Raw genomic sequence first — 72,089 nt, 5'->3', positions numbered from 1 at the left:
AGGATAAACAACCAAAGACTGCGAACGAGTCCACTCGAAGTGTAGATTAATTTTATTCTTTATAAAAGAAAGAAAGAAAAAAAAAAAAAAAAAAAAACGGAGAAAATAATTTTGCTGGAGGTTAACCCATTCGCAGGGAAAATACAACTGGGTGAAGATTGTTGATCACCTTTAATCATATAGGTCTTGCGGTAAGCTGTGCAGTCCTGTTGATAACGACTCCAGATGACCATAAGGCGGGTTTGACAGCATCCACAGTTCAACATTTTAAGATGATACTTAACAAAATAATTCTGAATTATCGGAGGGTTCTCGTTCTAGGTGAATTGAACCGAGCCAGTAAATATGCTAGCTACACAGAGAGGTTTCAATTGAGCGTCGTAAAACCAATCGTAAAATCAAAATCAAACCAATTACTTACTAATTAAACTTCTCAGACAATCTCAAGCCGCAATAAAACCAAAACCAGAACAAAAGTAACTGCCTGACTACTTTTGAAACTTAATCATAAGCCACTACATTTGATTAGCAGAAAAAACAACAGCAACAACAACAACAACAGCAACAGAAAAACAATATGGTATTTCTGTGTTATTCATAATTCAGGCCGGGTCAGCTGTCGCCACAATAAAAATAGTCATTAGGGAATAGATAGACGATTTAAATCCAGGGAAACGGATGTGTTTTTGTTTTTTGACTTCAAAGGTTTTTGGAGGGAAAATCATGGATTTATATAGTTTAGTCGGAAAGTGAAAATAACATTTTGCTGCTATTTTGGTGCCGTTGTTTTCCCCCCAAGAACCGTTAAAATAAAATAAAATAAAATAAAAAAACAAAACAAAAAACAGACACAAACAAAAAACAAAGAAAAAAAAAAAACATGCGTTTGTTTATCATGTTGCAAAGTTTGAGCTCTATTAGATTAAAAACCCAAAAGTAGTTCCCTAATGTTCATTTTTTGCAATCGCGACAGCTGACCCGGTATGATTGAATCTATTTATGAGTTATCCTATAATTAACCCTATCGTTTCTCCCAAACATCACACATCAGAACCAACTGAAGAACCAGAAGAAACAGAAGCCCCAGATGATATAGAAGCTCCAGAAGAGACAGAAGCCCCAGAAGCAACAGAAGCCCCAGATGATATAGAAGCTCCAGAGGAAACAGAAGCCCCAGAAGCAACAGAAGCCCCAGATGATATAGAAGCTCCAGAAGAGACAGAAGCCCCAGAAGCAACAGAAGCCCCAGATGATATAGAAGCTCCAGAGGAAACAGAAGCCCCAGAAGCAACAGAAGCCCCAGATGATATAGAAGCTCCAGAAGAGACAGAAGCCCCAGAAGCAACAGAACCGCCAGATGATATAGAAGCCCCAGAGGAAACAGAAGCCCCAGAAGCAACAGAAGCCCCAGATGATATAGAAGCTCCATAGGAAACAGAAGAACCAACTAAAGAACCCGAAGGAAAGTAGTACAGTAAGAAGAGGCGAAGACTGGCGGACGACTAAATGTCCTCAACACGATCAGCAACAATTTTACATTGAGTAAAAAAAGCTAACTTGTACAGTCATAACCTGCAAACATTTTTATATATATAAATACATAGCACAGCCACCACAATGAAAGCTTTATTTTTCGTTATTTCTTAGCCTTGTGTTCATTTGATTAAATAAACATGTAATAACTTTTTTTCCCTTCCCTTTCCAAGGCGATATTAAAGACTGCAGAGCTCCCAGCCTTTTGTAATGTCTTTTCTTCTAATTATCAACTGTTTGTTCCTCATTTCGCCGTGTCCGTATCCATGTGTATTTATTTACAATATAGTATACATAACCAGCGGAATTCTCCTCAATTCGCTTGACTGTTGATCATCTAAAACATTTAATCACGGCTTTAATCATTCGAAAAATTCATACAGCTCGTCAATTTTGTGACTCTCATTGTCTTTTTTTCGACAGTCGAGTATGGTTAAACCTGTATGAGAGGGACCCTCCGGAAATGAGCAATTTATATATTATAGAGGTAGCTTCTATTTATAAAAACGTACGGCGAAAACTTATTCAATATAGAGCACTTCTGGGGTAAGATATTTAGTACTTGCGTCAGAAATTCAAAGAATAACTAATTTGATACGGTACGACTATAAAACGGCCTTAAACGCCGGATGTTCGAAACCTTGGATGTGGAACTCCTATATAAAAAAAAGTCGGAGATGCTCGTTTTCTCGGGTACAAATCAAGGATTCTGGTCTAACTTAGAGTGTTGACGACCAAATAGGTCAAAAATTTTAGCTGTCAAAGTATCCTTTAGGGTTCACCTGAAGAAATAATAATTAAAAGAAACCCGATATAACGGGTAGAAAATCTTCTTTTAACCGCTGAAGGAACACATTGAATTATAATTGCAACATGGCTAAACAAACTGCTATAATATATCTATAGTTGAAAAAAAAGAATTGGGACTTTTGAGCGAATATTAATTTTTTTAGAGCGCCAGCAATGTGAGCTATTTTTCCAGTTCCGGCAGGCACGCAACTTGTGTCGAGTGGACCGAACTTCAATTAATCCCAGAAAAATTCAAATATAATTTTTCATCAAGTGAAAATCAATTTAGTGATTGATTAGGTAAGGGCTTCGAAATCCCAGCTTATGAGAAAAATCGAATTTTTGAAGTAAAATCACACTGCGAGAAAGCCAAAATATTCTAGAGTATTCAGTTCCAGACTCGAATATGTGATTGTGACGCAATAGAATCGTAGAGTATTCAAGCCGCAAACAACACGTGACGTACACCTGGAATATTCGTGGCGAATATGGTGGAATACGCTCCGTTTATAATCGTTCGAGGATTTTCGTTAAAGTATACCACACATCTGTCGTACTCCTAGAGTATGATGGCGAACCCTTTGTAGAAAGAACTTTACAAAAGAAGGTAACAGTTCGGGTGCATAGCATTCTCCTGGAAGCAAAATTTAGACTATGAATTCAAAGTATGTGCGATCTGCACGTGTATACGTTTATCCTCGAATACGTGATCTTGACGCCAAAGCTATAGAATTCTAGAGTATTCATGGCGTGTACAACCGTGACGTGGACCTGGAAAATTCTTATCGAATATGGGCATACGGCAGGAGCACGATCGTGTATTTGTTCGTTGACCAGAACAATTGTACTTTTTTGGTTCATGCTGTCGGCGCAGCGCATGTCTTTTGCTTGAGTCAAGAAATTTATACACTTTGTTGTAACGTCGAATTCCCCTCTTTCGGTTTTGACCGACGATTTCGGGATAATCACTACTAAGCGATTTCTCTTTGTGTGTACTTCACGTTGGCGTCAGTATTCGATCGCGAATACGTTTCATACTTTAAATGAGTCTCGTGTTCCAGTCGAACACGAGATATGAATTGAAGTGTGTCGTTTAGAATACCTTAAAACCTCACGTATGCCTCAGTATTCAAACATGAACACTTTCATACTTCGTATGAGTCTCGTGTTCCAGTCGCACGCTTCGGAACACTAGCGTGTTGTCTGACTGAACTACGCGGTAGCGTATATTACCTGCATAAAACCCGTTCTTGACGACGCAAGACATCTTTGGCTGTGAAAAATGTGACATAACTTTCGTACTCATAGCCTGCGATTCTCGAAAATTAGAGCATACTTGACGTATCCGTTAGTATTCGAAGACGTTCACGTCAGAAGTGGCGTCGTGCATCTCGTGTTCCAGTCGCAAACTCTCGAAAAACTGAGAGTATTCGAAAATGTTCGAGTCATAAATGAACGCTGTATCTTCGAAGAACATCTAATGCAACATTAATCTACCAAAACGCGGCCCGTACGATTTATTGAACACTTCGAGTCATTCAGGAGTATTAAATTTGAATACGGAAAAACAGGCCGGATTCCTATAGAATATTCCAGGTGTATTTCGAGTCAGCCGTAATCGAATACGTCAGAACATTACGGCATACGTGGCGTGCGCCGATCCGTATTCGAGCGAATTCGGGTCCAAATATTTCGTTTTTCGCGCAGTGTCAGTAGTCCCTTTCTACAGAGACAGCCTCTTAATAGCTATTGGGGGTTAACTCGAAAAACTTGCGGTTCCCTTCAGTTGGCCTCAAGGCTCCAATTGGCAATTACTTAGATTATTAACCTCATGATTAGTATGCTTATATCCGGATCGAGCGGTCCGGCGTTCGAGCCCTGCCCGGGGACATTGTGATGTGTACTTGGGCAAGACACTTTACTCTCACAGTGCCTCTCTCCACCCAGGTGTACAAATGAGTACCGCCGAACTCAAAACAGGGGGTAACCGCGATGGACTAGCACCCCATCCAGGGGGTAGTAGAAATATCTCGTAGTCGCTTCAATTAATTTACTACGGGAACCGAGTTAAGCTCCGGCATGATGGGCGACTTGGCTTGCATACAGACTTACCTACATTAATATTGTGTTTAATCAACTTGTAATGTGTATAATACTTCTCAAGTAATTTATGTTAGTGTGAGTCAATAAAGTACGTTTTAATTGTTAATATCGTAAACGCTTGTAAGTCCTAGATATCGTATGGGTTAGAGGCTCTTCATTAGCAATTGACTTCTTGCATCATAGTTTTTTCGCACTATTTCATTCGTTTCATATATTAAGCGGAATGCTGTATTCATTGACTGATAGTTTTGTTGGATAAGCAATTTAAAACACACGTGCAATGATATTTCTATATTCCTATATATGTAGGCGACTTCTATCCCAACAACGCTTGATTGTAATTTTTTTTACGTCATGACATGCACATGTTACGTGAAAATATACCGCAGAAACATTAGATATTATACTGGAACAGGCGGTTTCTATAGAAATGCCTCCGTCTCCAAAATAAGCTGAAGCTCTCACCCGTCAGGCACACGCACTTCTTTAAATGGTGGGAGTGAAATTATAGGCACATATTTTTCAATGTTTCTTGTTTAGTCGACGATCAATCTCCCCATCAAGAAGAATATTGTCTCTGCGAGCTGCTCACTACGTATTGACTTCAAAACATTATCTCCTTGCCTCGACAAGAAAGCAAAAGAGAGAATTTGATTTTTAAAAGTTTGATTCCCTCCAAATGTTTATATATTGCAAGCTGCTCTTATATATTTCATCGCGTGTTTCTATCAGTTATCTTAAAAGAGTAAACGTCTGGTACCATTTATATCAAAGGTCAAGTATACTCGATATACCACAGACAGTATTATATGAAATTAAATATTTGAGTTTTTTATTTGTCTTAGAACTCGTTTCACGACCAAAACTACTTAAATGGATGTCAAAAACCACACAGGGTTGGATGAATAGTTCAGAATGCCACAGAAGTCATTTTCGCTAACCTTGATAAATTAGCGGGATAGTCTATTTTTTATCTACTCAACGCTCGTGATCTTTCCTAACTCCGAGAGAATATAAATGATCTGTATCAGGTCATTTGTCCATTTTTAGGACATGGTAACTCCTTACACTTTTTTATTTTTTTCGTTTATTACGCTTCTGCACGTGGCAGCGCTGATAGTCTTTTGGCAATATCAACACTGAAAAAGTTTTGGCAGACAATATAAATTTTACTGCATTAGTTATTGGCACAGAAGTAATTTGTAAGACCATCAGAAAAGTGCAGGTACGATTTGATGAACATACTAACAGCCGTAGCGATTCTGACAGAGCCTACCCGCCATCTACTTACCCTGAAGATGACTTATTGTCGAAAACGTTCGGTGTATTAATTTTAACTTTTTGAGCCTTGTAAATAGAAATTGTTTTTTTAATTATTAATAATTACTTCCTTTTATTATTTTTGGATACCACTTTCTAGTATCCATCAGGAAATGTATTTACTCTTTACAATTGTTTAATTACAAAAGGTAAAGCCACAGATGAGACCATCCGTTTCCAGTTAATAGTACACAGTATTTCTTATTGCGTATGCATATCCATTGCTAATGGCCACTGACAAAATGGCAATTAGCTAGAGATACCTTGCATTTCCTTACGTCCTTAAGCAGTAGCAAGATAAACATCTATGAGCTTCGTGCTCGTAATAAAAGCGCGTCTAAAAATAGATAGACGTTCGACTAGTTACCAGCCAAATGGTGCTGACATATAGTTTCCCTTCAGTTACCAAGCGACAACATCATCAAAAACAATACATTTATATACAAATAAGGAAGTAATTGGTAGATCATAAAATACTGGGGAAAGGTATAACCGTTCAAATTCTTGCGTAAGCTCTGTTAAACAGCTAGTAGAATCAATATCTACGCATTTATTTCCAAATTCTCATGGAAACGACTTAAATGTTTCTATTATTATCTAAAGCACTTACAGTTATATTGCGATTAATTTCAAGTCCTCCACAAACAATATTGGCAGCCCAAAAAGGTTCTTATGTCGTCGTTTCTGATCTCAAATCATTTGCACGCTTAACTGAAACTGACTCACAAGAAGTGCCAGCGACATAGTAACAAGAAAGATCAAGAACGAGCAACGAAAATGAGACCTGTAATCAGTCTTCTTTGCCTTTGTGCAGTTCTTGTGGGGCAGCTCGTAGCTAGTCCCTTGCCTCAACAGGGTAAGTTGTAATATAACAAAGACATATTTTATGTTCACTGTTTAATGCATCCTCCAAAACCATCATGCTCGGTTATTTTCAACTTCCCATTCTTGCATTACATACAACCTTTCAATGATTAACAATTGTTTTGTTCTGTATCTCGAAGCTATTTCGTGCTAGTAAAAAATCAGTGAGATTTTGTCTCTATCGGATATCGTCTCTTCATCCGATGTATGTTTGAAAAGTAAGAACCTTAAATTGAAATTTGCAACAAGTTACATTTGTACGAACGAAGTGCAATTCGTATCAGTCAGGGATAAACAACTAAAGACAGCAAAATAAGGGCTCCCGAAGGGATCTACTCAAAGTGAAGATTAATTTTGTTATTTATAAGAGAAAGAAAAAAAAAAGAAAAACAACAGAGAAAATAATTTTGCTGGGTGTTAACCCATTCGCAGGAAAAATACCACTGGGTGAAGATTGTAGATCACATTTAATAGTATAGGTCTTGCGATAAGCTGTGCAGTCCTGTTGATAACGCCTCTAGATGATCATAAGGCGGGTTTGAGCGCATCTAGAGTTCAACATTTTAAGATAATACTTTACAAAATAATTTTGAATTATCGGAGGGTTCTTGTTCAAGATGAATGAAAACCGAGCCAGCATTCAACTGAACGTGATTTTGTTGATTTACTGTGACTTTATGGTTGTATGATATCCAATGCTTCCCGAGTTTTCTCCTGAAACTCCCGTAAAACCGTTTCATTTACAAGTTTTCACTTTCTATTCTGTTAAAAATAGAACACCGAAGGTCGCCGTATCACATTCCATTTTGCTGTTTAGCCAGAACAGATACCTGTTCCGCTCTTTCTAAGCTTTGATATCACCTATATGCAATAAATAAGACACCCCATGTTAAACAGAATAGTTCAATGACTGCATACAGCTCTGTGATTAATTTGTACTTTTAGTTCAATACAACAGTTTTAATGATCGGGGCGCTCCCTTTTCTGATAAAAATATCCTAAAGCTAGGCAACAATGTGTTGTAAATATGCTAGCTACTGAGAGAGGTTTTCAATTGAGCGTCGTAAAGCCAATCGTAAAACCAAAATCAAACCAATTACTTACTAATTAAACTACTCAGACAATCTCAAACCGTAGTAAAACCAAAACCAGAACAAAAGTAATTGCCTGGCTACATTCGACACTCAATCGAAAGCCACTGTTAGTGATATGTATTTGATTTACAGAAAGCAACAACAACAACAACAACAACAACAAAACAAAAAACAACAAACAAAAAACAATAAGACATTTCTGTGTTATTCATGATTCACGCCGGGTCAGTTCTCACTGCCAAAAAATAGTCATTAGGGAATAGAGAGACAATTCAAATCCAGGGAAATGGATGTGTTTTTGTTTTGTTTTTTTTAGTTTAAAGGTTTTTGGAGGGAATTCATGAATTTATATAGTTTAGTCGGAAAGAGAAAATAGCATTTTGCTGCCATTTTGGTGCCGTTGTTTTCCCGCCAAGAACGTTAAAATAAAAAACAAAACAAAACAAAAAACATGGGTTTGTCTATCATGTTGCGAAGTTTGAGCTCCATTAGATTAAAAAACACAAAAGTAGTTCCCTAAAGTTTACTTTTTGCAATGGCGACAGCTGACCCGGTATTATTTTATCTATTTATGAGTTATCCTATAATTTACTCTATCGTCTCTCCCAAACATCACACATCAGAACCAACTGAAGAACCAGAAGGAACAGAACCCCCAGATGATATAGAAGCTCCAGAGGAAACAGAAGCCCCAGAAGCAACAGAAGCCCCAGATGATATAGAAGCCCCAGAGGAAACAGAAGCCCCAGAAGCAACAGAACCCCCAGATGATATAGAAGCCCCAGAGGAAACAGAAGCCCCAGAAGCAACAGAAGCCCCAGATGATATAGAAGCTCCAGAGGAAACAGAAGCCCCAGAAGAAACAGAACCCCCAGATGATATAGAAGCTCCATAGGAAACAGAAGAACCAACTGAAGAACCTGAAGGAAAGTAGTACAGTAAGAAGAGGCGAAGACTGGCGGACGACTAAATGTCCTCAACACGATCAGCAACAATTTTACATTGAGTAAAAAAAGCTAACTTGTACAGTCATAACCTGCAAACATTTTTATATATATAAATACATAGCACAGCCACCACAATGAAAGCTTTATTTTTCGTTATTTCTTAGCCTTGTGTTCATTTGATTAAATAAACATGTAATAACTTTTTTTCCCTTCCCTTTCCAAGGCGATATTAAAGACTGCAGAGCTCCCAGCCTTTTGTAATGTCTTTTCTTCTAATTATCAACTGTTTGTTCCTCATTTCGCCGTGTCCGTATCCATGTGTATTTATTTACAATATAGTATACATAACCAGCGGAATTCTCCTCAATTCGCTTGACTGTTGATCGTCTAAAACATTTAATCACGGCTTTAATCATTCGAAAAATTCATACAGCTCGTCAATTTTGTGACTCTCATTGTCTTTTTTTTTCGACAGTCGAGTATGGTTAAACCTGTATGAGAGGAACCCTCCGGAAATGAGCAATTTATATATTATAGAGGTAGCTTCTATTTATAAAAACGTACGGCGAAAACTTATTCAATATAGAGCACTTCTGGGGTAAGATATTTAGTACTTGCGTCAGAAATTCAAAGAATAACTAATTTGACACGGTACGACTATAAAACGGCCTTAAACGCCGGATGTTCGAAACCTTGGATGTGGAACTCCTATATAAAAAAAAAGTCGGAGATGCTCGTTTTCTCGGGTACAAATCAAGGATTCTGGTCTAACTTAGAGTGTTGACGACCAAATAGGTCAAAAATTTTAGCTGTCAAAGTATCCTTTAGGGTTCACCTGAAGAAATAATAATTAAAAGAAACCCGATATAACGGGTAGAAAATCTTCTTTTAACCGCTGAAGGAACACATTGAATTATAATTGCAACATGGCTAAACAAACTGCTATAATATATCTATAGTTGAAAAAAAGAATTGGGACTTTTGAGCGAATATTATTTTTTATAGAGGGCCAGCAATGTGAGCTATTTTTCCAGTTTCGGCAGGCACGCAACTTGTGTCGAGTGGACCGAACTTCAATCAATCCCAGAAAAATTCAAATATAATTTTTCATCAAGTAAAACTCAATTTAGTGATTGATTAGGTAAGGGCTTCGAAATCCCAGCTTATGAGAAAAATCGAATTTTTGAAGTAAAATCACACTGCGAGAAAGCCAAAATATTCTAGAGTATTCAGTTCCAGACTCGAATATGTGATTGTGACGCAATAGAATCGTAGAGTATTCAAGCCGCAAACAACACGTGACGTACACCTGGAATATTCGTGGCGAATATGGTGGAATACGCTCCGTTTATAATCGTTCGAGGATTTTCGTTAAAGTATACCACACATCTGTCGTACTCCTAGAGTATGATGGCGAACCCTTTGTAGAAAGAACTTTACAAAAGAAGGTAACAGTTCGGGTGCATAGCATTCTCCTGGAAGCAAAATTTGGACTATGAATTCAAAGTATGTGCGATCTGCACGTGTATACGTTTATCCTCGAATACGTGATCTTGACGCCAAAGCTATAGAATTCTAGAGTATTCATGGCGTGTACAACCGTGACGTGGACCTGGAAAATTCTTATCGAATATGGGCATACGGCAGGAGCACGATCGTGTATTTGTTCGTTGACCAGAACAATTGTACTTTTTTGGTTCATGCTGTCGGCGCAGCGCATGTCTTTTGCTTGAGTCAAGAAATTTACACACTTTGTTGTAACGTCGAATTCCCCTCTTTCGGTTTTGACCGACGATTTCGGGACAATCACTACAAAGCGATTTCTCTTTGTGTGTACTTCACGTTGGCGTCAGTATTCGATCGCGAATACGTTTCATACTTTAAATGAGTCTCGTGTTGCAGACGAACACGAGATATGAATTGAAGTGTGTCGTTTAGAATACCTTAAAACCTCACGTATGCCTCAGTATTCAAACATGAACACTTTCATACTTCGCATGAGTCTCGTGTTCCAGTCGCACGCTTCGGAACACTAGCGTGTTGTCTGACTGAACTACGCGGTAGAGTATATTACCTGCATAAAACCCGTTCTTGACGACGCAAGACATCTTTGGTTGTGAAAAATGTGACATAACTTTCGTACTCATAGCCTGCGATTCTCGAAAATTAGAGCATACTTGACGTATTCGTTAGTATTCGAAGACGTTCACGTCAGAAGTGGCGTCGTGCATCTCGTGTTCCAGTCGCAAACTCTCGAACAACTGAGAGTATTCGAAAATGTTCGAGTCATAAATGAACGCTGTATCTTCGAAGAACATCTAATGCAACATTAATCTACCAAAACGCGGCCCGTACGATTTATTGAACACTTCGAGTCATTCAGGAGTATTAAATTTGAATACGGAAAAACAGGCCGGATTCCTATAGAATATTCCAGGTGTATTTCGAGTCAGCCGTAATCGAATACGTCAGAACATTACGGCATACGCGGCGTGCGCCGATCCGTATTCGAGCGAATTCGGGACCAAATATTTGGCTTTTCGCGTAGTGTCAGTAGTCGGTTTTTACAGAGACAGCCTCTTAATAGCTATTGGGGGTTAACTCGAAAAACTTGCGGTTCCCTTCAGTTGGCCTCAAGGCTCCAATTGGCAATTACTTAGATTATTAACCTCATGATTAGTATGCTTATATCCGGATCGAGCGGTCCGGCGTTCGAGCCCTGCCCGGGGACATTGTGATGTGTACTTGGGCAAGACACTTTACTCTCACAGTGCCTCTCTCCACCCAGGTGTACAAATGAGTACCGCCGAACTCAAAACAGGGGGTAACCGCGATGGACTAGCACCCCATCCAGGGGGTAGTAGAAATATCTCGTAGTCGCTTCAATTAATTTACTACGGGAACCGAGTTAAGCTCCGGCATGATGGGCGACTTGGCTTGCATACAGACTTACCTACATTAATATTGTGTTTAATCAACTTGTAATGTGTATAATACTTCTCAAGTAATTTATGTTAGTGTGAGTCAATAAAGTACGTTTTAATTGTTAATATCGTAAACGCTTGTAAGTCCTAGATATCGTATGGGTTAGAGGCTCTTCATTAGCAATTGACTTCTTGCATCATAGTTTTTTCGCACTATTTCATTCGTTTCATATATTAAGCGGAATGCTGTATTCATTGACTGATAGTTTTGTTGGATAAGCAATTTAAAACACACGTGCAATGATATTTCAATATTCCTATATATGTAGGCGACTCCTATCCCAACAACGCTTGATTGTAATTTTTTTTACGTCATGACATGCACATGTTACGTGAAAATATACCGCAGAAACATTAGATATTATATTGGAACAGGCGGTTTCTATAGAAATGGCTTCGTCTCCAAAATAAGCTGAAGCTCCCACCCGTCAGGCACACGCACTTCTTTAAATGGTGGGAGTGAAATTATACGCACATATTTTTCAATGTTTCTTGTTTAGTCGACGATCAATCTCCCCATCAAGAAGAATATTGTCTCTGCGAGCTGCTCACTACGTATTGACTTCAAAACATTATCTCCTTGCCTCGACAAGAAAGCAAAAGAGAGAATTTGATTTTTTAAAAGTTTGATTGCCTCCAAATGTTTATATATTGCAAGCTGCTCTTATATATTTCATCGCGTGTTTCTATCAGTTATCTTAAAAGAGTAAACGTCTGGTACCATTTATATCAAAGGTCAAGTATACTCGATATACCACAGACAGTATTATATGAAATTAAATATTTGAGTTTTTTATTTGTCTTAGAACTCGTTTCACGACCAAAACTACTTAAATGGATGTCAAAAACCACACAGGGTTGGATGAATAGTTCAGAATGCCACAGAAGTCATTTTCGCTAACCTTGATAAATTAGCGGGATAGTCTATTTTTTATCTACTCAACGCTCGTGATCTTTCCTAACTCCGAGAGAATATAAATGATCTGTATCAGGTCATTTGTCCATTTTTAGGACATGGTAACTCCTTACACTTTTTTATTTTTTTCGTTTATTACGCTTCTGCACGTGGCAGCGCTGATAGTCTTTTGGCAATATCAACACTGAAAAAGTTTTGGCAGACAATATAAATTTTACTGCATTAGTTATTGGCACAGAAGTAATTTGTGAGACCATCAGAAAAGTGCAGGTACGATTTGATGAACATACTAACAGCCGTAGCGACTCTGACAGAGCCTACCCGCCATCTACTTACCCTGAAGATGACTTATTGTCGAAAACGTTCGGTGTATTAATTTTAACTTTTTGAGCCTTGTAAATAGAAATTGTTTTTTTAATTATTAATAATTACTTCCTTTTATTATTTTTGGATACCACTTTCTAGTATCCATCAGGAAATGTATTTACTCTTTACAATTGTTTAATTACAAAAGGTAAAGCCACAGATGAGACCATCCGTTTCCAGTTAATAGTACACAGTATTTCTTATTGCGTATGCATATCCATTGCTAATGGCCACTGACAAAATGGCAATTAGCTAGAGATACCTTGCATTTCCTTACGTCCTTAAGCAGTAGCAAGATAAACATCTATGAGCTTCGTGCTCGTAATAAAAGCGCGTCTAAAAATAGATAGACGTTCGACTAGTTACCAGCCAAATGGTGCTGACATATAGTTTCCCTTCAGTTACCAAGCGACAACATCATCAAAAACAATACATTTATATACAAATAAGGAAGTAATTGGTAGATCATAAAATACTGGGGAAAGGTATAACCGTTCAAATTCTTGCGTAAGCTCTGTTAAACAGCTAGTAGAATCAATATCTACGCATTTATTTCCAAATTCTCATGGAAACGACTTAAATGTTTCTATTATTATCTAAAGCACTTACAGTTATATTGCGATTAATTTCAAGTCCTCCACAAACAATATTGGCAGCCCAAAAAGGTTCTTATGTCGTCGTTTCTGATCTCAAATCATTTGCACGCTTAACTGAAACTGACTCACAAGAAGTGCCAGCGACATAGTAACAAGAAAGATCAAGAACGAGCAACGAAAATGAGACCTGTAATCAGTCTTCTTTGCCTTTGTGCAGTTCTTGTGGGGCAGCTCGTAGCTAGTCCCTTGCCTCAACAGGGTAAGTTGTAATATAACAAAGACATATTTTATGTTCACTGTTTAATGCATCCTCCAAAACCATCATGCTCGGTTATTTTCAACTTCCCATTCTTGCATTACATACAACCTTTCAATGATTAACAATTGTTTTGTTCTGTATCTCGAAGCTATTTCGTGCTAGTAAAAAATCAGTGAGATTTTGTCTCTATCGGATATCGTCTCTTCATCCGATGTATGTTTGAAAAGTAAGAACCTTAAATTGAAATTTGCAACAAGTTACATTTGTACGAACGAAGTGCAATTCGTATCAGTCAGGGATAAACAACTAAAGACAGCAAAATAAGGGCTCCCGAAGGGATCTACTCAAAGTGAAGATTAATTTTGTTATTTATAAGAGAAAGAAAAAAAAAAGAAAAACAACAGAGAAAATAATTTTGCTGGGTGTTAACCCATTCGCAGGAAAAATACCACTGGGTGAAGATTGTAGATCACATTTAATAGTATAGGTCTTGCGATAAGCTGTGCAGTCCTGTTGATAACGCCTCTAGATGATCATAAGGCGGGTTTGAGCGCATCTAGAGTTCAACATTTTAAGATAATACTTTACAAAATAATTTTGAATTATCGGAGGGTTCTTGTTCAAGATGAATGAAAACCGAGCCAGCATTCAACTGAACGTGATTTTGTTGATTTACTGTGACTTTATGGTTGTATGATATCCAATGCTTCCCGAGTTTTCTCCTGAAACTCCCGTAAAACCGTTTCATTTACAAGTTTTCACTTTCTATTCTGTTAAAAATAGAACACCGAAGGTCGCCGTATCACATTCCATTTTGCTGTTTAGCCAGAACAGATACCTGTTCCGCTCTTTCTAAGCTTTGATATCACCTATATGCAATAAATAAGACACCCCATGTTAAACAGAATAGTTCAATGACTGCATACAGCTCTGTGATTAATTTGTACTTTTAGTTCAATACAACAGTTTTAATGATCGGGGCGCTCCCTTTTCTGATAAAAATATCCTAAAGCTAGGCAACAATGTGTTGTAAATATGCTAGCTACTGAGAGAGGTTTTCAATTGAGCGTCGTAAAGCCAATCGTAAAACCAAAATCAAACCAATTACTTACTAATTAAACTACTCAGACAATCTCAAACCGTAGTAAAACCAAAACCAGAACAAAAGTAATTGCCTGGCTACATTCGACACTCAATCGAAAGCCACTGTTAGTGATATGTATTTGATTTACAGAAAGCAACAACAACAACAACAACAACAACAAAACAAAAAACAACAAACAAAAAACAATAAGACATTTCTGTGTTATTCATGATTCACGCCGGGTCAGTTCTCACTGCCAAAAAATAGTCATTAGGGAATAGAGAGACAATTCAAATCCAGGGAAATGGATGTGTTTTTGTTTTTTGTTTTTTTAGTTTAAAGGTTTTTGGAGGGAATTCATGAATTTATATAGTTTAGTCGGAAAGAGAAAATAGCATTTTGTTGCCATATTGGTGCCGTTGTTTTCCCGCCAAGAACGTTAAAATAAAAAACAAAACAAAACAAAAAACATGCGTTTGTCTATCATGTTTTGTCTGTCTATCAACAGAAGAACCAAGGGAAGAACCTGAGGCAAAGTAGTACAGTAAGAAGAGGCGAAGACTGGCGGACGACTAAATGAAGATTAAGAACTATAAACATGTCCTCAACACGATCAGCAACAATCTTACATTAAGTAAAAGAAGCTAAGTTGTGCAGTCAGTCATTACCTGCAAACATAGCACAGCCACCACAATGAAAGCTTTATTTTCGTTATTTCTTGGCCTTGTGTTCATTTGATAAGATAAACATGTAATAACTTTTTTTTTTCTTTTTTTTTTTCTTTTTCCTTCCCTTTCCACGGGGATATTAAAGACTGCAGAGCTCCCAGCTTGGTGTAATGTCGTTTCTTCTATTTATTAACTATTTGTTCCTCATTTCGCCGTGTCCGTACCCATGTGTATTTATTTACAATATCGTATAAATAAACAGCGGAATTCTCCTCAATTCGCTTGACTGTTGATCTTCTAAAACAATTAATCACGGCTTTAATCATTTGAAAATTTCATATAGCTCGTCAATTTTGTGACTTTCAGTGTTTTCATTTTCGACAGTCGAGTATGTTTAAACTTGTATGAGAGGCATCCTCGGGAAATGAGCTATTTAGATAATTACTGGTAGCTTCTATTTATAAAAAAAACCTACGTCGAAAATTTATTCAACGTAGAGCATTTCTGAGGTAAGATATTGATCACTTGCGTCAGAAATTCAAAGAATATAACTAACTTGACACGATGCGACTATAAAACGGCCTTAAATGGTGAATGTTCGAAACCGGGGGCGTGGAACTCCTATATAAAAATATTCTTGGAGTTAAGTCTCCTGGAGTTAAGATTGACAAAAATTTAAAATGGGACCAACACATTGACTATCTAATCAGTTAACTAAATTCTAGAATTTGTCTTTTAAAGCGAGCAAGAGGTTATTTAACACTTCACTGTAGGAAGATGTTATATAATGCAATTTTCAAGCCTATCCTAGAGTACTGTTGTACTGTCTGGGGTAATCGCTCCAAAGAGAATTTAATAAGAATACTAAGAATCCAAAAACGGTGTGCGCGATTAATACTTGATGCTAAGTTTTCTGATAACTCTGTGAAGCTATTTACTAAATTAGGATGGCTCCCCATAGACGATATCATACGTAGCAGAAAGCTTGATCTATTACATAAGATCAGTTTGGACATTGTCCAGATTACTTTATTCCATATATACATTATCTAAAGGACACTCATAGCTACAACACTAAAGCTACAACCAAGTATAACCTATTTATTCCTAGGTGCAAGAGAGTTTCAGGTTGCAGGACCTTCCGTACAAGCGCAACTCGCCTTTGGAATAATGTTGATGTTTCCATTCGTGATACTACATTGCACAAACAATTCACAGGAAAAGTACGCCTGAAGCTACTGAAACAAAATGCTACACTAGAACACTTTGTAATTAGTAGCACTTTCTAGATCTTATTTGTATTAAGTTAATTTAAATTTTAATCACTATTCATAAGTATATAACATGTTAATGATTTTATGTAAAATTAGGGAGGGCCATATTGTAAACTACTGGGCAACCAGTAAATTATGTCACCCTCGTTAAATTTAGTCTTTTATTTTTTTTTTTATTATTACTTAAAAAGAAACAAAAAAAGAAAAAGAAAGTCGGAGATGCTCGTTGTGTTAGGTACAAATCAAGGATTCTGGTCTCACTTAGGGTGTTGACGACGAAAGGTCAACATTTTTAGCTGTCAAAGTATCCTTTAGGGTGCACTCGAAGAAATAATAATTAAAAGAAACGCTATCATTTAATTTTTGTTTTTTAGGTTTGATTCCCGCTGATCTCTAGAGTACGCGAGTCGGGTCTATAAGTGTGCGTGGGATCCTTTCTTGAACAGTGGCTAGTAATGGAACCTATTCCGTTTTAAGTGGTATCTTTTAGGGGTCTAATGAGGCTCGAGCAACTCCCATATTAGTCTCCTTTAAGAGTTAAATTCAAATATTGCGACGACCATCCCAGTTCCCCCATCCCCCGGGTATCAAATGTCTAACAGGAAGCGATGGAGTGAAGGAGTGAAGGAGTGAAGGAGTGAAGGAGTGAAGGAGTGAAGGAGTGAAGGAGTGAAGGAGTGAAGGAGTGAAGGAGTGAAGGAGTGAAGGAGTGAAGGAGTGAAGGAGTGAAGGAGTGAAGGAGTGAAGGAGTGAAGGAGTGAAGGAGTGAAGGAGTGAAGGAGTGAAGGAGTGAAGGAGTGAAGGAGTGAAGGAGTGAAGGAGTGAAGGAGTGAAGGAGTGAAGGAGTGAAGGAGTGAAGGAGTGAAGGAGTGAAGGAGTGAAGGAGTGAAGGAGTGAAGGAGTGAAGGAGTGAAGGAGTGAAGGAGTGAAGGAGTGAAGGAGTGAAGGAGTGAAGGAGTGAAGGAGTGAAGGAGTGAAGGAGTGAAGGAGTGAAGGAGTGAAGGAGTGAAGGAGTGAAGGAGTGAAGGAGTGAAGGAGTGAAGGAGTGAAGGAGTGAAGGAGTGAAGGAGTGAAGGAGTGAAGGAGTGAAGGAGTGAAGGAGTGAAGGAGTGAAGGAGTGAAGGAGTGAAGGAGTGAAGGAGTGAAGGAGTGAAGGAGTGAAGGAGTGAAGGAGTGAAGGAGTGAAGGAGTGAAGGAGTGAAGGAGTGAAGGAGTGAAGGAGTGAAGGAGTGAAGGAGTGAAGGAGTGAAGGAGTGAAGGAGTGAAGGAGTGAAGGAGTGAAGGAGTGAAGGAGTGAAGGAGTGAAGGAGTGAAGGAGTGAAGGAGTGAAGGAGTGAAGGAGTGAAGGAGTGAAGGAGTGAAGGAGTGAAGGAGTGAAGGAGTGAAGGAGTGAAGGAGTGAAGGAGTGAAGGAGTGAAGGAGTGAAGGAGTGAAGGAGTGAAGGAGTGAAGGAGTGAAGGAGTGAAGGAGTGAAGGAGTGAAGGAGTGAAGGAGTGAAGGAGTGAAGGAGTGAGGGAGTGAGGGAGTGAAGGAGTGAAGGAGTGAAGGAGTGAAGGAGTGAAGGAGTGAAGGAATGAAGGAGTGAAGGAGTGAAGGAGTGAAGGAGTGAAGGAGTGAAGGAGTGAAGGAGTGAAGGAGTGAAGGAGTGAAGGAGTGAAGGAGTGAAGGAGTGAAGGAGTGAAGGAGTGAAGGAGTGAAGGAGTGAAGGAGTGAAGGAGTGAAGGAGTGAAGGAGTGAAGGAGTGAAGGAGTGAAGGAGTGAAGGAGTGAAGGAGTGAAGGAGTGAAGGAGTGAAGGAGTGAAGGAGTGAAGGAGTGAAGGAGTGAAGGAGTGAAGGAGTGAAGGAGTGAAGGAGTGAAGGAGTGAAGGAGTGAAGGAGTGAAGGAGTGAAGGAGTGAAGGAGTGAAGGAGTGAAGGAGTGAAGGAGTGAAGGAGTGAAGGAGTGAAGGAGTGAAGGAGTGAAGGAGTGAAGGAGTGAAGGAGTGAAGGAGTGAAGGAGTGAAGGAGTGAGGGAGTGAAGGAGTGAAGGAGTGAAGGAGTGAAGGAGTGAAGGAGTGAAGGAATGAAGGAGTGAAGGAGTGAAGGAGTGAAGGAGTGAAGGAGTGAAGGAGTGAAGGAGTGAAGGAGTGAAGGAGTGAAGGAGTGAAGGAATGAAGGAGTGAAGGAGTGAAGGAGTGAAGGAGTGAAGGAGTGAAGGAGTGAAGGAGTGAAGGAGTGAAGGAGTGAAGGAGTGAAGGAGTGAAGGAGTGAAGGAGTGAAGGAGTGAAGGAGTGAAGGAGTGAAGGAGTGAAGGAGTGAAGGAGTGAAGGAGTGAAGGAGTGAAGGAGTGAAGGAGTGAGGGAGTGAGGGAGTGAAGGAGTGAAGGAGTGAAGGAGTGAAGGAGTGAAGGAGTGAAGGAATGAAGGAGTGAAGGAGTGAAGGAGTGAAGGAGTGAAGGAGTGAAGGAGTGAAGGAGTGAAGGAGTGAAGGAGTGAAGGAGTGAAGGAGTGAAGGAGTGAAGGAGTGAAGGAATGAAGGAGTGAAGGAGTGAAGGAGTGAAGGAGTGAAGGAGTGAAGGAGTGAAGGAGTGAAGGAGTGAAGGAGTGAAGGAGTGAAGGAGTGAAGGAGTGAAGGAGTGAAGGAGTGAAGGAGTGAAGGACTGAAGGAGTGAAGGACTGAAGGACTGAAGGACTGAAGGACTGAAGGACTGAAGGAGTGAAAGAGTGAAGGAATGAAGGAGTGAAGGAGTAGTAGTAATAGTAATAGTAATAGTATTCTTTATTGCGCCTTACTCTCCAAAGAGAGGTATTGGTCTACATACAACAAAGGTTTAACATTAATTAGCAAAAATACAAAATAACACTTACCATATCCGTTTTCAGTTAATTAGAAAAAATTCATAGTACTTGTTACATTTGTGAACCAAGAATCTATTTCCGTTTTTGAAACACCGAATAGATATATTTTCCTATAATTTTAGACGTAACCGTGTTTCTGCTCTAAGTAAATGCTTCGTCTTGTCGTGGTCACTTTAACTAGGGTAATGGGTGTCAGCGTTTAAAATATTTGAGTGCAGTTCATGTCTTAATGTGGTATACCCCCGACAATACACAAAGAAATGTTGTTCATGCCCTATGCAATTTTCTTTGCAAACTAAACATGTTCGCTCTTCTACTGGGATTCGTGCTCCTCTATTTTCATATTTGCCAGTTTGTATTCGTAATGCATGACATCCTAATCTAAGCCTTGTCAGGCTAATTCTGCGTACTGGCCTTTTAATTAATGTCAGGTAGTTTTCTAATTGATAATTATTTTTAACTTCCTTTTGTGTAAATTTCTCTCTTGAACTTGTTGAAGACCTATTCTAGGTTTCAAGCCAGCTCTGTAAATATTGATCCCTGAGGGTTTTCTTTGTAACTAATCGTGCCTTCTTGTTGTGTCGCTGGGTTGCTGGTTCTTTTACTTTACACTTTTTATTGATTTCTTCATTCTGTTGAATGTCAAAGAAAGGTGCATGTTCTGTTGCATACTGAAATGCTTCTTGTAACAAAACGTTGGTGGAATGCTTCAATCTTTGCCAGTAGCTGAAGATTGATACTTTTATGTCGATGCCCAAGCTCTGCCTTGCAAGCAATATTTTTGGTATACCATGGAACGTTTAATGACTGTTTACAAAAGCTTATATGAACCACTTGTTCAATTTTACTTTCATTAAAAGGTGTTTTGTATGATAATAGTTCCGGTCCCCCAAATTTCGCATGCGTAAAGTAACACGGGTTCAACTAGGGCATTAAAGAGTTTGTTCTTAATCGTAATTAATGCTGTATCATCCGTGTTAGAGAAAGATCGATTTATTATCTAGAGAGAACTTTGATGGGTTTTTTGCTAAGAACTTCTCTTGCATAGGTGTAACGACCAAATGACGTACTTTCTATTCCTAAATATGTTTGTTTCTAAACAATTTGTAAAGTTTCATTGTCATATTTAAAATCTACACAGTTCAAAATGTGCCTGGGATCTTTGTTTGGCGTCACGTATACTTTCTTGAGTTTCCCTTTCAGGATCCAAAGAACAAGGGTTTTACTTAAAGTGCCTATGAAGTGAATTCTTTTTTTTTTTTTTTTTCGCGTTTACCTGTCGCTTGTTATGTCTACTTTTCGAAACTGCGTAAAGCGAATAACGTTACAAAGAGAAAAATCCGACTTTTTGCCGCCCAAAGTGAGCTCAGTATAGCAAAACTGTGGTTCCGGAGACTGGCAACGAGTTTAGACGGGATGACGTAGGAAATTGTTTCAGCGATTTGTTTACCCTACTTCACCTCTGTAGCTACGTGAATTGCCAAAGGAGATTTCTTAAAAGTTCGCCATTTTTTTGTAAGTAAAATGTCAGATAGTGATGGATATGTCGTCTAGTGAAAGTTCCAACGTACAAGAGTCGGGAAAGTAGAGATGAAGTCGTCTAAACGATTTCCTACGTCACGACCTTGTAATACATTCGTTTTGGCCGCGCGCAAAATGGACCCACTATCGGTTGTCAAATTCGAACTTTGGGCAGCAAAAAGTCAAATTTTTCTCTCTTTAAAATTATTCGCTTTTGGTAATTTCGAAAAGTAGTCATAACAAGCGATAGAGCAACACCAAAACACTTTTCACTTCATAGGCAATTTAATAATCAATCCCACCATGATTTTCAGGCAATTTTCCATGTTACTATCAAGAATCAAGAGCCGTGATAATGGCTAAATATACATGTATATTTTTTTTGGCACTTTCACCACAAATGCTTGATAACCCTCAAACGCACAAACAAATTTATACCGTCCCGCTGGTACAAGCGCGATGATGGTTCAAAAAAATCAACCCGAATTAACATTCACAAACATTTATAGAAAACGCCAAAACTTTTAACGACATGTTTCGACAGAACCCACTGTCATCTACAGCTGATTGATGTAGAAAGCGTTGGAAGTTGAACTTATAATAAGTGGAAAAATGAAAGTGTAAGAATTATAAAAAAAAGATACCCTTTTCTTCTGTTCAAGAAAACCGACACTGCATGATACATTATTAAAAAATAACACTAAATTTGTCTTCAACAGCACATCAAAAATGCTGTTGCTATGTTAACGGTTGCTGCTGACATGGGCAAACAGTTAAGACAATAAAATTCCCTTACAAATAATGAATAAGCAGATTTTAATAAAATTTTATGATATTATTTGAACTCGAATTTTACAGACATATTATTTTATGAGATTTTATGTTTTCGATTTTACAGAGATTTTTTTCTCCTACCCTTTTCACAGAGAAAATGTGGAGATTTTACAGAGATTTATTTAAATGCTACATGTCTGTAAATTTTACAAAACATTTACAACAAAAATAACAACATTACATGGACATTTTATGCGATATCAAAGTGAAACATGTACTAAAATTTACAGACTATTTATAGAAATAACAAAATCTCTGGAAGTGTGCAAATTTACAGAGATTGTAATTTACAAAGGAAATGTGGACATTTTACAGAGATTTAACCAACTTTCTTGAAGTCTGTAAATGGTTCAACTTTTCCAGCGAATAAAGCTGTTCAATGCATCATTTATCATTTCTTCATTGTTTCGGTTAAGAATGAAGGGCTCATTTTGTTTGAAATATTGCTCCATGCATTTCCACTTAGTTACTTTGCGCCTTTATCCTCCATTGAATTCCTTGCATGCATTTTATACATAATTATTTAAGTAGCTCCTAAGAGTGTGTGTACTTATTGATGGATTTCTTGTTACTGGTAAAAACCGGACACCAGGAGCCTTTGGTCACGGGCTCCTGCGAATACAAAAGTCGCCGCGCCCATTTCTCCTTTGTTGGCCTTACGTTTTGTGGTATTTTTTGCTATTCATTAAGTGTATGTATTATAACTAACTTTTGCACTCAAAACTCCGAGAAGGGAATTATTCAAATTTAGCTATGAACCTCACGAGGTTCCCTATTTTCCACATATGCTCCATTCGCCACTGGACGTTTCTGGAAATTCGAACGGGAATTTCTGGTCGAATTGAAAGAGCTTATCCCGGACTGCAACACAGCCCGTATTTTCGTGAGAGTCAATTTGTCTGGAGAACGACCCTGTTCGAACTCAGAAGCGATTGTACTCCCTTCTAGCAATTTTCAGTTCTATTATGTCCTACGTTTTTGGTAACAAGATTGCTTTGGTGTATCTCGACATAACTAATTAGCTATGTCGAGAATCACCAAAGAGATCTTGTTTTGGGGGTAACGTAACCGCGATGGTCCACAAGCATCCCATCCAGAGGAGAGTAGAAATACTCCTAGTCGCTTCAATTTACTACGGGAACCGAGTTAAGCTCGGCCTGATGGACGACTTGGCTTGCATACAGACATACCTAAATTAATATTTTGGTTAATCAAATTGTAATGTGTGAGTCAATAAAGTACATTTTAATTGTTAATATCATAAACGCTTGTCAGTCCTAAATATCGTATGGGTTAGAGCTTCTCAATTAACAATTGGCTCCTGGCATCATAATTTTTTTCGCCCTATTTCCTTTCATGAATTAAGCTCCGTGCTGTACTCATTGCCAATGACTAATAGTCTTGTTCGATAAGCAAATTCAAAACACACGTGCAATGACATTTCAATATTCTTATACATATAGGTGGTTTCTATCCCAGCATTGCTTGATTGTAATTTTCTCTACGTCATAACATGTACATGTTACGTGAAAATAAACCGCAGAAATATTATATATCATTGAAGCACGAAGTTTCTATAGAAATGGCTCCGTCTCCAAAATAAGCTGAAGCCCTTCGTCAGGCACACGCGCTTCTTTAAATTGCGAGAGTGAAATTATACGCACATATTTTTCAATGCCTCTTGTTTATTCGACGATCAATCTCCTTTTGAAGAAGAATATTGTCTCTGCGATCTGCTCTCTACGTATTGACTTCAAAACATTATCTCCTTGCCTCGACAAGAAAAAACACGAGACAATTTGACTTCTTGAAAGTCTGATTGCCTACAAATGTTATGTTATCGATTGCGAGTTGCTTTTATATATTTCATCACGTGTTTCTGTCAATTAGCTTAAAAAAGTAAACTTCTGCTACCATTTATATCAAAGGTCAATTATACCAATATACCACAAACAGTATTACATGAAATGAAATGTTTGAGTTTTTTATTTGTCTTAGAACTCGTTTCCCGACCAACAATACTTAATTGGATGTCAAAAAGCACACAGGGCTGGGTAGGATGAACAACTCAGAATGCCACAGAGGTAATTTTCACTCAACTTGATAAATTGGCGGGATAGTTTATTTCTTTATCTAATCAACACTCGTGATCTTTCCTATCTCCGAAGGAATATAAATGATCTGTATCAGGTCACTTGCCCATTTTTAGGACGTGATCACTGCTCACACTTTTTTTTTTTTTTTTTTTTCGTTGATGACGCTTCTGCCCGTGATAGCGCTGATTGTCTTTTGGCAATATCAACACTGAAAAAGTGTCGATTGGCAATGTTTCAAAACCCCTTGGCAGACAATATAAATTTTACTACATTAGTTGTTGGCAAAGAAGTAATTTGTGAGACCATTGGAAATGTGCAGGTGCGATTTCATGAACATGCTAACAGCTGTAGCGACCCTGAGCCTGCCCGCCATCTACTTACCCTGAAGATGACTTATTGTCGAAAACGTTCAGTGTATCAATTTTAACTTTTTGAGCCATGCAATTAATTAATAATAATTAATTAATTATTAATAATTACTTTCTTTTATCATTCTTGGATACCACTTTCTAGTATCCATCAGTAAATGTATTTACCTCTTTACAATTGTTTACAAAAGGTAAAGCCACAGATGAGACCATCCGTTTTCAGTTAATAGTACACAATATTCCACATTGCGTATGCATATCCATTGCTAATGGCCATTGACGAAATGGCAATTAGCTAGAGATACCTTGTATGTCCTTATGTCCTTTAGCATTAGTAAGATAAACATCTGTGAGCTTCGTGCTGCTAATAAAAGCGCATCTAAAAATAAATAATCGTCCGACTAGTTAGCAGCCAGTAAGGGGCTGACGTAGAGTTTCCCTTCAGTTACCTAGCAACAAGATCAAAAAAAACAATACATTTATGTACAAATAAGGAAATAATTGGTAAATTATAAAATACTGGGGAAAGGCATTACTCCATACTCTTGCGTAAGCTCTCTTAAACAGCCAGCAGAATTAAAATCTACGCATTTACTTCCAAATTCTCATGGAAACGGCTTAAATGTTTCTATTATTTTTGAAAGCACTTATAATTATATTCCGATTAATTTCAATTTTTTTAACAAACTATATTGGCATCCCAAAAAGGTTCTTATATCGTGGGTTCCGATCTCAAATCATTTGCACGCGGCTTAACTAAAACTGACTCACAAGAAGTGCCACCAACATAGTAACAAGAAAGATCAAGAACAAGCAACAGAAAATGAGACCTTTAATCAGTCTTCTTTGCCTTTGTGCAGTTCTTGTGGGACAGCTCGTAGCTAGTCCCTTGCCTCAACAGGGTAAGTTGTAATATAACAAGGACATATTTTATTTTCACTGTTTAGTACATCCTCTAAAAGCATCAGCTTATTTTCAACTATCCATACTTGCATTACTTACAACCTTTTAATGACTAAGAATTGTTTTGCTCTGTATCATGAAACTATTTCGTGCTAGTAAAACAAAAGCCCTCTGAGAGGAAATGTGGTTACTGGATAGTCAATAACCACAATGGTACAAAAAAAAAAAAGTGGAGTTTTTGTTTTATTGCAAAATATTTGCTCTGAAATTTAAGTGCTTGACACATATGTTTGATGCGAGGATGGGAAGCCAGGACGGGAACGGCCAAAGACAAAATGCTTTTTCGTTTAGGACGGCGACGTCAATTACTCGAGCTACCTAAAAGCTTTTCACAAAACCAATGGTATCCTTTAGAGATGGTAGAAATATTATCCTATTAAGCTTAAACGATGGTGAACAAACGACGTTGAAATTATCTTTATATAAGCTTATATGAATTAAGCAAACATTCCTGATCTGTCAGTATTTCAATAATAAAGAATCCAGAATTTGCGTATGAAGAGATCTTATCGACTTGGTTCAGATGGCTTTTTGTCAGCAGAGCGTTTCATAATCCTGTCGAGGAATCCTACCTTAGGTAAATAGTTCAATTTCCATTTGTAATTGAAACAACTATTTATAATGAAACAAACATTACATCTAATTCCGGGTATTATGAAATAAACTGTATCAATTTGGGAATGTACATTTATTTGTTCGATGGATGCTTTCAAGGCACGTAATAATCGTATTTCCAATCAAAACCTTTCGTAAACCGCTAAAAATCCTGCGAGATTCTTCGAGAAAAATACTTTGGCACATTCGGTGAAAGCTATGTATGCCTGGTTTTATGAGATAGAAAGATGGAAAACTGAGAATACATTGCGGCTGCTCACCAACATTTGTAATTATCCAAACGATGTCACGTCATGTCGAAGGGAGTAGGAAAACGAGTCTGCAATGTCCTTCGTGCGGTCAGCGGTTAGAGATCGCAGTCATTCGTAATGCTTCGTAACGCTGTATGTCTGCTAATAAATTCGCAATTTTTTCACTCCAATAGAAATAACAAATTAAACGGAACAAATTTTAAACAGTGAAAGTAGTTATTTTCTCTAAAACTCCGTTTCAAACGTGAAAATCGATCAAAAGAACTTGAGAAAATCTCGAGGTATTTTCGGCCTCGCTTCGTGAGATCCGAAGAGTTACGGACTATCTAACTTACTTACTTACAAACAGGCTCGATGACATTACGGTCACTTCCAGTAACCACGAAAATTAGTAAGATTTTATCTATATCGGATATCTTCTCTTCATCCGTTGTATGTTTAAAACGTAAGAACCTTGAAAATTAATTAAAATTAATGCAACCAGTTACATCTGTACGAACGAAGTGCAATTCGTATCGGTCAGGGATAAACAACCAAAGACAGTATAATAAGGACTCCCGAACGCGTCTACGCGAAGTGTTGATTAATTTTCTTCTTTATAAGAGAAAGAAAAAAAAAAAAAGAAAAAAACAACAGAGAAAATGATTTTGCTGGGGCTTAAGGTTACGGTATATCTTCAGGGGTGTCTCGCGTGCAAGCGATGTAGCGCGTACAGTTTAAGCGGTAGATACCTAAAGCACACATCAAATTACAGCTTATAGAGCTGGCTATCAAACTATACCAAGAATTTTGAAATAAAATGAATCGTCGAATTTTTCACAACCACTAAATGCGAGCGCCCGAATCACCTTTCGAAAGCTACAAGTCAAAGCGATTTTTGTTTTTCGCCAATTTCATTTTTTCCTCGGTTTCAGGGCCCAAAGCGCTTAAAAAACGTGTCTGCGTTTTGCCATATTCAATTGCAGTAAAAAGTTACAGAACATTTTTGAAATAGGATTAAAAGAATGTAGAGTGATCGTACAAAAATCGCTCTCGAAGAAAAAATATTTCGAAATTAACAATTCGCAGACACAATTTTGTAGTTTATATATTAAACTAGCTACTGTCCAAATTTGAGGGCAATTCCCAAATTCCCTTTGAGTTATAACTCTTTAAAGTGTGTGCTTCAAGCAAAAATAATTATTCGAGAAAACAGCGCTAAGAAAAATCTTCTCGTTTGCAAACAAACTCCGCCCACAAACGCCTTCAACTGCGTTCTCAGATAACTGAGCCAATCAGTGCAGGGAAAGTTTACTATCGTTGACGTCCTGGTGAATAGAATGTCCAAGAAACACTTGTGTTTCTCAATGCGCTCAAGGCGCCGAAGGGGGAGAGATAATTTTTCTGTAGCTCGGTTCTTCTTGAAGCTGGTCACTCTGGGAAAATGGGGAAGACGAAAAAGGATACGAACGCTAGAGTGGCTAGGCGAAGAAAACTGATAAAAAAAAAAGTGCGGCGGAGCAACTGTGCGTGGTCAACTGTGCATGGATAATATTTCAATGGGTCTCAATGAGTCCAACGATTTGTCGATACCGGATTCATCGGAATCTCTGTCAACATCCCTGTTATTGCTGTCAAGTTCCCAAATTTTTACATAATCTTTCTTTTCTCTTACCTCGATTTTTTCCCCCGCCTTATACGATAGCTATAGCCTCATCCGCGTGGCGAACGTTCGCATCTTCACTCATTGATGCATTTTCACTCGTTGTTCGCTGTTTTCGCTTTTTCGAACTGGTCCATGTTTTTAAAGTGGTCTACCTTCACTTATTACTTAATAAAATTACACCTAATACCAAAAATGCTTGGTAGTCAGAACAACAAAGCTGATCAACTGAGTAGTCAGTTCGTGACATCCGTACAGGTAATTCCCGCGAAAATCGTCTCGGTTGATTGCATACGCGCCATAGGGCTGTCAATCAAGATGTAAACCTTTACTTCCGGCGAAAACGTAAAACCGCCATTTCTCCGCCAATATTTAGTCTTTTCAAAAATTTTTTTCCAGGAATTAGAGATTATTCTTCGACCACTACTTTGACCCAAAAATCCAAATTTGAAGAAATTGCCGACCTGAAGGTATACTGCAACCTTAACACGTTGGCAAGGAAATACCACTGGTTGCAGATTGTCGATCACCTTTAATCATATAGGTCTTGCGATAAGCTGTGCAGTCCTGTTGATAACGCCTCTAGGTGATTTATAAGGCGGGTTTGGCAGCATAAAGAGGTCAGCATTGATTTTAACGGTTTTTGAAGGGAAAAAATCATGAATTAGTTTATTCGGAAAGTGAAAATAACATTGTGCTGCTTTTTTGGTAGCGTCGTTTACCCGCCAAGAGCCGTTAAAATCACACACACAAAAAAACCAAATCAAAAGACACGCGTTGGTCTATCATGTTGCAAATTTTGAGCTCCATTAGATTAAAAACACAAAAGTAGTTCCCAAATGTTTATTTTTTGCAATGGCGACAGCTGACCCGGTGTGATTTTGTCTATTTATGATTTATCCACTCGTTTCTCCCAAACATCACACAACAGAACCAACTGAAGCACCAGAGGAAACAGATGCTCCAGAAGCAACTGAGGAACCAGAGGCTACAGAAGCTCCAGAACCTCCAGAAGGAACAGAAGCTCCAGAAACAACAGAAGCCCCAGAACTAACGGAAGCTCCAGAAGGAACAGAAGCCCCAGACGGTATAGAAGCTCCATAGGAAACATAAGAACCGAGTGAAGAACCCGTAGTCAGAGGAGGCGAAGACTGTCGGACGACTAAATGAAGATTAAGATCTATATGCATGTCCTCAAGACGATCACCAACAATTCTACATTGAGTAAAAAAAAGCTATCTTGTGCAGTGAGTCACAACCTGTAAACATTACCCTTTTTTTTAGCGGTATAACGTAGTTTAATGTAGTCTATTTGAAATGTAGTGTAAGTTGTGTAAAGTAGTGTAATTTGGTTAAGTAAATTATATTGTAATATATAAAAAAAAATCTTTTTTTTCTTTTTTATAGCACAGCCACCACAATGAAGGCTTTTTTTTTCTTATTTCTTCGCCTTGTGTTAATTTGATAAGATAAACATGGTGGTTAATAAAGCTTACTTTGATAAATCCTTCTTTTCTGAAATTCAATCCCTGTGACTCCATTTTTGGTGGCAAAAAGAAAAAGACTCGGCGGAGTTTTTTATTTGATTAACAGATGGTGTACAAGTAAACACACAGAGAAACTCATAGACAGCGCACTGCAGTTTGCATACATAAAGTTTCCAAGTCAAATCACTATAGTTGGAACCTCCTGTAAGCGACCACCTCTTGTAAGCAACCGCGACCACTTTTAGAGCTAACAGTTTGAAATTTTCTTTTGTTTTTAACCTCCCGTAAACGACCGCTTGACAGATAGTAGAGCGAAATTTCCATAATAAGATGTTTTAACATTATCGCATTTCTGGGTATTACAAGAGACGGAGATTTCTCAATGGAAAGTACCGGATTTTTTTTCTCGAAATTGACTTTTCAAATGAATATTACATTTAAAACACGGGATAATATAAGTTCCTGCAGTTACCATATGCAATGAGGCTTCTTTTTTTTACCTATTATGGTGTAAGCTCTCGTAAGCGACCACCTCCCGTAAGCGACCACCTAGGCTTGACGTTTTGGGTGGTCGCTTACGGGAGGTTTGACTGTATATATTTCATGATGAGCCTTACGTGCTTTCTTATTGCTGGTTTTCTTATGCAAGATATGCGGAGGAATTTTTTACCCAAATTTATAGAGATTTGTATGGAGAAGCCACGCTGGTGCCCATCCGTATGGGCACCAACATGGCGGCCGGAAACCAACAGAAACATCTGTCACTGAGTTTTGCTACAAAAACGTGAATTTATCCCTCGAGGAACTCTAAAACATTGAAATAATACTTTTTTCTAAGACATTAACCGTTCAGATAGCCAAATTCCCCGAAATAAGTCAGTTTTTTAACCATCATGACAGCTTTCTAGGCCGTCGCGTAAATGCCGAGTCACGCAAAAGCTTAGAAATTCAAGCGTAGTATATCACAAAACCAAGAACCCATTCGAAACGAAAATTTGTATGAAAATTAGTCTTCAGCTGCTCTTATACATCATTAAAGTAAAATCTCAGGAAGATCAACAGTTTTGTAGTTTAAATTTTACAACAATCACGAGCCAGAGCTAACCGGAAGCTCAAAAATTCGCCAGGTCCGGTTGCTATGGGGTGACGTCATTTATCTGTTAGGTTGCTGTCATCGCAAGACATTTGCGGCTCTATTGTGGTTAGCGATAATTGCTTTCAGTGAGAGTAATTGTGTACAAAAGTACCCTGGTTATTTTCAGATATGATCTGGCCACATAACTGATATTTTATAATGAATTTTCATAACGCGGGAATATTGCGCGGTCATATATAAAAGAAGACTTCGACTTCGAATGAACCCGTCATCGGTCGTTGAAAACGGACACAAAACGAGATTTGCCTCTGAGTTAGAAGATATGGTGTCTCTCTGACGCATTTGTGCGAAATTGAGCCAGTTTCCAATCGAATTTGCCTCGAGGAGTTAAAGAAGGCGCGTATACATTTGGATTGGTTTTCGCTTATACCATAAAACAGTTGTTGAAAACCAAACGAAACCGCCAGCCGCGACTGCTTTATACATGAATTCATTCACCCAAGAACGACGGAGACAACCAGAAAGTGTCTTCAGCTTGCGCTGCCCCTGACCAACCTCCTAGAGCATCGAATCCAGACAACAGCTTCAAAACTCAACAAGCCAAACGCACCAAGTTAAGTCTTCCGATTAATATTTTATTTATATCATAATTTACACCCATTCTCATGCTTTTAGATTGCATGGGGACTAGATAGCTATTTTCATTCGTGGGTTAGACCCTAGACTGAAGTCCACGGTACACCAGTTTTCTGAAAGACGAATTCAGATATATAGTAAAATCACCATATAGCCACATATTATAAATCCGCCATGGTTTGCCCACGGAAACGTCCTCGCAGTATTTCTACGTTACCGAGTGCTACAGGATATTTTACAAAAACCACATAATTTTTCAGTAATGCGTGACACTATAGGAAACAAAAACAACAACAAAATCGTCATTTTTCCGTCGTGCGTGACATTATAGGAACATGTTACATACCCTTTTCTGGTTCATCCAGGCTGAAGTCCATGCAATACAGTTGCTGAGTGCTTCGGGATATGTAGCAAAATCGCCATAGTTATTTATCCGTCGTGCGTGACATTATAGGAACATGTTACCTATCCTTTCTGGTTCATCCAGGCTGAAGTCCATGCAATTCAGTTGCTGAGTGCTTCTGGATATGTAACAAAATCGTCATAGTTATTTTTCCGTCGTGCGTGACATTATAGCTAAGAACATGTTACATATCCTTCTCTGGTTCATCCAGGCTGAAGTCCATGCAATACAGTTGCTGAGTGCTTCTGGATATGTAACAAAATCGTCATAGTTATTTTTCCCTCGTGCGTGACATGATAGGAAAATGTCACATATCCTTTCTGGTTCATCCAGGCTGAAGTCCATGCAATACAGTTGCTGAGTGCTTCTGGATATGTAACAAAATCGTCATAGTTATTTATCCGTCGTGCGTGACATTATAGCTAAGAACATGTTACATACCCTTTTCTGGTTCATCCAGGCTGAAGTCCATGCAATACAGTTGCTGAGTGCTTCTGGATATGTAACAAAATCGTCATAGTTATTTTTCCGTCGTGCGTGACATTATAGCTAAGAACATGTTACATATCCTTCTCTGGTTCATCCAGGCTGAAGTCCATGCAATACAGTTGCTGAGTGTTTCGGGATATGTAACAAAATCGTCATAGTTATTTTTCCGTCGTGCGTGACATGATAGGAAAATGTCACATATCCTTTCTGGTTCATCCAGGCTGAAGTCCATGCAATACAGTTGCTGAGTGCTTCTGGATATGTAACAAAATCGTCATAGTTATTTTTCCGTCGTGCGTGACATGATAGGAAAATGTTACATATCCTTTCTGGTTCATCTAGGCTGAAGTCCATGCAATACAGTTGCTGAGTGCTTCGGGACATGTAACAAAATCGTGATAGTGATTTTTCCGTCGCGCTGTTTCCAGAATCGCTTGGCATTTCTCGTAAACAATTAGATTATGTACTCGAGATTTCTATCGCTCTTGAGAGCTTTGCCATAATTTTTGAGATAATTTCCTGACTGCCCATAACATTAACTGATTTTCAAAGTGCCGGTGCACAGGATCTTCGAATTCGACTACTAGAGGAAATTCAGATTATTTTTGGAATCGCTAAGCAACAAACATGTATACAGAGAATACCGTAAACAGGTTTGAATCAGGCTTTCCGTGGAAAATCTGAGAACAGTTCTGACTCTCGGGCATTTCTGGGCTGCTGGGCATAGTCACTTCGCTTACTGGATAACAATGATAACTGAGATTAGCGAAAACGTTTCATCTATACGTGCTCCGTAGCTTTACAAGAGTAAGAAATGTATCAAAGCGTCTTAGTTTTCAACTGGCGGTTGCGCCCCAACCTAGAAAACACATTGTTTCAACGTTATTTTTTCTTCTTAATCTAAATTCTTCACGTCAGTCGCGCGATTTCCCGAATCGCCGTCTATTAAAATGTTTTGTATCTTTCTGCCACGATGGAATTGTGTTACAGTATCTATAATTTCACACTTTAGGATTATGACACATTCGTGCAAAACTTCACGCGTTTTGTGGAACATAAACGATCACCGACAGGGATATGATTACACTGGAATGTTGTAAGCCACTGGATATCCCGTGGAGATGTAGGACTAAAAGTTTTACATCTCCACGGGATCCCAGGTCTGTTTTTTGGTTGCTAAGAACGTCTGGCTCGTGAAAACCAGCTATTGGCTACTCCGAGTCCACAGGAAATTTATCAATGAAACTGTTTACCCCCAAAAGTTGCTATATGCAGGTAAAGTCTAATTCAAAGTAGCTATGAGCCACTCAACTTGGAAAATGGATCGCCTGTAAACAGTAGCAATTTTGGTGCCACTGACTTGAAGTTTTAATCCGTAGGTTAAGTTAAAGTTTAAGCTCAATGGCATTGTTAAGAAATAGTGCAAAACGCAACGGTAAGAGAAAGAGAGGAGGAGGAGGAGATGTAACACTGTTGAAAACATTCATGAAGTTATCGGTCCGAGAGACCGAGTTATCCTCGTCCGAGAGACCGAGACAATTATAAAGAAAGTACCGCTTCTTGTCCGATCACCAAAGCAAGTAATAATTATTATTTTCATTCCTCTCGTTTTTGTCGTTAATGATTTTCCCAGCCAGTATCAGTGATTTTTCTTTCTCTCTTTGTCACCTTTCCTCACCTTAGAAATTTAAAAAAAGAAGCGATCAGCGTAGAGTCACTATACCACGAGGACAGCAATATGTCTCGTCCGCTACTTCCCTTTCCAAGGCGGTATGAAAGACTGCAGAACTCCCAGCCTTGTGTAATGTCGTTTCTTCTATTTATCAGCTATCTGTTCCTCATTTCGCCATGTCCGTATCTATGTGTATATTTACAATATCGTATAAATAAACAGTGCAATTCTCCTCAATTCTCAGTCATAACAGTTGATCGTCTAAAACATTTAATCACGGCTTGAATCATTAAAAAATTCATACAGCTCGTCAATTTTGTGACTTTCAATGTCTTCTTTTTAGGCAATCGAGTATGGTTAAACTAGTATGAGGGGCACCCGGGGGAAATGAGCTATTTATATAATTAGATGTAGCTTCTATTTATAAAAACGTACGTGTGAAAATTTATTAAATGTAGAGCATTTCGATATATTAAAATTCATCCTAAAACAATAGAACTCAGTACGAGGCTCTGGGGAACAACTACAGAGTTTGTGGGGTTTATTCCCCAGAGCATCGTGCTGAGGTCTATTGTTTTAAGCTGAATTTTAATATATCAAAATTGGTCTATTCAAAGAATAACTAACTTGGTACAGTGCGACTATGAAACGGCCTTAAACGACATAGTCTTTAATTCGTAATAAGTTGTAGCTTTTATATAAAATTGTTAATGCTTGATGTATTTACCGTGTTCTTAAATAGAGACGATAATGATGATTCGAAACCGGTATTTACCGTGTTTTTAAGTAGAGACGATAACGATGATTCGAAACCGGGGGGGGGGGGGAAATCCTATATGAAAAGGTCGGAGATGTTCGTGGTCTCGGATACAAATCAAAGATTCTAGTCTCACTTAGGGTGTTGACGACGAAACGTCAATATTTTTAGCTGTCAACGTATCCTTTAGGGTGCACTCGAAGAAATAATAATTAAAAGTAGCGCTCTCATTTAACTACTGTTTTTTTTTTTTTTTATGTTTGACTTCCGCTGATCTCTAGAGTACGCCAGTTGGGTCTACAAGTGCGCGCCAGATCCTTTATTAAACAGTGGCTAGTAATCGCACCTATTCTATTTTAAGTGGTATCTTTAAGGGATCTAATGAGGCTCGAGCAACTCCCATATTAGTCTCCTTTAGAAGTTAAATTCAAATTTTCCAACGAGCATCCCTGACCTTTTCATATGGGAGTTCCCACCATCACCCGGGGTTTCAAATGTCTAACAGGAAGTGAAGGAGTGAAGGAGTGAAGGAGTGAAGGAGTGAAGGAGTGAAGGAGTGAAGGAGTGAAGGAGTGAAGGAGTGAAGGAGTGAAGGAGTGAAGGAGTGAAGGAGTGAAGGAGTGAAGGAGTGAAGGAGTGAAGGAGTGAAGGAGTGAAGGAGTACGTAGTCGGGAAATGTTTCATTTTGTGATGCCTTACATAAAACAAAACAAAAAACTTAAACAAACTATTGAGAGTGCGCAGTACGGACTGGAAATTATCTTTAACACTACTTTCATGGATTGCTCAGCATTATCAAAATGTGCATGAAACCTTTGTTTGGCGTCATGTATCTTTTCTGGAGTTTCCCTTTCAGGATCCAAAGAACAAGAGTTTTACTTGATAATCAATCCCACCATGATTTTCAGGCAATTTTTAATATTACTAATACTATTATTCAAGAACCGTGATAATGGCTGAATATGGATGTATATAGCCATAAATGCTTAATAACTCTCGAACGCGCAAACAAATGTATACCATCACGCTGGTACAAGCGCGATGATGGTTGAAAAAAATCAACCCGAATTAACATTGACAAAAATTTAAAGAAAATTAAACGCCAAAACTTTAAGTCGTTTGTAAGGCGCCGACAAACGACTTATCCACGACGGAAACGAAAACGAAACCAGCAAACAGACTTCTAACAGACCGACTTAACAACACATGGACCAAAAAATCGACCAATTTGACTCACAATAGACGGATCGAAACTCATCAATGACTGATGACAAACTTAACGCGAGTCCTTCAGCCAATACCATCATGGCTAACCTGGCCAATAACGTTCAACGGACCAGACTTAAGCAAACACTATTCACTTGACTCTGAAGATGACTTCCGCTCAGGTTGTCGACACGTCAGTCACCAACAACAGTTCTTTTCAGAACTACCCTCACCCGGACGATCACACTATATGAAGTGCTGATACTCCTGAGTTCGAACCATTTACTATGGACAAACTAGTTAAGGCAACAAAATTCTCTTACAAATAATGAATAAACATTTAATGAAAATTTGTGCATCACAGATTTTATTAACATTTTATGGTATTATTTTAACTCAAATTGTATAGACATAAAAGATTTTATGTTCTCGATCTTACAGAGATTAAATATTTTTTCTCTTGTCCTTTTCACAGAGAAAATGTGGAGATTTTACAGAAATTTATTCAATTGCTATAAAATTTCCGTAAATTTTACAAAAAACTTACAAGAAAAATAGCAACAATGCGTGCACATTTTGTGCGATCTCAAAGTGAAAATTTAGGCTTTTTATAGACATTGCAAAATCTCTGTAAGTGTGCAAATTTACAGAGATTGTACTTTACAAAGGAAATGTGGACATTTTACAGAGATTTAACGAACTCTCTTGAAGTCTGTAAATGGCTCAACTTTTGCAGTGAATAAAGCTGTTCAATGCATTTCTTTTACAATAATTGTATATTTTCTTGCGCGCTGATTGGCTCATTTTTGTCATCAATAAGAGTACAGACGGATAAAGTTTTAATTTAGGCAAGTTTTCAAGTTCAACTTTCAGCTGTCAAACTGTCAACTTTTTATCCAATGAGATTTATGGACTTTTTTAAGTAGCCAATCAAAAAGCAAGAAGAGCTATTGACAATGTTCGCGTCATTTTGAATAAAATTCACTCATCTTTGTTTACGGCAAGTTTAAGGCGTCTTTTCCCTCATTTATTCCCGGCATTTAACCATTTTGGGGTCTTGTTATTGTAAGAAAAAATGGACGTCGGTCTTTTATGCGTCTGTCCCCTTATCGATGATAAATTTCGCCATAACAGTTGCAAAGTTTACTGCGGAACCACTCGCCTAGGGCTCTTGGCTCCACAGCTACTTTGACAATGTTGTGGCGCAATTAATCATCAATAAGAGGACAGACGCGTAAAAACTGACGTCAATTTGTTAAATTTATCATTTCTTCATTGTTTGTTAAGAATGAAGGGCTTATTTTGTTTGAAATATTGCTCCGTGCGTTGTGTTTCATTGTTTCTGACGATTAACAACTTAACAAGTAACCCAAATTGTGTTTTAATTCTCGTCAAGCCAGCAATTTCATTTTCAATCAAATTAGTAAATTTTGTTTTTTTTTTTGTTTTGTTTTGTTTTGTTGTTTTTGTTTTTGTTTTGTTTTGTAACCATCTGGAACAGACATATTCTACACAAGAAGTATTTCTCTTTTGCAACCCTTGCAGGTTCGATAGGTGTCTTTTGTTCTTTGTTTTCTTCTTCCAAAAATTGATCAATAAAAGAATTCCGGCACGCCAGATGAAAACTTTGGACAACCATTTTGCAAGTGTTACGTGATCGTCCAATAGAAAATAATAATGTGACAAATTTGACACGAAACCACCTAAAGAGCCTTATTTTCTAAAAAAAAAATAATAAAACTACAAGGTTTCCCATCGAGTTTCTCACCAGTGGGTTTTTTATTTAGTTTTTAAAAAACAATTACACGACGGGATAGATTTAAAAAAATAAAGGAAGGAGGTTTCACTAAATGAAGCCGTTACAATTTCATGCTCAGAAAATTCGTTGACGTCGTTGCACGAACTGAGACTTCCACAGCTGCACAACTTTTTTTTTCATTGGCTCTATTCCCAAAAACTTGAGTTGAATCTAAAGGTAATTATTGAAGCCTTTAGGGTTTTCTGAACTTTTTTCACCACAAGTCGCTTAAATTTGGTCTAGTCAATAAAAGTAGAACTTTTTGACTTTTTTCAGGATAAAAATCGGGTCTGACGTTGGACTAAAAATACCTCAGTCATTTCATTTCTATTTCTTCACTCTGTCCCTACCCAGGCCTCACCGAGTAAACGTATGTCATTCTTTGAAGATCGAGGATGGAACAAAACAAGAACAGAGGGCATGTTCACCAGCTCCTTGAGAGTCTTGCCTCTGGGACGAGCGTATCCATCACAAGCTCGCGTTAGGCTGGCGAGTAAACTCTATGACCACTCAAAACGTGTCAAGCAGAAAAAAGAAGTTCGTCAAAGACTGAGGCAGTGGACCAAGTCTCTTTCCGCCTTTATGTTTCAATAAACATTAAAAATAATCTTAATGCTTTGCGGTTTGTTTAAAAAGCGTAGCCACGCGAAACACTCCTTGTCTCGATTTATGACAAAAATGTTGCGCATTCGCGCAAGGCTAAACAACTTTTGCATATTCACGCTCCTGCTGTTAACAGCACTTCTAATTAGATCTCCTTTTGAGAAGAATATTTGCAAACTGCTGTGGACTCACCTGTTTCATGAAATCAACAACATCAGGTTAGCTCAGAACCACCTTGAGAGCCTTATTTTGTAAAAAAAAAAACAAAACAGCGGGGTCTCCCATCGAGTTCGCCATTACGACCACAAATGAGTCACCCCTTAGGGGCCTTATTTTGTTAAGTTAAAATTGGTTACAGAAGCCTCATACATGTTTGTGTCAATTATCTTCACAAAGGAAAGATAGAGTCCCACAAAACAAAATGACTGCGAAAACTTTGCTCGGCCTACTTTGCCTTTGGGTGATGGTGGCTCAAATTTCGGCTGCTCCTATTTTTAACAACTTCCCAAATGGTAAGTTGAGCAACAATGGACATAAGTTTTTGGTCGCGCGTTTGATGTGTTTAAAAAGCAGCATGCACATTACCATCTCATTGCTACCAAGACTATAACTTCAGCTTCCAATTCTTACCAGAGAAAGGTCTTTGAGCTAGTCCGTTATCTACTAGGAGGGAAAATTAATAAGTTGTGCGTATTCAATCTTTTCATTCTTGGCCATTCGATTACAGAATCAACCAAGTAATAGATAAATGATTTCACTTTAGAAACAATGTAACAATCATTTCATCGAGAGATTGTGTTTACAGTTGTTGAACTTTCCCTTGTAAGAAAAGTCAAACTCGAATGAAAATAATAAGAAGACAATGACTACGATCGGGATTTGGGGATAATATAATCATGATGATGTAATCTAGTAATGTTTATTCATGTGCCAACCACAAGTACAGGTATGTAGTTTAGAAAATGTCACTTAAATGCTAAATAAGTGGATATTTTCACTTACCGTACTGCAGAGTTGGATGATCATCTGAGCAATAAAAGGGGTAAAAAGAGGTATATTTACCTTCTTTTGCCTTTCGAAGTATACGCAGCTGCTGTGGCATTGAGAGTCATAATCTATAAGGTTCGAACTTCGGCCGGCCACCGTACCTCGCCGAGTTGGCTGAAATTTGGCATGCAGTCTTCAAACATAAATGAAGAACCGTCTTACCGACCATCTTTATGTGCGGCATTTTTGTGTGCGTAGGCTGGTTTCTCTAATGGTGAGGGGATAACAAATCGATTCCAAAAACTCTGCCAGAAAGGACAGGGTATAGGTTTGTGTTTCAAAAACAAAGGTGGCAGTTTTCTTGTTGAGCAAGCGAGTCCCTAAAAGAGGGACGTTGGTGAGCAAAATGTGATGGATTTATCTTAAACCTAATGATAGCACGTCGAATGTTTTTAGTGACTTTGAAAGGGATACTGTAGAGAGTTTATATTGCTTCCGAAAAGTTTGCTTGTTTCATTCTCCTCCCAGCTGTAGGTGTTTCAAATTTTAGTTCAACGAACACCTGGCTAGCAGACTTGCAAGACAGTTTATTCAGTGGTAATTTGTTGCCATTGTTAGTTTTAGAGGATTCATTATTATTGCATATGCACCTTTGTCTTTCAATTAATTAATCCATTCTTGAGGATTAGCGTGGCAAAGGCTATAATATTTTAGGACATTTACCTTAAATGTAGATAAAAATTAATCGAGGGTCAAAAAGGAGTCGCCAGGAAAAATGTCGCTGATTTTGCTGACTCCAGCTTCGTATCATTGTTTATAAGAGACTGGAACATCATCAATCCTTATGAACCTATTATTCCAAATGGTTTCGTCTAGTATCAGTTCTTTAGTTTCAGGAGTGAAGAAAATTATTTTTTTCTAAGCTTCCAGGGCTTCATTATGAAGGTGATCGGAATGTTAACTCTAAGTAACCTTAAATCAATTACATTGAAAAAGAAATCGACCAACGAAATTAAGTAAGAAAGCTAAAGAGATGACGTTCCAGCTAGCACCAGCACTGTCGTTTAGCCGCCTTACCCTTAACTATTTCAAAATCGCGCATATTGAGACCTTCTTTCTCCTTTGGCCCAATCATATTACTGCGTGATTAATCTTTGCTGTTTTCACCCGGATGAAAAGTTTCATGGCTCGATTCACAGTTTTGACAAAGGACAAGGAAAACGATAACGTAGAGGTGTTTTAAATATGTTTTGAAAGAGTAAGCGCTTTTAGAATTGTAATGCGACCATATAACTTGACGGTTTCCTAGGGCACCTAATGTATAGTAGGGTTTTCATGACAGAAAGCTTTCGCTCAAAATTTTTCTTGTTCGAAACTTCATTACAGTATTATGTGAGAAGTAGATTCCAATAGCGCAGACTTGTTCATAGAGCCATACAATGTCAAAGTGCTTAGTCTTTTTATAACGGTTGGGACCTAACCAAGTACCTTCAGTTTCGCTTTTGCTAATTTTAAGACCAGAGCACTTTTGGAATGGGTATAGTTATTTAAACAGGTTTTCAGCAGATCTGAGGTCAGAATCAAAGACGGTTGTATCTTAAACAAGGACCCGCGCTATAAAAGGCATAGCTCCTCCCCCTCTTTGTCACGCAATCTTTGTTCGTAGTCCTAATCAAAGATGGCGGACTCAGTGAGGAAGATGCGGTAAACCCACTCTGCAATGGAACAAATAAAAACCTACACATTAAGAACTTAATGCGAGTGTAGAACCACCCAAATTGTGAATTTAAGTCAGAAATGTACTAAAATCCTGATCCTTCTAACGCTAATTGAAGAATTTAGCGAAGGAAATTTGAATTTCCCGCCTGTAACCGTCCCTGTCAATTCCTGAACATACGCACCCGCTCACAGACTCCTCGCAGACGATTCGTTGCTTTGTTGAGCCTTCAATATGCCTATGTCATCTTCTATGCAATATTTGGCATGCTCAAAAAAAGGGCATGATGTAATATATGCGTTTTTGGGAATGACGGTTCGGTTCATGGCGGAAGCTGTCGTGCTGTGGTGACACAACTTCCACTTTGAATCGAGCTAGTTTGCACGCATTGTCTTTGCTTCTTAGGCGCTATTTTATCTTATCAACTATTTTTCGGTGCTTTTGATTTTTCATGGCGGAATCTTTCTCCAAGAAGCCCAAACTAATGCCTCCTCGTACACAACGGATTAGGTACAGCATACAGCTTGAGGTTGAAGCGGGTATGGAGGAGCGTTTGGAGGGATTGAAAGCTAAAATTCAACGTGTTAAAAGTGCCTTACGTATAACCAGTCGTACACCAATGGGTAACCTTTTGATGATGGAACGATTGCTGAGCTCATTCGAAGAGTTCGAACGAAGTCAGATGGTAATCACAGCCAGTCAATCTTTGTTTTTGTCTACGATACAACAGCCTTCGGCACAACCTTCGCCACAACCTTCGCCACAACCTTTTCCTTCGTGTTCGAAAAAAATGGATGCACAAACGCAAACGGATATCTCTGATCCGTATATTTTGGGTTACGGTGAAAATACAACCGGAAAGTTCGATATCCACACCCAAAGTACGGAGAACGAAGACTATTTTCTTTCATCCAACGATGCGGTGCGAAACCTCATATCTACAATGGCACAATATGGCGGAAGGTGTCCCTTATGTGGCTATCCTCTAGAGTTGCCATCGTTCGATGCGATAAAGCATGGACATGTGGCGCTCGTCAGCGTGGGCTGCGTGGCCGGTCATTCCCTTCGATGGAATTCCAGCAGTATCATCGGCGGAAAGTACACAGCCAATTTGAGGTAAAAGTATAAGTAATTTTTTATATTTGAATTTCCGAAAATTTTGAACTTGACATTTGTGTAAGCTAACACTGCTGTCATTTTTGTTTAGGGTTTTACATGGATTTATCAGTTCTGGCCTTACCGAGACCCAGTATGTCAGTGCTTGTAAGGCAGCTCACATCGGAAATGTGGACGAGAGATACATTACTACCGGTATTACAATTTCTCTGAAATACAATAATCCTCTCTGACAATAGCAGTATTGTTATACTTTAGTTGGTGTACTACACAAAAATTCCCTATACTCATCAGTGATCATGCAATTTCTAGAAAAAGTGTCATAGAGTTTATTTCTTTTCATTGCCTTCTTCCTTGCCATGAGGGAACCAGTTATGCAGCTTATTTTTCTCTTGTGAACATACTTCAGTTGTTCTTTTTCCCTCTTTCCAGTATACACTTCTTTAGGATACAAGAATGCTGTGAAAGCCTGGTATGAGATAAAATTACAGGAAGCTAGGTCGGAAGCACAGCAGGATGCTCAATATCTTCTCCAAGGAGATGTATGTTTCCAAGGCATGATGCAGCCTTTCCGGGAATTTCTGCACTTTTTTTGTTTTGTTTGTGAACTATTGATTCAATTAAATTTCATGGAATTTTGTTTCCTTCTTCATAAATTTAGATCATCATAACAGATGCTAGACATGATTCCAGCCGAGCTGCGCAGCACACCACAGTTTCTGCTTTATCTTATCGGTGGGGACTTTGAACTATAACCATCTCTGCTTGAATACAGCCTAACATGTGGCATTGTTGATAATTCTCTTAATTTTTTTTTTCAGAAACAAGAAAGTTATTTGTTGCCTAAATTGGGATAAAGAAGATATGCTGTCTGCAGCATCTCGAGAAGTACCCATGACTAAAGCAGTGATAGATTCTCTAACAGCTCTTGGTAAGTTGTAATGTTGATTTGATAGTGCACTCTTCTCATAAATGATAACCACTTCATAATTAGATGCAGGATATGTCTGGCTTTTCGTAAATGATCACAGTACCTATATTTCTTGCCAGGATTTATCCCAAAAATATTGTGTGACTCCAAGATGTTGGAAGACTATATTTATTTTGAACAGGTGTTTGTCACACATAGAAAGGAGGGTTTCTCGCACTGGTTTCTTATGAATAATGTTTCATGAATATTATGCAAATACTACTTGTTTCACACATGTATAATCTGTGTGTTTTATGAAGTCTAAAAGCCTATGTTTCTTTGCTAAACTCTTGTATTGACCCTTGCAACACCTGTAGGTCATCGTGTTGGTGAAGTTGCACATGACTATGTGCCGGCATTGAGGCAGTGGCTTGCAACGAAAGGGATTAGGAACTCATATGACAGTTGGCATGGTAGGTCACCAACCAAATTACTAGGTTTCGCTAGTAAGGATTAGCTTGTAATCAGCATCAAGCTAGTAGCTATGGTCTGTTTTAGTCTCTGTGATAAGGAATGGTAGTTCTTGTTTTCCTTTTCCTTAATAAAGGTGGGAAGGGTGTCAAGAAGGCCATCAAAAAGGTTGCCAGTGGGCTTGTTAGGGACTCAGAGAGATCATGGTTTGCAGAGTTGTCTGACAAAGGTAATTCTCCATTGTAGGATACAAACTGAAACTAACATAAGCTCTGCAAAGGCCCTCTTTGCATTCGAAGTGGCTTGTTTGTATGTCATATTCATCTTTGCTTAAATTGTGTGGTGCAAATCCTATGAATTACAGTACCGTTACTTGAAGTTAAAAAACCTTCTAAAAATGCCATTGTTTTGACAGTGAAGTGCACGAAGACGCATATCTATTATGCAATGAAGAATTGCAATGGTGATGCTGATGAGCTGAGGCGATACATAGTAAACATTGTAGACCATTACCAGGTAAAAGGGTTCACTAGGAACTTGTACATTTGAATTGCTATCTTAATTTTCTGACAACAAGAGATTATTTCCAAGGACACAAGTAGATATGAGTGGTTAGTGGCTGTTGTGACAATGTAAGTTTCTATTACCCTCACCCCACAGGTGAGCCCTTTACACCTTGTCATTAGTAAGGTTGTACAAGTTACTGATTCAGAATCCATGACTCTACATACTAAAAATTGTATAGATGATTGAATGGTTCTTCTATTCATTTTATCTGTGTGGTATAGGGGGATCATTCAAATTGCCATCAGGAGTCTCGGTGTCATCAAGAAGGCTATGTATGCAGCAAAAAACCTCTTGTTACTGAGCAGGCTATTGCAGCATACCGGAAGGCTATAGTGGGTACCAACATCTACAAATTTGCTGAAGATTATGCCTTGGTAATAATAATTCATACATCAATATCTATGGTATGGAATTGTATTTTTACTTCACAGATCTACAAATAACCACTACATTTCATACTGAATGTGGAAAGTCCACGAGTAGGCAGCAACATTACTCCCACCTAAGAAAGCACGATTGGCTCTATACATGTTTCATTTACAATACAAAAGCTTTCTTCAATGGCATAACTTTGAACTTATTACCTCTATTTACTGTAGTGCCGAGATACTTTCTGGATAGAATCACTGCATATGGTGATGCTTATTTATGCACAGAAGCGCATCCATTTCAGTCGTAAAGACACCTATGAAATGAGAATGCAGCTTGCAGTTCTTGACTGGGTATGTACCACAACACTTTTATTTGTATTCATGTATCTTCACAAAAAGTGGAAAAACATAGACAGAGGATAACGAACGTCCACACAAGGACACTTATTCTTTTCACTGTTATAGAAATTGCACTATAGACCAGTAATTGTTAATTATAACTATTATTCAAATTATTATCATTATCTTTACCATCAACTTTCTGGTGGGGGGGGGGGGGGGAAATTCCCATATGAAAAGGTCAGGAGTGCTAGCCGAAAATTTTGCATAAAAAGAAACCCTAACAGTTACCAAGACCCTATGTCGTGGGCGTGGCTTGCAATTCTTTTCACCCTCAAGAAGTACCAATTGTAAGACAATACATTGTGTCCTGTCAAATTTTTTTTGGCTCATTAACCTAAAAGGTAGTGCAAAAGTTCCCGATGTGGACCTTTTGAGGCTGAACACCCTAAGATGAACCGAAACTACTATTTTAACCCCAAAAAGGTATGATGAGCACCCCCATCCTTTTTACATGGGAGTCCCCCCCCCCCCCCTCCCCACCCCAGGTTAGCTCCCTTTATTGAAAAATAGAAATTAAAGCTAACTGAAGAAAGCAGCAATGGACAGTTGCATATGAAGTACATGACCTGTCCATGGTTGCTGTGGTATGTATTATTTTCCTGTTCTATTTCAATTTTTTAGAATGAGAATGTGCTGCGTGAAGCCACATCTGAACAGTACTATCAGACCAGTCGCCAACCGGACAGAATTGCCCCACACAGGGTACTGTCAGATAAAACCTACGAGCTCAAGGATGGCATATGGACAACTTTTTATAATTCATTGTAACTCAGTCCGTTGCTTGAAGGCTGACGAGTGTAAAATTAGAATGCTGTAGTTTTAGATGCCGTGCAAAACTGTGTATCAAGAAAAAAAGAAGTACTCTTGCAGAAGTTGTTGACACTGTACTGAAAAACAAAAAAGGTTCACCATGTCAACTAACTGTTAAACTGCGTTGATTTATTGGGCTGGAAGCGAAAAGTGAGGTCTATCCATGATGAAACTGACGCTCACAAGAAAGAGCTTGCTTGCTAATGTCGCTTCTCACGAGCGACGATGCCCTTGATAGGGGACGTTAGGGGGGTTAGGCCACCTATCACGAACGTCCTTTATCACGCAATGTGGCATAACCTCTCTAACGTCGTCAATAAGGCAACCCAGTTGTTGTTTTTTTTCAAGATACGTTGGGTTGTCCCAAAGCCCGTTGTCCTTGAGGGTCTTCCAATACCACTTATAGTCTTTTCGCCTTTTTGTGTGGTTGGTTATGCGTGCATCACATCTTCCGTTTGGTTTGAATTCAGAAGATGTGATGCACGGAGCTCGGAGACAGAAGTCACAGGTTGACTCTGGAACTTGGGGCGGCGCAGCTACGCTGGACTCATTGTTGGCGAAAATAGCAACGGCCTCGTCGTTTTTTCGAGGAAAGAGACGAACAGGTGATGGCCGTAGTGGTTCTTCATCGATTGGTACGGCAAAACGCTTCCTCGCTGTAGAAAAAAAAAAAAGTTTAGAATAAAAATTCGGATGGAAGTGAACAGGGGCAACTCAAGGGTAAGTACAATGAGTCATACACACAACCTCTTATGATAATCCCAAATTGTTACAGGGAAATCAACTTACATGAAGGGAATTGTTCAAGATTGCATATCAGTCCTGGAAATATCCACTTGATCATATGTAGTTTATGTGATACATATCAATGGTACAACTCTATGACAACTGGAGACCATGTCATAATCTTTGGGAAACTAAACCAAAAATTTGGAAGCTGTTCCCTTGCTATAAACAATTCCGCCCGAGCAGAGATTCCCACTACTCTAATAAAAATACATGAACGGATACAAATCCACATTGAATGTTTTAGGTGTCGCCGGAAGCAGGATGATGTAACCTTCGACACCGAGGAATCAAGTTCCATTTGTTATCACTGAGAAAAGGCGCGCAATTCGAAAACTGTTGCTCCATCAAAACGGTCAAATTATTATCAAACAGTTTTTCTGCTTTTTGTCGCTGGCTGAAGTCTTTCCTGCAATCTTCGAGAAGCCGAGTTTGTGAAGGTTGTAAATAATAAGTTATAAGTTGTAAATGGTGCGTTAGAACTGTAGTCTACTAACCGTTTCCACTTTGGATGCTTCGTACGGACACAACTTCGCAGGCCACCTCTGGAATTTCTTGAAGGAGACGAAAAAACTGGTCCTTTTTACTTTCATCAATCTCAAGAGTTACCTACGTATGAAGGTAACAAAGACATTCGTGAAATACAGCTCTAGAGGCTAACAAACGATACAAAGAGAATCGATGTAACAGAAAAAAAAATATTTACTTACCTGCACCCGTTTTCCATTGGCATTATTTTCAGCTGCACGCAACATTGTACAGACTCGTTCCACGCGTCAGATATTTCGATTTAAAAAAAATAGTTACGGAATGACAGCCTTTATTAGTCTTGTAAGCACTGTGCGCAGCACTAGTAGCAGATATGAGACCTCCGTGCGTATCGCGCGACCCGGAGATGTTGACAGCTCCGTGTCTAGAGTGAAATGACTGACTGCTCGCCCAGTCCAAGGCTCCTTATATAGCGCGGGTCCTTGTTTAAAACGTGGAAAATCTTGATTCCATTAACTGTTTCATCTCGCCTGATTACGTTTCTTCACATAGTACTAGTACGAAGAAGGCTCCTGAAAGCGGGCATATTGCTGTGCGCCTCTTTGGAGTCCGAAGACCTCAGATGTGTATCCGTTGTTCAGCTAGAAAATTTATTGTAAAAAGCTTTAATCCATCCTCCAGTTTGAGGCCGGAAAATAAACACCTCCAGTGTATTAAGAGTGACTTCCTGTAAATACTACGGATAGGTGTGCAAAATGCAAAAATCGAATTCCCTCAAACTTTTTCACAAGAAAGCCCTCTGGAAACTAGTTAAGAAAATACAACTTTTAGTTCGTTTGGATTTATATTTTTCAAGTAAAGCGATTTTTTAATTTTCACCCTTGGAGAAGCCCTCGAACCACTGAAGAATGTGCTTCGTATTTGCGACTCGTGTAAGAAAACTAAAACAATTATCAAATCTATTTCGATATTACACAATTTAATGACCCTTCCTTTACAAAGTACAGTTATTAGAATTGCAAAAGATTCAAACCTGAATTTTTAAAAAATTTTCAAATTTACCCTCCTAAACAGCACTATCAGAAAGCTCGATTTTGGCAAATTTCAACGGCAAAACTCCCTACCTGGTACATGGATTCCGCTGTAAAGATGGTATTCTATAGAAAGAGTAAGGCTTCCTCTATCGTTCTGTGAAATAAAATTTTGGGGCAACTAAAACTACGAATTAAGACGACCGAAAATATTTACGGTACTCGCTTGAAGTTTATGACCTTTGAACTTACTGTTGTCTTCATGAATACAAGAAATAACCTAAACAACAGTTGAAATTTTAGCCTGAATGCGACCCTCTCTCCCATTTAAATGATTAATAGTTATTTTTTATCTTCTGTGGGCAATTTTATCGAAAGTAATATTTTTTTACGCTGAAAAGGAGTTCTAACTTGTTTATGAGTACGTGCGTATTTGTTTACTGAAGCGGAAATTTGTGGATATTAAATTTATTCCATCTAAGTTCTATTTCGTGTACTGCAAGGCGTTTCCTGCTCTCATTAAAACAAAATAGTATTGCCAAGTAGAAGGTTTTCTTCTCAGATTTTAAAACAACATATAGTTTTTGACTTACCGTCCACATGCATGGCTTGATTTACTCAGCAGCGTTACACCGGGTGTGATAGCGGTGAGATGGCGTGACGATAATTGACAAATCGCTTTTCGCGAATCGAATTCATTAGTATATATATATAATATCTTTCTTTGAGACTACTTGATAAAGACTCTTGTGAAATAAGTCTGCAAATTTTGAAACTCTCATTGCTCTGAAATAAAAAGCCTGGATCTACCATTTTTATGCCACGGTCGTGTGATCCTCGAGTGTGGTATCACATGACAATAACAACAAAGAAATGGCCACCTGCAGTTATTCTCAAATCGTTGGGGGCACGTGCGGTCCTAGTGTTACGAATCCCGCACATGTTCAATGTGTTTTAATTCGAAAATGTGACAAAGACATTCAAGGTAATTTGAAGGCTACTGATGTGAGTGATTCTTCTCTGGACGAAGTAAGGTTACTGTTGGCTAGAGCAGGTCAGTGTATTCGTAATTCAATATTCTCTTTAGATCGAAAATATTGCGGAAGATTATCGAGAAAATACTGAATGCTACGGTAACAGACAATCACCATGAGGCCCAATAAGGCGTGATTTCATGATATACGCGAAATCAAAATCCAATGGCACTCTTTTAATGTAGCTGACCGTGCAAAAGCGTAATAGTCTCTTGAGACTGTAGTCTCTTGAGTTATATTGCGGCCCGGCTATTTACAAGTTTCTCCCACGAAAATGATCCCAATTACTAACCACGTGGAGAAGAGGGACTAGAAATTAAAGGTGGGGCAGGGGGGGGGGGATACTTGTCGGCTTGCCTCACTACAAGAGATAAGTCAAGAGAAACTTTAAGGTAATAATATATAAGGGAATTACAGAGATGACTGAAAAAATAATAATAATTTGTAGACCCCACTTCTTATTATGAAAATCCGCGAATCTGATGACTTATCGCATTGTTGTCCTCTTGCGTGTTAAATAAGGTATAAAGGCACCTACCAGCTTTGAATCCCATTCACTGAACAAAAACGCGGATGGCTCCTGCTTTCTTCTGTCGCCGAAACATTCTCACGTATCATTTAAATTACGTAAGAAAGCGGAGTCCTATAATACTGCGTGACATTTTCTGTGATGCCTCTCTCAATGTTATCCAAGGGCTTACATCCCCGGGGTTACGTTGCTGTCGCGTGGTTTTTCGAAACCCTTACCTTTAAACTAAACTTCCAGTAAACGCATATCACACATTTTGTTTCCAAGGTTGTTTTGACGTGGATGAAGGTATTTTGAACACAACAGTATGCCCTCGTCATCAGGACCTATGGGGGATAACGTGGCATAGCAACAAAAAGAACTGTTCCTGTCCAGAGCAATGGATACAACATGAAAAGAACCAGAAAGGGGATCGTGGGATAAATCTGGTTCAGTCGAGAAGACTCCACCCTCAGACGCAAATTTTGTTGCCTGTAGGCTCTCATGATAAAGTGTATTATCGTTTGTCTCACGATGTAGTCACTTGAGATGTAGATCGCGACGTCTTCAGGCGATAAGGTCGACTGATTGCACGGTACATTTATATCACAAAGGTCGGCTGTGATTGGTGCATTTCGATCCTCCTATTGTTCTATTGTTCCGACGAGTAGCTGTTCCCTCAGTGGTCCGCTGTTGTACTGTTCTCCTATCCTGTTGTTGTGTTTTTTGATCGTGGGCATCCATGCTTCAGGAATTTCAATTCCACTATCCCTGTTGATGTTATTAGGATGGTCTTATGTGAATAGCTTCCTTGACCCTAGGTGTGTACCAGTGAGGATCTCGATCAATAAACTTGACCTCATTCCAGATAGGATAGTGGCCAGTCTCGTGGGTGTGTTCAGAAACGGCGGAGGTCTGGGTACGGGCGAGTCGTATATCCCTGTCGTGTTCTTTGATCCTCTCCTGCATAGATCTCCCTGTTTCCCCGATGAACACTTTGCCACACTCACAGGGAATCCTGTAGACAACACCATCTTGTTTAGCCGGGTTGACGGTGTCCTTGGGTCGCACTAAGTGTGACCGAAGTGTCGTGTCGGACTTGAAGACGGTGCAAATGCCTTATTGTTCTAGGCAGCGGCGGAGAGACTCCGAAACTCCTTGGACATAAGGTAAAACCGCGGTGGATTTAAATTCCGCGTCGGGCTCTCTTCTTGGGGTTGTTCGTGCCTTTGTGATCTTCTGTACAAACGAGGAGGGATATCCGTTGGAAACAAGTACAGATACCCAGACCTCCGCCGTTTGTGAACACACCTCGAATATCTTTGCCACATTATCCAATTTTAACAAATTGAATATGTGCGGGATTCGAAACCCTAGGACCGCACGTGACGCACATGCCACAGACGATTTGAGAATAACTGCAGGTGGCCATTTTTTAGTTGTTATTGCCATGTGATACCACACTCGACGATCACACGACCGCGGCATAAAAATAGTAGATCCAGGTTCTTCATTTCACCGTAATGAGAGTTTCAAAATTTTGTAGACTTATTTCACAAGAGTCTTTATCAAGTAGTCTCGAAGCATTATGATGTCAAAAGATATAATAAATATATTTTGATGAATTCGATTTGCAAAAAGCGATTTGTCAATTATTGTCACGCGATCTTAGCGCTATCACACCCGGTGTAACGCTGCTGAGTAAATCAAGCCATGCATGTGGACGGTAAGTCAAAAACTATATGTTGTTTTAAAATCTGAGAAGAAAACCTTCTACTTGGCAATACCATGTCGTTTTAATGAGAACACGAAACGCCTTGCAGCACACGAAATAGAACTTAGATGGAATAAATTTAATATAACCACAAATTTCCGCTTCAGTAAACAAATACGCACGTACTCATAAACAAGTTAGAACTCCTTATCAGCGTAAAAAAATATTACTTTCGATAAAATTGCCCACAGAAGATAAACAATAACTACAAATCTTTTAAATGGGGGAAAGGGTCGCATTCAGGCTAAAATTTCAACTGTTGTTTAGGTTATCTTTTGTATTCATGAAGACAACAGTAAGTTCAAAGGTCATAAACTTCAAGCGAGTACCGTAAATATTTTCGGTCGTCTAAATTCGCAGTTTAAGTTGCCCCAAAATTTTATTTCACAGAACGATAGAGGAAGCCTTACATCTTTCTATAGAATACCATCTTTACAGCGGAATCCATGTACCAGGTAGGGAGTTTTGCCGTTGAAATTTGCCAAAATCGAGCTTTCTGATAATGCTGTTTAGGAGGGTAAATTTGAATTTTTTTAAAAAATTCAGGTTTGAATCTTTTGCAATTCTAATAACTGTACTTTGTAAAGGAAGGGTCATTGAATTGTGTAATATCGAAATAGATTTGATAATTGTTTTAGATTTCTTACACGAGTCGCAAATACGAAGCACATTCTTCAGTGGTTCGAGGGCTTCTCCAAGGGTGAAAATTTAAAAATCGCTTTACTTGAAAAATATAAATCCAAACGAACTAAAAGTTGTATTTTCTTAACTAGTTTCCAGAGGGCTTTCTTGTGAAAAAGTTTGAAGGAATTCGATTTTTGCATTTTGCACACCTATCCATAGTATTTACCGGAAGTCACTCTTAAATAAGAAATTCCAATCGATCGCATTGAAAGCGTTTTTAAATTCGATGAACAAAGCTACCCGGGATGTTTTCGACATCAGTCATGTTCATGATATCTTGAACAATAATGCCGTGTTTTCACGAGAGAGGTTAACTACAGTTATCTGTAACCGAGGTTTCGTAACTAAACTGCAGTTATTAAAGAAGCTCTTTACACAAAACTTATTAACTGAAATAGGAAACAAACTTGGAAAGCAGGTGTCGCAATGCCGTACAGAAACTATATCAAAAGTGAACTGATCAACGTGACACGAGCGTGGGAAAAAGAAGACAGGAATTGAACCCATGACCACCCGAACTCCGGGCGAGCACTCTGTCCGCTGGGCTACGGGAACTCATGAATCGAGAGTAAGGTCATTTAACTGAGTTTACATGTGACAGGTGTCTTGCATACTGCTAGGATCAGCGCTGTCGAATTCATCGTGAGTCTGATAAGTGAATTAAGATGGTGAATTTTAAGCTCGTGTCATGTTAATCAGTTCACTTTTCACATTTCCCTACCGAGCTTAAAATTGATCATCTTTATTCACTTATCAGAAACTATATCAGTTTGGAAAATATAAAGTTTCTGACTTTGCAAATGGAATAGTCTAACAATGAACGAAGGTCGTTGTCGATTTGCAGTTCACGAACACTGCGAAAAGACTGTGATGACGAGCGAAAACTCTCCTACACTATAAAGCTTTGAAGTACTTCTTCTTACTCAGGTAGCTTTAAATTCAAACTTTGCTTCTCCAAAGACCTCAATTATTTTTTTCCTTTGTTTGCGACTAACGGCTCTTCTTCTTGCGCCTGCGTGTACCTTGCTGCTGAGCTACCGAGCTGCCGCCAATAGAAAGGAAACGCTACGGCACTTGACGATGAAGGAAAACAGCAGTCCGGGATTTCTTTGCCTTTACACTATAGTTAATTTAACCCTTTTGTCCTTCTTCTCGTGAGCACTTGCTGCGTTGACACGGTCAAAATTAAATTTTCACTTCATGATCAGTAACGTTAAAGTCCAGATAAAAATATCCCGAGAAAACACGAGGAAAGTTTGATATTTTGTTTGATATAGCGACCATTTACGTAACCAGTTTGATCTTCATTGATTAACTTAGGAAGATCTTTGGCAATTCTGCGAGCTTTAGTTATAGTGGCAATCTTATAATCCACACTGAGTAAAATAAGAGGTCTCCAATTCTCAAGACAATATCTATCCATTTTCTCTTTTTGGTATTACCTTGATGACGCTTTGTCTTTGGGTTAACTATTGCTGGTTTTCAGCGTCACGCCATTCAAAATGGATCAAATTAAATAAAAATCAGAACCGTTCAATAGATAAAGTCCAGAATCTGGGAAATGAAAGAAGATAAATATGCAGACTCTCGCCAAGATTCTGGTCACAGCAATTTTTCTTATGCAAGATATGCGGATAATCTTTATTACCCAAATTTATAGAGATTTGTACTGAGACGCCACGCTGGTGCCCATCCGTATGGGCACCAACATGGAAGGCCGGAAACCAACAGAAACATCCGTCACTGCATTTTGTCACAAAAGCGTGAATTTATCCCTCGAGGAACTCTAAAACATTAAAATAATACTTTTTCTAAGACATGAACTGTTCAGATAGCCAAATTCCCCGAAATAAGTCACTTTTTTAGCCATCAAGACAACTCTCTAGGCCGTCATGTAAATGCCGCGTCACGCAAAAGCTTAGAAATTCAAGCGTAGTGTATCACAAAACCAAAAACCCATTCGGAGCGACAATTTGTGTGAATATTAGTTTTCAGCTGCTCTTATACATCATTAAAGTAAAATTTCAGGAAGATCAATAGTTTTGCAATTTAAATTTTAGTGACGTCATGTGAATACCAGCTATATTCATTTTCCTCGGTTGTGTACTTTGGCATACTTGTGCATTCTTTTCTCACAACAACGGCCAAAAATGCAAATTAAATTCAATAGAAAGGCCGTCACTTCCCGGCCCCTTTCCTTTTGTAAACTTTTACCTTTTGCAGAGTTATCACAATAAAACATTTTTTTCCGCGCTACTTTGTTCTTTGTTAATTAAATGACCACGGTTTTATATATAGCCAACCTTGGTACATTCATTCAGCTGGATATTTGAGTGGTACAAAACAGAGAAAATATGTTGTACTTATGAGGCATATACTACGATAGACAACGTGAATACTGAAAGGTATTCTTAGAGGAATCTTATTTTTTATATCTACACCAGCCTTGTGCAAGTAACATATTTTCTCTATTAAACGCGCTGGCATCCATTTCAAATTTGGCTTCATTGATGTGGCCTTAATTTGACTATTTGCAGTTTATTCGAAGCTAGAATTAATTACAGTTTTATTCGTTACTTTTGAGAGCTAAAAATCTTATAATTATACTTAACCTTTACCACCTCTATTATAGAATCATTGAGGGTCTCATTAACCAATATACTTGAGAAAGAGGGGATGTTTATTCGAGACCTCGCGTTGAATCGATAAAAGACGGAAAGTTAATAATGGCTTAGGGCACAAAAATACTAATTCTAGAGTAAGCGAATAAAATTCCTGCAACATGCAACTTGAAGTGATCGAATCTCTTTCCATTCCATATCGATAAGACCGTTTTTACAGCTTGTTCTTTAATTTTTTCAATGCTGTTCAATTCATGTTCATTCATTCATTCATTCATTCATTCATTCATTCATTCATTCATTCATTTGATTGTCCTGTAAGGGCAGTGCATGTGGTTTTTATTAACCAGCAGCATAATGACCCACTAGCACGATGCTGGGGTAAAACTGTTTCGCTCAATTCCGGATGATAAACAGTTGGACTGACAATGCAATATGAAATTAAGTTACCAGCTTATAATTAGCTATTATACCCTCCATTACATTAACCAGTTAAAGCTAATTAAGCGTATCCTTCATTCTGTATGCTCGCTTGGCATTCAAACTAACAAACTAAAAAAAGGATACAATAGAGAATTGGGCGTGAAAGTGACATGGAAAAAAATGAAATTGAGTATTGTCCTAATCATCATTAATGAAATATTCGGACGAGCCTTGTTCAAGAACTCAAAATTTAAATTTGAAAATTTAAAACTCACAATTTGCATATCAAGCTATATCATCATGTCTCACTTCATCTGAGTATCAAAGAGCAAATCCTCTCTCAAAGAAGAATGGCTGAATTGAAATGCGAATCGATGTTATTCGTTATAAACCACATACCTTATCTTTGAGGCCTTTCAAATTCTTTTTCCAACATCTTCATTGATTTTTACAGCTGCGAATTGTCTGAACTGGGACCACCAAATAAAGTCAAGTACTAACTCAACTAAAGCCATGACAGTTATTCCGACTGACCAAAGAACGGCGAAGTCTTGGAACTTTAAAAGAGAGCAAAGTCTGGAAACTTTGTATGAAAGAAATCAGGACAGCGTAGTGCGATTGACTAAGAAGCCTTTGTGGTTTTCTGTCTTGCTGCTTACGTTTTGCAAGTGGCGGACAACTGTTGGAACACTCTAAGCGAAATGATGTCACAGTGTGTGTTTTATTCCGAGGTATGTGTCATATTTCAGTTTCACTGAGTGGTGATAGGAAACGAACGTTTCATCTATAAATCTGGTGGTAAAAGACAGGGGCAATTATATCCATTAGAATTGCACGCACACAGGTAAGAAATACAAAGGTTGAATCATCTTGTTTATGCCACAACTTATGGACAGTTGATAATGAAGTTTCACCAACTGCTCGCGCTTTGTTATCATTAGATACTTATCTCATGATTTTGAGCCTTTTTAGAAGTTAGAGCATTATGAAAAGTGCTTATGTAAATGATTGTTTAATCAGTACTGATAATCAGTAACCTGGACAGCCAAAGTAAGTTCCAGATGTTTACACTATTTTCCGTCCGCCATATTGGTGTACCAGGGAGGTACACCAACATGGCGTTTTCATACTGGGCTCGGTAAATATCTGCGAAACATTTCGACGAATATCTGAAGTTTGGGGATACGCACAGGCCTAAAACTTGGAGAAGTGTCTTATTTAGTTAACTTCTATAATATCATAATTTCTTAGCTTTTTCCACTGGATGGTTCTCGATTTATTTTTTTGTTGCGTGACAGTGAAAACGATCTATTATTAGTCGAATACCATGAATCTGTGACCATCTTTCTGCGCATATGAACATCACTGCATCTAAGTCAAAAACGGCTGAGTCATTTGTAGATAGTTGCTTGCTTTGCACTGCGCCAAAGTATTACGTTTGATCGATTGCTGACCATTGCTGATAAGCGTGTCGGCGCAGCACAGTCTTACAGCCGTTATTTGTTCGTCACGCAATGCTGTCACGGCATATGCTGCACATTTTGATCTAATTTGTACAGAGCACTCTCAGGATAAATGAAAAAATTTAATCATTGTTCATCTGTTTGTTCATATATATATATAATATGTGTATATTTATATAATCGTATTCTATAGTGTACGTGGCCTCGGTCCAAATCACGTTTGTTGTACGTTCTGATGTTTCAGACAACTGCTGATAAAGCTAGTGTCTTCATTCACTAGAATTAAAAAAAAAATCCCCATAAACAAATTATAGATCAATGAAGTAAGAACTACCTGAAATGAAAATAGGAAATCACGTGTCTAATTCGTGAAAAAAAAAACAGACTAAATTTAATTAGTAATTACGTGAGTAAATAGCCCTGGCCATGCCATTTTATTTGGCGTATTTTTGTTTGCTTAATGGCGAGGCATTGGTATGTTTGTAACAGAAAATAGAGGACTGTTGTCAATACAGTCCAAAATTATTGTCAGTAAAATATTGTAAATAAAACATTTATTGACCGGTTACCTTGGCGGCCACCATTTGGTCGTTCCGATAAGAGTTTCATTATTCTCTTTACCACTATTAAGCGGCCACCCAAAATTTAAAAACTTTGTTTTGGAAAGGACGATGGCAGATAAGAGTCTGAAATTGAAGGTGCATGACGAGTGATAATTCAAACACAGGTCTATCTTGATTGTCTTGAATTGACCCCATGTTCACCCGATAGTGAAAAATTAAATATTCAAGGTACACCAACCTCTAGCCCCACTAAGCGGTCACCACCCATTTCCCCGAGGGTAGCCCACTGTGTTACATGTAAACCAAAAATAATTGCACAGCGCGAAAAGACCTACGTATGAGTTTAGCGTTACAGTATTACGCAGGGCATGTAGGTAGCGGTGGTCGAGTAAAAGATCACAACAGGGGTAATGGTAAACTGTTTATTCTTTTCATTTCTTAATTTAATCTCTTCCTACTCGACACGATTGTGTGCTCCCAGTGGTCCCAAGCCTAACGGAGCCTTACCTATTAGGTAGTGCAAAGCAAGCAACTATCTACAAATGACTTAGCCGTTTTCGACTTAGATGCAGTGGTGATCATATGTGTCGAAAGAGGGTCACAGATTCATAGTATTCGACCATTAAATAAGTTGACAGTTGGCGATGTACGTCGGACGTTATGTAAACAAAAGCAAACTTCTGCTTTATGTGCGACGCATGGTGACAGAAACACGTCAAATCGGCTTTGGACCTGGCTATTACAGCAAATGAGGTTAGAACATTCCGAAATTATCAGCTCTGTGTCTATTTCAACTTAACATAGGTCAAGTCATGAGCGGCATACTAAAATATACGTCTAACCCGTAAATTGAAATTTGACGACGGATGGTCAAATGTTTGCATTTTTGACGTACTTTGAAAAGCTCTCGCGTCGCTTACAAACATTTGCCCAAAGAACTTTTTACAGGAATCTGTAGACCATCCTTCTGTGATTCAACCACCAGGAGCTTAATCCATTTGAAGGTTTCGAACATGGTGAAAATTAATTGTATTCACGAAGTACTTTTAAGTGAATGAAATACATGTCTACGAAATTAAATTATTTTACACCCAAAAAGACAACACAACATTCCCTAAAATCAACCCAGTACACATTTAAACATTGCACAAAAATATGTAAGTGTTTTAGAGACGGAATAATGATGTGGTTTTGCATGTGAGGCCATCAAAGTTGCTTCATAAAATGGTGCGTCAAATGACGATTTGAACGGAATTTGGTAATTTGCATATTTCTTTGAACTAAAAGGATATTTTGCCAAAAAAGCTATCCAGTAGTTTTTGTCATGCCCTAGCCTATCCACCATGAAAATATGAGCGAAATCGAATTTTCGACCCTTGCCGAGTTATTTTCCATTTTTATGGACAGGGACTCTTGAAGGTCTCTCTCTTAAATTATTAGCAAAATGGTGTTAACTTGTGAGAATTGTTATAAGCTTGTTTCATGCAAATTATAAAGAAAATCTAATGACTAGATTTTCTACTAATAAACAAAACCGATTTTAAAGGCCTGTTTATATTTATTCATGTTACCATGGCAACGGCACATACGCCAGCTTACCCATCAAAATAGCCAAAGTTCTTGTTGTTAACCTGCTTGCTGCCACGTTTGGCAACCGAGGGATCAAGGATTTTAGAGAAAAAGGTATATGATCGAAACACAGGTATCAAAAACTGTGTTCAGCCACCTTAAAGGTGAACAGATATCATTTGCGCTGATCAATGGTCTATTGAAGTGTAAAAAGGGCGAAAGATTAACAATTACCCCTATTTCGTTCACGAAAATAGATCAACACGACGGATTCCGCCCGCTGTGGTGGTCCGGATGGCAAAATTACGCCCGCTTAAGGAACTAATCAAATTGTAGAATTTGTTGAATTCCGCCCGCTCACGAGCTGAGAAAAAGATAATGTGCTGTTATTAACCTGTGTTCCTGGGTCTTTTTTGAGCCGTTAAGAAGGGATTTGCCTAGAAACAAATGTGATCCGATTATGTCTCGAGTTTTCATTATTTTCATTAACTTTTAACTCTTATCGGGGAAGAGATTCTCAAGTTTCATCACGTCCTCAATCCTTTAAGATAATCGATGTACTATATCAAGATGGGATTATGCAGTAATTGCATAATCCCACAAAAACATGACATCATTGAGTTTCAAAAGGTCGTGTACAAAAACGCGAAATAAGTTTCTATCGTGCAGACGATCTGTTCCTTAAACTTAAACGCAACTTCTTTCCGTTTTTGTTGCATTAGCCCTTTCGTACTACACAGTTGTATTTTGTTTTGTGGTTACAGTGCTATGCCTCTTTTACTCTATTTTCTCTCTCTCTCTCTCTCTCTCTCTCTCTCTCTCTCTCTCTCTCTCTCTCTAAGCGTGCTTGCTTCAAGAAATAAATAAAATAAATAGATAGTATTTTTATTGCGCCTATCCAAGCGTGATCTAGGCGCTTTACAAGTTATAATATATGATTAAAATAGAATAATATTAGAAATAAAACAAAACAAGAATCAATAAAATTATTCCAAGAAGACCTCCTTGAGTAAATGAGTTTTAAGCCGAGTTTTGAAGATACGAAGATTGTCTGATTTTACGATATATATTGGTAAGTCGTTCCAGAGTTGTGGCGAGGCGAAAGCAAAAGCTCTAGGTCCATAAGACTTCGAGTTCTAGCTGGTACGTATACAGTTAAGACGGAGAGATGTAGATGAACGGAGGGTACTTGAAGGACGGTAGAGGCTTATCAATTCTTGTAAATATAGGAGACAAATTATGTAAAGCTTTAAAGTAAGGATCAAGGTCCTAAACTTTATACATTCAGCAACGTTCTGTTCGTGGCAGTTTAAGATGGCGTAATGGTGTCTTGGCCAAAGCAGATTGACAACGAATGTTGATATTATTGTTAATAATAATAATAATAATAATAATAAATTAATATCTGAAGAGGAGGCCTCTCCAATGTTAATGTTTTTTGACAGCATATTTCGGAAGATTGCTGAGCAGGGAGTTGCAATGGACAAGTTTAGATGTGATAAAGGCACGTACAAGTCTTTTGGCAGTTTCCATTGATAAAAATTTCCTGACGCGTGAAAAATTACGAACGTGGCAGAATGCAGATTTGCAAACGGGGTTTGATATGAGGAGGCAAAGACATTGTACTGTCGAAAGTAACATCGATGTTCGCGGCAGTTTGAGATGGCGTGATGGTGTCTTGGCCAAAGCAGATTGACAATGGATGTTGCTGTGGTCCGAATTTTAGATGAATGAAACAAGAACAACGATACATAAATTATTGTCGGCTACAAACCGACAGCTTAACTTACATAGTTCTCACTAATTAAGGCTATTACAAAGAGTAATGTGTATTCGCTCATTGAACAAGACTCTATTCTCGTTGAAGAATACGAAAAACGTTCAGTGAAAGTAATGCCTACTGCCATCTGACTTCTAAGGAACAGACTTACTTACTTCAAAACAACACCATAGATTACTCTCAGCTTCAATCCGGCGTCTCAATATCCTGTACTCGCAGCAACAATTACTTTTTACAAAAAAAAAGTTTAAAACCTTAGCAATCTGTTATCAAGACCTCGCTTACTTGCTTAAAGAATAACACAATCAAACGAATAACAGGACATACATTATTGGCATTTCGTTTCAGTTCAAAATCAGAAGATGGCGAAGGTTACACGCTTTTACAAGGCTACGAAACACTACGCACAAAATACCTCTAAAGGTTACCTAGTTCAGTACATAAATTATTGGCGACTTCATTTCGTTTCAGGTAGCCAGAAGGTTTCAAAAGGTTTAAACAGATTTACGCGTATACGAGTTAAAGGTAGCAGGGATAGCACATTTGAAAAACAGAGATCCGGCGGCAAATCTCCAAATCTTTTCACATGGTAAAGCGATGTATTCTGTTAGCGGATTTGCTGCAAAGTTAACAGGAAATTTGCACCAATAAATATACTTCACGCACCCATAACAACATTGGCATTCAGAAGTGAGAAGGATTTCAAATGAAGAAAAACCCATATAAAACAGAAGTCCTATTTTCTTCAACTGCATAATTAAATTGGAATCAAATATAGAATTCCGTAACAAGAAATATGTAGGATAGAAATAGATGTGATAACATCAAAATAGCCATGTAATAGGATACAGATATAGGGTTGTTTTCGTAAGAGGAAGATACAAATAGAATATTTATCTTTTTTTCTAAGAGCATAGCTGTAAGGACTTGTACTGTGTTTGGGCATAACAAGTGGCAGGATGCCAAGGAAACCAATTTTCGGGCTTGCCTTTTGGGTAAGCTGTAATGATAATGTATTAGCCCTTAACTCATTCCCACAATCCCAGTATTGCTCAGATTTTAATTTCCAAGTAAAATTTTCCCGAAGAAACTTAACTTGTTTTTGCCCGTCGGCAAAATGAAAAACCAAATCCACTGGTCCGAGTGAAAAATCCACTAATTCCAGGCTTTCGGACACAACCTTCTCCGTGCTGTACAAGTGTCAAGAGTGTCCGCCTCATTTTAGTTGTAAAGCATGGCATCTATTACGAATATGGTTCTCTTAGCTTAAATGAAATTGGCTCCAACAGTCGGAGTAAGAATGGCTCTAGTGATTGGAGTTATTTTATGTTGTAACAAAATGACTCTATTTATTTAATAACGCTTTATTTTACGAGGGTAACGTCGATTACTGATGACTCAGAAGTTTACATAACCTAAGGTAATCTAAGACCAGAGTGTAAAACTAAAATAATTACTAATAAATTGATCAATACTTGTATTTAATGTTAAAAGTTTCATTAACAGAGTTTTCTCATGTCATTTTTTTTTTTCGTTTTCCATTAAAAAGCGCTTTTTCGATGTCAACACGGCTCCATTCATAAGAGCCGAAACACCTCCAGATTGGGCTCAACTAGACTTAAACAGAAATGTCTCTACCAAATTTAAATATGAATTGCTCTACCGATTGGGTACCAATACGTACTAAGGTGAGGAACTATTTTTCACTCTAGGCCAAATCGGCTTTTGGTGGGACTGGAATGGATTTTATTGGGTTCGAATATTTATAGACCAAATTGATAAAATAACTCCTCCAGGAGTCAAATCAGCTCCATTTGGCCATGGACCAGAATCCGCATTTTAAGACTGAAACAGATCTTTTGAATTAACAGTGGAGTGAAAAGAGAAACATCAAGAATTCTTCATATTGCTCGTGAAGCTGCATGAAAGGTATAGTATTTCCCACTCAAACAAGTTTAATTTTTTTTTTGTTATTAGCCAATCAGAGCATCATATATATTTTTTAGTTGTTTGCCAATCAGAGCATCATCTATTTTTTCTTCCTCAGTCTAACTAAGAACAAGGTCAACCATTGAAATATATTTTTACCTGAGAAAAAGGAAAAGATCGTCAAACAGCTACATATAGAGAGAGAAAGAGCCACGCATTCCGTACCAAATTTAGTGTTTCTATATATTATTATAAAACATGCCTTTCCTTTAAGACACTGTTTAAAAACATCTAATCAGAAGGTTTTATTTGCAGTAATTACATTTCCCCTCCAAGAGAAGTCAAATTCGAAAGAAAATTATGAGAAGGAAATGACTATAATTGGGATTTGGGGATATTTATGATAATCTGATTTATTAATGTTCATTTGATCATATGCCTGCCACTGGTAGGGAAGTTAGAAAATGCCACCAAAATGCATACAATCTGAATATATCCACTCACTCTGCTGTGCACTTCGGCAGCCATCTGGGCGATAAAAAGGGTAGAGGTATATTTCCCCTCTTTGCCTATCTTTTGCCTTTCGAAATACATATAAAGCTGCTGTATAACAATATTTGCTACATCACCATAAGTAATCCAACTATCAAATTGTCTTACCGTAGTAGCAAATTACTCAATTAATGAGTTTTGTTCTTGTTTGTCTTTCTTTTTCTTGTTGACTAGAAACAAATGTGATCCGATTATGTCTCGAGTTTTCATTATTTTCATTAACTTTTAACTCTTATCGGGGAAGAGATTCTCAAGTTTCATCACGTCCTCAATTCTTTAAGATAATCGATGTACTATATCAAGATGGGATTATGCAGTAGTTGCATAATCCCACAAAAACATGACATCATTGAGTTTTAAAAGGTCGTGTACAAAAACGCGAAATAAGTTTCTATCGTGCAGACGATCTGTTCCTTAAACTTAAACGTAACTTCTTTCCGTTTTTGTTGCATTAGCCCTTTCGTACTATACAGTTGTATTTTGTTTTGTGGTTACAGTGCTATGCCTCTTTTACTCTATTTTTTTTCTCTCTCTCTCTCTCTAAGCGTGCTTGCTTCAAGAAATAAATAAAATAAATAGATAGTATTTTTATTGCGCCTATCCAAGCGTGATCTAGGCGCTTTACAAGTTATAATATATGATTAAAATAGAATAATATGAGAAATAAAATAAAACAAGAATCAATAAAATTATTCCAAGAAGACCTCCTTGAGTAAATGAGTTTTAAGCCGAGTTTTGAAGATACGAAGATTGTCTGATTTTACGATATATATTGGTAAGTCGTTCCAGAGTTGTGGCGAGGCGAAAGCAAAAGCTCTAGGTCCATAAGACTTCGAGTTCTAGCTGGTACGTATACAGTTAAGACGGAGAGATGTAGATGAACGGAGAGTACTTGAAGGACGGTAGAGGCTTATCAATTCTTGTAAATATAGGAGACAAATTATGTAAAACTTTAAAGTAAGGATCAAGGTCCTAAACTTTATACGTTCAACAACGTTCTGTTCGCGGCAGTTTAAGATGGCGTAATGGTGTCTTGGCCAAAGCAGATTGACAACGAATGTTGATATTATTGTTAATAATAATAATAATAATAATAATAATAATAATAATAAATTAATATCTGAAGAGGAGGCCTCTCCAATGTTAATGTTTTTTGACAGCATATTTCGGAAGATTGTTGAGCAGGGAGTAGCAATGGACAAGTTTAGATGTGATAAAGGCACGTACAAGTCTTTTGGCAGTTTCCATTGATAAAAATTTCCTGACGCGTGAAAAAATTACGAACGTGGCAGAATGCAGATTTGCAAACGGGGTTTGATATGAGGAGGCAAAGACATTGTACTGTCGAAAGTAACATCGATGTTCGCGGCAGTTTGAGATGGCGTGATGGTGTCTTGGCCAAAGCAGATTGACAATGGATGTTGCTGTGGTCCGAATTTTAGATGAATGAAACAAGAACAACGATACATAAATTATTGTCGGCTACAAACCGACAGCTTAACTTACATAGTTCTCACTAATTAAGGCTATTACAAAGAGTAATGTGTATTCGCTCATTGAACAAGACTCTATTCTCGTTGAAGAATACGAAAAACGTTCAGTGAAAGTAATGCCTACTGCCATCTGACTTCTAAGGAACAGACTTACTTACTTCAAAACAACACCATAGATTACTCTCAGCTTCAATCCGGCGTCTCAATATCCTGTACTCGCAGCAACAATTACTTTTTACAAAAAAAAAGTTTAAAACCTTAGCAATCTGTTATCAAGACCTCGCTTACTTGCTTAAAGAATAACACAATCAAACGAATAACAGGACATACATTATTGGCATTTCGTTTCAGTTCAAAATCAGAAGATGGCGAAGGTTACACGCTTTTACAAGGCTACGAAACACTACGCACAAAATACCTCTAAAGGTTACCTAGTTCAGTACATAAATTATTGGCGACTTCATTTCGTTTCAGGTAGCCAGAAGGTTTCAAAAGGTTTAAACAGATTTACGCGTATACGAGTTAAAGGTAGCAGGGATAGCACATTTGAAAAACAGAGATCCGGCGGCAAATCTCCAAATCTTTTCACATGGTAAAGCGATGTATTCTGTTAGCGGATTTGCTGCAAAGTTAACAGGAAATTTGCACCAATAAATATACTTCACGCACCCATAACAACATTGGCATTCAGAAGTGAGAAGGATTTCAAATGAAGAAAAACCCATATAAAACAGAAGTCCTATTTTCTTCAACTGCATAATTAAATTGGAATCAAATATAGAATTCCGTAACAAGAAATATGTAGGATAGAAATAGATGTGATAACATCAAAATAGCCATGTAATAGGATACAGATATAGGGTTGTTTTCGTAAGAGGAAGATACAAATAGAATATTTATCTTTTTTTCTAAGAGCATAGCTGTAAGGACTTGTACTGTGTTTGGGCATAACAAGTGGCAGGATGCCAAGGAAACCAATTTTCGGGCTTGCCTTTTGGGTAAGCTGTAATGATAATGTATTAGCCCTTAACTCATTCCCACAATCCCAGTATTGCTCAGATTTTAATTTCCAAGTAAAATTTTCCCGAAGAAACTTAACTTGTTTTTGCCCGTCGGCAAAATGAAAGACAAAATCCACTGGTCCGAGTGAAAAATCCACTGATTCCAGGCTTTCGGACACAACTTTGTCCGCGCTGTACAAGTGTCAAGAGTGTCCGCCTCATTTTAGTTGTAAAGCATGACATCTATTAGGGATATGGTTCTCTTGGCTTAAATGAAATTGGCTCCAACAGTCGGAGTAAGAATGGCTCTAGTGATTGGAGTTATTTTATGTTGTAACAAAATGACTGTATTTATTTAATAACACTTTATTTTACGAGGGTAACGTCGATTACTGATGACTCAGTAGTTTACATAAGCTAGATAACCTAAGACCAGAGTGTAAAACTAAAATAATTACTAATAAATTGATCAATACTTGTATTTAATATTAAAAGTTTCATTAACAGAGTTTTCTCATGTCATTTTTTTTTTTTCGTTTTCCATTAAAAAGCGCTTTTTCGATGTCAACACGGCTCCATTCATAAGAGCCGAAACACCTCCAGATTGGGCTCAACTAGACTTAAACAGAAATGTCTCTACCAAATTTAAATATGAATTGCTCTACCGATTGGGTACCAATACGTACTAAGGTGAGGAACTATTTTTCACTCTAGGCCAAATCGACTTTTGGTGGGACTGGAATGGATTTTATTGGGTTCGAATATTTATAGACCAAATTGATAAAATAACTCCTTCAGGAGTCAAATCAGCTCCATTTAGCCATGGACCAGAATCCGCATTTTAAGACTGAAACAGATCTTTTGAATTAACAGTGGAGTGAAAAGAGAAACATCAAGAATTCTTCATATTGCTCGTGAAGCTGCATGAAAGGTACAGTATTTCCCACTCAAACAAGTTTAATTTTTTTTTTGTTATTAGCCAATCAGAGCATCATATATTTTTTTTAGTTGTTTGCCAATCAGAGCATCATCTATTTTTTCTTCCTCAGTCTAACTAAGAACAAGGTCAACCATTGAAATACATTTTTACCTGAGAAAAAGGGAAAGATCGTCAAACAGCTACATATAGAGAGAGAAAGAGCCACGCATTCCGTACCAAATTTAGTGTTTCTATATATTATTATAAAACATACCTTTCCTTTAAGACACTGTTTAAAAACATCTAATCAGAAGGTTTTATTTGCAGTAATTACATTTCCCCTCCAAGAGAAGTCAAATTCGAAAGAAAATTATGAGAAGGAAATGACTATAATTGGGATTTGGGGATATTTATGATAATCTGATTTATTAATGTTCATTTGATCATATGCCTGCCACTGGTAGGGAAGTTAGAAAATGCCACCAAAATGCATACAATCTGAATATATCCACTCACTCTGCTATGCAGTTGGGCAGCCATCTGAGCAACAAAAAGGGTAGAGGTATATTTCCCCTCTTTGCCTATCTTTTGCCTTTCGAAATACATATGACGCTGCTGTATAACAATATTTACTACATCACCATAAGTAATCCAACTATCAAATTGTCTTACCGTAGTAGCAAATTACTCAATTAATGAGTTTTGTTCTTGTTTGTCTTTCTGTTTATTAAACTCGTGGATACGCGAAGCGTAGAAACGTGTTTGTTGCGGGGACTCCAATATGAAATGTATCACTCACTCACTCACTCAAGTGTAGACACTGCTCGTAATTAGTCGGCCCGACCGAGAGCGCCTGAGTCCGACGCCATGTTGGAATAGTAACTGAGCCCGACGCCCTATTGGAATAGTAACCGTGCAGTCAGTGCGAGCCTACTACTTAATGCGTGCATCGTGCCAGCCCGAATATTGATGGTTTTGTAGCTTTTACACGACCATTAATATTAGGTGTTTCGCTAAATTGAAGTGGAGTTGACTTCGAATGTTTGAATTAGTACTATGGCCAACTTAAAGGCTGAATTTCAGGAGCATTTGAGTCGTCCAGGCGTTCAAAATGACCAGGAGATGTGCATTTGTTTGCTGGAAAGTGACCTGAAAAGCTAATATGGTAAGCTTTGATGAGAATGTGCCTTATTCCTCGACCTTAATGAGATTATATGAGCGAAACGAACAACTTTTAATGAACAAAACAGCTATTGAAAGCAAGACAAACATCGGCACCATTGTATAATATTGTAATTTCATTTTCATAATTTAGTAACCTCTAAACCTGAGGCCAGCCGAAATATTGTTTTAACTCTACGACGTTGTGTCAGCCTTGCAGTAGTGACGTATTATCGTTTTACTTTTCAAGTTTGGCTGATTAGATCTGCTATGAGATCCAACGTTCAATCAAGCAGGACCTTCGTTCACCGCTGTGCAGTTTGAACAATAAAGTTTTTCTTGTTGAGTTGTCCATGTTCAACCGGCATCGAGTTAAGTTTAGATTAAAGTTGTGTTCTCTGTACTCGTCTTGTTTATTTTAGTACATTGATCTGAACTCTCATTGGTATGTGAAATGCACATAAACTTGGAAAGAAACTCCCAAATACTTGATTTTGATAAGCTTAAATGATTTTTACCCGTCTTTTGTTTACACTTTTGCTTCCTGATTGAAAAGATAACAAAGGGAAAGAAACCCCCTGTGAGCTTGTCCCCAATTATTAGTTAACACTAAATACGTTGACACTTCAGTAAAGCTGTTATTATTATTGTTGGAACACATATTTATGGTCGACATATTTGTCGGATCAACACTGAAAGTGCTTGCAAATGAGTCTGCTTATTTTGCTGTATATTACCAACAATATATATAGAGACAAGCGGTTCCACATTGGAAAAGAAGTGCTGTCACATAAGAAACCTTACCTATAACCTTGAATGAAATGCAACGAAAAACGTTTGTGAGTTTGTTCGACTTGAATAAATGCAAATTTTTCCAGCAGACAGATCAACATCAAGATCTGGGTGTGAGGGAAGGGGGGAAGGGGAGGGGGGGGGGTATTCTATGATTTGTTGGGCAGGACTGTCCTCTGTGACCCAAGGACCCTTAGCCTGTACCATTCCATGTTCTGCTGCAATTTCGCCACCCTAGCTATTCTGGACGGATGTCTTTGTAATATGTGTGCAAAAAAAAGCCAACGAAAAAAGCCTACACTTTGTGAGTTAAGTGCAACCTTGCATGGTAGCAACCCGGCTTGTTTTAACAGCATTTAATAATACACCAGTAATTGCATGTTCTGCTGCAATTTCGCCACCCTAGCTATTCTGGACGGATGTCTTTGTAATATGTGTGCAAAAAAAAGCCAACGAAAAAAGCCTACACTTTGTGAGTTAAGTGCAACCTTGCATGGTAGCAACCCGGCTTGTTTTAACAGCATTTAATAATACACCAGTAATTGCAAGTTCACCGATATGTCTCATGTCTAGATTACCTAATCTACGAGTTTGGCCATAGGTCTCCTTTGATTCATTTTCTTTCTTTAAAGCGTTCGTTGCCATTTGCTTCCTTTTATAAACACAATAATGAGCCTGTTAAAAGCAAGTTCTTTGCAATATTGTACATATCTTTCACGTTATATTGCATGCGAGTTTTCTATTATAAACATCTCGAGTTATCGTCCCAAACGTTTCCGTTTGCGCACGTTTCGTCAACGTATATCTATATAGAGTCTCAGACTTATGACCTCACGGATGCACACTATCTGAAGAGTAAGGAGTTTAAGAAACCACGACGGCGACACCGTGGAAAACGTCCATAAAAAAAAAAATGATAGAAATTCAATTCAATTCTACTTACGAACCTCGCTATTCCCGTAATTCATTAGTTTGTTTCTCACTGTCAAAACTCGAAATTGAATATGGAACACAGCGTTAATTAGCCGTCGTGGTGCACGCTCTCCAGACAAAGCAGAATTTGGTCATTTCACGTTGTTGTTTTGCCAAGGACGACAAAGAAATGTACCAGGACTTACAAGACGTTTTACTGCCCATTAGACCTTTTCTGAAGCGAAATTCCCGTTGCCGTTGTCCTGGTGGTTTTCTTAAGTTGCCTTGTGTGTGCTACCAGATTCACATTCCCATACTTTAAAGATGATGCGTTGGAAAAGAGTCATTTTGCACTGTCGGGCGATTTTTCCGCGGGCTTACTGCAACTGAACATTCATAAACTATAAAGAAGATGATGATTAGGAGACAAATTATGTAAAGCTTTAAAGTAAGGATCAAGTTCCTAAATTTTATACGTTCAGCAGCGTTCTGTACATGTAATAATAATAATAACAATAATAATTATTATAAATAAATACCTGAAGAGGAGGCCTCTCCAATGTTGATTTTCTTTATTATGCAGTTAATTTTCTTCAATTGCATATTTAAATTGGAATCAAATATAGAATTCCGTAACAAGAAATATGTTGGATAGAAATAGATGTGATAACATCAAAATAGCCATGAAATAGGATACAGATATAGGGATGTTTTTGTAAGAGCAAGATGCAAATATAATATTTATCTTTTTTTCTAAGAGCATAGCTGTAAGGGCTTGTACTGTGTTTGGGCATAACAAGTGGCAGGATGCCAAGGAAACCAATTTTCGGGCTTGCCTTTTGGGTAAGCTGTAATGATAATGTACTAGCCCTTAAGTCATTCCCACAATCCCAGTATTGCTCAGATTTTAATTTCCAAGTAAATTTTCCCGAAGAAACTTAACTTGTTTTTGCCCGTTGGCAAACTGAAAGACACAATCCACTGGTCCGAGTGAAAAATCCACTAATTCCAGGCTTTCGGACACAACCTTCTCCGTGCTGTACAGGTGTCACGAGTGTCCGCCTCATTTTAGTTGTCAAGCATGACATCTATTAGGGATATGGTTCTCTTAGCTTAAATGAAATTGGCTCCAACAGTCGGAATAAGAATGGCTCTAGTGATCGGAGTTATTTTATGTTGTAACAAAATGACTCTATTTATTTAATAACACTTTATTTTACGAGGGTAACGTCGATTACTGATGACTCAGTAGTTTACATAAGCTAAGGTAATCTAAGACCAGAGTGTAAACCGAAAATAATTACTAATAAATTGATCAATACTTGTATTTAATGTTAAAAGTTTCATTAACGGAGTTTTCTTATGTCATTTTTCTTTCGTTTTCCATTAAAAAGCGCTTTTTCGATGTCAACACGGCTCCATTCATAGGAGCCGAAACACCTCCAGATTGGGCTCAACTAGACTTAAACAAAAATGCCTCTACCAATTAATTTGAATATGAATTGTTCTACCGGTTGGGTACCAATACGCACTAAGGTGCGGAACTATTTTTCACTCTGGGCCAAATCGGCTTTTGGTTGGGCTGGAATGGATTTTATTGGGTTCGAATATTTATAGACCAAATTGATAAAATAGCTCTTCCAGGAGTCAAATCAGCTCCATTTGGCCATAGACCTGAATCCGCCTTTAAAGACTGAAACAGATCTTTTGAATTAACAGTGGAATGAAAAGAGAAACATCAAGAATTCTTCATACTCCTCGTGAAGCTGCATGAAAGGTACAGTATTTCCCACTCAAACAAGTTTAATTTCTTTTGTTACTAGCCAATCAGAGCATCATATATTTTTTTAATTGTTTGCCAATCAGAGCATCATCTATTTTTTCTTCTTCCGTCTAACTAAGAACAAGGTCAACAATTGAAATATATTTTTACGTGAGAAAAAGGGAAAGATCGTCAAACAGCTACATATAGAGAGAGAAAGAGCCACGCATCCCGTACCAAATTTAGTGTTTCTATATATTATCAACCGTGTCGTCAATACTTTTAATATCATGGTGGATATTATTACCTTTACAACCAATATCAGAATCTTAGAAAGCTTATAACCTTGCTGTTCCTGATTTCAAATCGCTATCACATCTCACCATAATTGACTATCCTGGAGTGTAAGAAACCGTTCAGGCAATTATCTTCACGAAGGAAAGATAAGAAAATGACTGCAAACACTTTGCTCAGGCTACTTTGCCTTTGTGTTCTGGTGGCTCAACTTTCGGCTGCTCTAAGGCAACCGTCTATTGACAGCGAAGGTGGTAAGTGATAAACAACCGACATAAATTTTTGGTCGCACGTTTGTTATGTTTAAAAAGCATCATGCACATCATCGTTAATTATAATTTCAGTTTCCCATTCTTGCCGAAGAAGAGTCTTTATGAGTTTAGCGCAAGTCTGTTACCTACTAGCATGGGAAATTGATCAGCTTTGCCTAGTTCAATCTCTTCATTTATTTTACGTCTCGAAAACCCAAGAATGAAAAGAATATCAAGAAAATTATTGTCTGAAGCAAATAATAGGGAAAATTTCGCAATCTTAGCTATTCGCTTCCAGACAGACAGGCTTGAAGTAATACATGCCTTTCCTTTAAGAAACTGTTTAAAACATCTAATCAGGAGATTTTATTTGCAGTAGTTACATTTCCCCTCCAAGAGAAGTCAAATTCGAAAGAAAATAATAAGAAGGAAATGACTATAATTGGAATTTGGGGATATTTATGATAATCTGATTTATTAACGTCCATTTGATCATATGCCTACCACTGGTAGGTAAGTTAGAAAATGCCACCAAAATGCCTAATATCTGAATATATCCACTCACCCTGCTGTGCAGTTGGGCAGCCATCTGAGCGATAGAGAGGGTAGAGGTATATTTCCCCTCTTTGCCTATCTTTTGCCTTTCGAAAGACATATGAAGCTGCTGTATAACAATCATTAACACATCACCATAAGTAATCTAACTATCAAATTGTCTTACTGTAGTAGCAAATTACTCAATTAATGAGTTTTGTTCTTGTTTGTTTTTCTGTTTATTCATTTTCTTTCTTTAAAGCGTTCGTTGCCATTTGCGTCCTTTTACAAACACAATAATGAGCCTGTTAAAAGCAAGTTGCAATATTGTACATATCATTCA

At 38.0% G+C, this 72,089-nt stretch overlaps 5 protein-coding genes and 1 pseudogene across 6 annotated transcripts in view; all 6 read left to right on the top strand.

Annotated features, from left to right (window-relative positions):
- LOC145483129 (uncharacterized) overlaps positions 1–1,797 on the top strand; it is a 2,269-nt gene extending 472 nt beyond the window's left edge. The window contains exon 2 of the mRNA XM_081461728.1: positions 1,052–1,797. Coding sequence (XP_081317854.1) covers positions 1,052–1,431 — 380 coding nt within the window. The 3' untranslated portion in view covers positions 1,432–1,797. The remainder of the gene's footprint in view (positions 1–1,051) is intronic.
- A 4,636-nt stretch (positions 1,798–6,433) lies between these two features.
- Positions 6,434–9,736, top strand: LOC145481723 (uncharacterized). Its single transcript, XM_081460249.1, has 2 exons — positions 6,434–6,601; positions 8,327–9,736. The coding sequence occupies exons 1-2, from the start codon at positions 6,523–6,525 to the stop codon at positions 8,596–8,598; spliced, it is 351 nt and encodes a 116-aa protein (XP_081316375.1). The 5' UTR covers positions 6,434–6,522; the 3' UTR covers positions 8,599–9,736.
- A 15,471-nt stretch (positions 9,737–25,207) lies between these two features.
- LOC145481722 (uncharacterized) lies at positions 25,208–34,254 on the top strand. Its single transcript, XM_081460247.1, has 2 exons — positions 25,208–25,354; positions 28,855–34,254. The coding sequence occupies exons 1-2, from the start codon at positions 25,276–25,278 to the stop codon at positions 29,025–29,027; spliced, it is 252 nt and encodes an 83-aa protein (XP_081316373.1). The 5' UTR covers positions 25,208–25,275; the 3' UTR covers positions 29,028–34,254.
- A 6,971-nt stretch (positions 34,255–41,225) lies between these two features.
- Positions 41,226–42,654, top strand: LOC145482439 (uncharacterized). Its single transcript, XM_081461058.1, has 4 exons — positions 41,226–41,890; positions 41,982–42,085; positions 42,323–42,432; positions 42,552–42,654. The coding sequence occupies exons 1-4, from the start codon at positions 41,226–41,228 to the stop codon at positions 42,636–42,638; spliced, it is 966 nt and encodes a 321-aa protein (XP_081317184.1). The 3' UTR covers positions 42,639–42,654.
- Positions 42,655–42,765: 111 nt separating this feature from the next.
- On the top strand, positions 42,766–47,181 carry LOC145481721 (uncharacterized). The gene is made up of 7 exons (XM_081460246.1): positions 42,766–42,821; positions 43,178–43,273; positions 43,408–43,500; positions 43,687–43,787; positions 44,060–44,212; positions 44,438–44,560; positions 45,233–47,181. Exons 1-7 carry the CDS (start codon positions 42,785–42,787, stop codon positions 45,377–45,379), a joined length of 750 nt encoding a protein of 249 aa, XP_081316372.1. The 5' UTR covers positions 42,766–42,784; the 3' UTR covers positions 45,380–47,181.
- A 23,874-nt stretch (positions 47,182–71,055) lies between these two features.
- The window catches only part of LOC145483128 (uncharacterized), a 3,229-nt pseudogene continuing 2,195 nt past the window's right edge, over positions 71,056–72,089 (top strand). Inside the window, exon 1 of the transcript XR_014048880.1 lies at positions 71,056–71,215. The product of XR_014048880.1 is annotated as an uncharacterized LOC145483128 (transcript). The remainder of the gene's footprint in view (positions 71,216–72,089) is intronic.

The sequence above is a fragment of the Orbicella franksi genome, chromosome 3 (genome assembly GCF_964199315.1).
Source record: "Orbicella franksi chromosome 3, jaOrbFran1.1, whole genome shotgun sequence".
NCBI classification, from domain to species: domain Eukaryota; kingdom Metazoa; phylum Cnidaria; class Anthozoa; order Scleractinia; family Merulinidae; genus Orbicella; species Orbicella franksi.
Note: the sequence above shows the minus strand (reverse complement) of the source record. Positions and strands in the feature narration are given on the sequence as shown.

Bases quoted from the DNA above. Each gene is read 5' to 3' on its own strand.
- LOC145481722 (XM_081460247.1), top strand. From the start codon at position 25,276: ATGAGACCTTTAATCAGTCTTCTTTGCCTTTGTGCAGTTCTTGTGGGA. The intron at 25,355-28,854 runs GTAAGTTGTAAT...ATCACACAACAG, and splicing joins TAGTCCCTTGCCTCAACAGG to AACCAACTGAAGCACCAGAG.
- LOC145482439 (XM_081461058.1), top strand. From the start codon at position 41,226: ATGGCGGAATCTTTCTCCAAGAAGCCCAAACTAATGCCTCCTCGTACA. The intron at 42,086-42,322 runs GTATTACAATTT...CCCTCTTTCCAG, and splicing joins CGAGAGATACATTACTACCG to TATACACTTCTTTAGGATAC. The intron at 42,433-42,551 runs GTATGTTTCCAA...TCATAAATTTAG, and splicing joins AATATCTTCTCCAAGGAGAT to ATCATCATAACAGATGCTAG.
- LOC145481721 (XM_081460246.1), top strand. From the start codon at position 42,785: ATGACTAAAGCAGTGATAGATTCTCTAACAGCTCTTG. The intron at 42,822-43,177 runs GTAAGTTGTAAT...CAACACCTGTAG, and splicing joins AGATTCTCTAACAGCTCTTG to GTCATCGTGTTGGTGAAGTT. The intron at 44,561-45,232 runs GTATGTACCACA...TCAATTTTTTAG, and splicing joins AGCTTGCAGTTCTTGACTGG to AATGAGAATGTGCTGCGTGA.
- LOC145481723 (XM_081460249.1), top strand. From the start codon at position 6,523: ATGAGACCTGTAATCAGTCTTCTTTGCCTTTGTGCAGTTCTTGTGGGG. The intron at 6,602-8,326 runs GTAAGTTGTAAT...ATCACACATCAG, and splicing joins TAGTCCCTTGCCTCAACAGG to AACCAACTGAAGAACCAGAA.